The 72,089-nt window shown below is 39.6% G+C and overlaps 1 protein-coding gene across 2 annotated transcripts; it reads right to left on the reverse strand.

Moving 5' to 3' along the window:
- Positions 1-9,782: 9,782 nt before the first annotated feature.
- Positions 9,783-52,814, reverse strand: LOC140146363 (GDP-D-glycero-alpha-D-manno-heptose dehydrogenase-like). Of its 2 annotated transcripts, none has more exons than XM_072168185.1 (2): positions 52,472-52,814; positions 9,783-12,395 (listed from the first exon to the last, which is right to left on the reverse strand). In XM_072168185.1, the coding sequence occupies exon 2, from the start codon at positions 12,366-12,368 to the stop codon at positions 11,256-11,258; it is 1,113 nt and encodes a 370-aa protein (XP_072024286.1). In that variant the 5' UTR covers positions 12,369-12,395; positions 52,472-52,814; the 3' UTR covers positions 9,783-11,255. The 2 variants fall into 2 exon arrangements, with proteins under 2 accessions (XP_072024286.1, XP_072024287.1); XM_072168186.1 differs by lacking the exon at positions 52,472-52,814 and adding an exon at positions 13,959-14,050.
- Between the last annotated feature and the right edge of the window lie 19,275 nt (positions 52,815-72,089).

A 72,089-nucleotide genomic window follows, 5' to 3' on the forward strand; every position in this document is an offset into this window, starting at 1 on the left:
CTGCAAGATCGAGGCTCTCCTCATCACATAGTGTATTGTCCAATAAAATAAAGTAGAATAAGGTTTGATGACAACAGACAAGGCGAGTTAAATAAAGACGAGTTTGAAAGGGAGTTGTACCATTTCGTCTTGAAAATAAGAACACTATATTATGTACATAATTATGTACAAACAGAACTTGCAATAGACAATTCACTGTCAAAAACTTAGTTTTTATCTATCTCACCCTTGATGAAAAGGTGAGTTAAATAACGGTGAGTTAGTTAAAAGAGAGTTGTACCATTTCATCTTGAAAATAAGAACATTACATTATGAACATATTATGTATTAAATACAAACAGAACTTGCAAAAGACGACTCCCTTTCAAAAAACTTTTATCGACCGCACCCTTTTTAAATGGCAAGATTTTTTTCTACATGTACTACATGTATTCTTTTCCCTACCCAGCCCTGGAACATATTATAAACACTGCCCAATGCATTACTGATAAAATGGAATACATATCTATTAAAATACACTATATATCGACTATATGCCATACTGACAAAACTGAATACATTATCTGAGTACACCCTGTACAAAAATACTGAAAGGGTACCTAGGCAAGTTATCATAAGGTGAGTCAGATAAGGATGAGTTTAAAAGAGAGTTACTGCCCAAGTTTCTGGAGAAGGCTACCTTTTTACCATTTGCCCGGAAAAAACCAGAAATCACACCATTTTGTACAATTTCGCATGAACAAGTCCACCTGCGGATACAGTGTGTGGGACCAGATATCTGCTACTGGGCTATTCTAGTTGAAGTCCACACAACCCCTGTGGAAGGCATGACTTTAATCTTCCACACAGGGAGTGTGACTTCAAATTGGGTTATTACCTCCATTTGAAATCTACACATGCTGTGTGGGAGATACGGTCATGTCTCCCATAAGGAATGTATGGATTTCAACTAGATATAGTTTCTTCCCCCCCAACTGACCATGAATGCTAATCAAAGGTTGTTTTCATTGTCATGGAAATATTACATTAACATTGGATTGGGCATGGTGTAAGCTAGCCACCCATCCACCCATCATTTTGGACAGGCAGATTGCTCCTGGGACAGGCACAATTAATGCATGTGATAAATGCTTAAGACCCTGATGGAATGTTTACATTTATATCCACCAAGATATTACCACCAACGATCACCAACTCAAAAGTTACACCATACGTAAATTGTCATGCAATTCTTTATGTTGTGCGAACATGTGACCGTCAACCACAATTATATCGGCATTTTCACTTGAGATATTGCAAATCCATGATTAATACAAAAAACATTGATTATTTGACAAATACTTTGGCAACCCTACACAATTTATTATGTAATAACTTGGGCAAGTTTTAAACAATTTCAGAACATTCCATCATTCCTGATGGAATGTTTACATTTATATCCACCAAGATATTACCACCAAAGATCACCAACTCAAAAGTTACACCATACGTAAATTGTCATGCAATTCTTTATGTTGTGCGAACATGTGACCGTCAACCACAATTATATTGGCATTTTCACTTGAGATATTGCAAATCCATGATTAATACAAAAAACATTGATTATGATTATTTGACAAATATTTTGGCAACCCTACACAATTTATTATGTAATAACTTGGGCAAGTTTAAAAAAATTTCAGAACAAAAGTATACATGTATGTGGAAAAATATGAGTAATTCTTATAAATTTAAATCCCTATGTTGTGTCAATAGAACTTGGGCTATTCCACATGAAATCCCTACACCCCCTTTGGAAGGCTGGAATAGCCCAGAGCAGCAAATTACAAATTGCACTGGCAAGTTATACATTTTGGCTTCATTTTTGTGCGAATTCAGTCCACCTCTGTGCTAGAAGAGATGATTAATAGCTATTAATAATTTGTGCTTTCAACTGACCAGTGTCCCAGGTTAAAGAAGAAATAAAACAAATTAAACAGTTATAAAGGAAGCTTCATCAGTAGCCACTGGCGACCAAAGAAAAACAAGTTAATCGCCAACCCTTTCCCAACAGAGCTATTCCGGTTGAAATCCATGTACATGTACCCCCATAGGAAGACACAACATTAATCTCCCACACAGGGGGTGTTGATGTCAAATGGAGTCACCTATTCAGGTAACTCCATTTGAAATTCACACTCCCTGTGTGGAAGATTAGTCATGTCTTCCACAGGGGTGTATGGATTTCAGCTGGAATAGCCCATTTTACCATCTACATCACTGGGGAGAATAATCTCCAACAAATAAACTACACAGGTAGGTATAAGCCCAACCCCCCTCGATGGCAGAAGTTTGATTTTTGAAAAATAGGGGGTGGGCTTATAGTCGATGGTGGGCTTATACGGGCTTATACCTGTGTGGTTATGGTATACACATGCCAACTGCTAATTAGTGCCAGAAGCGGGTATGTGCAAAGAGCTGCCCCCGTGAACATTAGGCAATTTACAGTGTATTGTACTCCTATAATACATGGCAGCTATTTCGCCATACCCACTGGGCTGGCACTAAGCAGTCACATTAGTGGGGGAAGTGCAAATAGCTGCCCTGTGAACATCTGACAATTTCCCCACATATTGTACTCAAACCCATTTGGCAGCTACACATGGCAGCTATTTCTGTCAGTGCAAATCCCTGTGTTTTATGTCTAGTATCTTTTTTAGACATTAATTGTCACCATTTAAACTAACAGAAATTCCTACAAAGCTCAAGAGTATGCATCCATAAAACATTCAAAACCTGTTTTCATTGTTACAAAATTTAATAGAACTATGTCTACATGTATGTCTATGAACTCAATTGGCTTCATGCTGCTACACATGGTAACAATGCATTACATCATTTATCACTCTGAAACCAGTACCTATTTTACACTGTACTGTAAAAGTGGATATATTTGTGGTACATTAATTTTCACGCTTTTTGCGCGCAACACAGGTACCACGAAAATAAAAACATGCGAATATGTTCTTTTAATGTACAGTTTTAAGTAAGAAAACTCAAAAATTGTGAAATTTAAAACAAGCAATGCAGTCCAAAATCGGCAAAGCCTGAAAAATTACATGCGCGAAAATTACCACTTTTACAATACTGTAAAAGTAGAAATTTTCGCGAATTTCGCGAGTGGACATAAAATCGCGAAAATAAAAACTCGCGAAAATAAACTTTTGCATTAGGTTTCTATTGTATCAATATCAAAACCGCGAAATTTAATTCTCGTGCAATTGACAAAATCTTCAAAATCGCGAAAATATCTTCTCACGAAAATATTGACTTTTACAGTATGTGTATGAATAGACTAGACGGCTTACATGTATGGATTCCTTGGCTTCATGTTAGTGACAATGATACAAAAGTTAAATGTATCCATGGCAACCATATTATTACATTGTACCGTACTGCATACTTGCAAGTCATATTATATTAATTCATCATTGCATGCAATGTATGCAATTTACTATTATTTGGCAATATACATTGTGCATTGAGCTTTCCAGTTGATATCATACACCCCTTTTAAGGTATGACCTTAGCAGGCATGAGACAAAAGCCGGTTCAATACCAAAAAGAAGGAAAATTAAAGAAAGAAAGCTTAAAAAGGAGGAATTCCTCTATTCGGAGGATGAATCTCATCCCTACTTTAATCTACCACCCATATGGATATGGATTCCAACTGGAACAGCCCAATGATATCCAGCAACGTCATGTATACATGCTGTGGGCCCACCAATTGTCCGTTCAAACTATTAATATTTTTGACATTGAAAATAAATTTATATACAAGAACTAAAGCATACATTGCTTGAATTTATGACAATATGAAGCACAAACAAAAAGTCAGATTGGGCTATTCTCTTCGAAATCAACACTGTGAATGCTTTTGGAAACATGATCCAGAGGGAGTATGAATTTTAAATGGAATCAGCACAGTAGGCAGCTCCATTTGAAACTCACCCTCCCTTTGTGAAGATTCAGGTTGAATCTTGCTCATAGGGTGTATGGTATTCAAATGGAACTGCCTAATTCCATTGAAAATTCATACTCCCTCTGTGGAACATATTTCCAAAATCTTAGCCCATTGTGTTTTGCACCTCGCATTGAGGCCAGTATCTAAATAATCTGATATTTCTAATTTTTGAGGTAAATTGCACTACATGTATAAGCTGTCTATCTGGTTAGCACACTTAAATTCTATTTCATGTACTCAGTTTTTGGAAATAAATCTAAACCGGGAACTTACTTTTTGTAAACTATTCTATTTCATACTGTTTGTGTAACACTAGAAAACAATTAAGGAAGGTCATACTGTTTTTAGTTATACAGGGGAAAGAAGAATTACGCATCGCACACTAGCACAATTAAACATGAATTTACAAATGGAAACATTACACGCATAGGCAGATATACCAGAGTAAAAACTCCGGACATACCTGCCTGTGCGGGGATTAAGCATCATTAATTTGATCTCGTGCGCTAGTTTGTAATGTTTGAATGTTTCCATGTTCCAGTGTATGATGCGTGAGGCCTCTTCCCTTGTTTGCATGATTATATTAGGCCGGCGGGTAAGCATCATTAATTGATCTCGTACACTGGTATGTAATGTGTTGTTTGTACTGTTTACCCCGCATGACTGCTCATATCCATAAGTACCAGACTTGAGTCCTGTTTATCAGGGACAGTCTGTGTAGCTCAGAGGTAAGAGCGCTCGCCCGACTGCGAGAGGTCTGGGGTTCGAAGTCCCCGCACAGGCAGGTATGTCCGGAGTTTTTACTCTGGTATATCTGCCTATGCGTGTAATGTTTCCATTTGTAAATTCATGTTTATTTTTGCTAGTGTGCGATGCGTAATTCTTCATTCACCTATATATTGATATATTAAGAATACGATTAAGCATCATTAATTTGATCTCGCATGCGCTAGTTTGTAATGTTTGAATGTTTCAATGTTCCAGTGTATGATGCGTAGGCCTCTTCCCTTGTTTGTTTTTAGTTAGTTAAAAAAGGTCTGTTTGCCCTTTCAGCTCAAAATTTATTTGGGTCGGTAGGTGTATTTTTGTTAAAGATCCCAAACAATGTTCAAATTCCACTGGAACATAGTGATTTGTGAAAATTGTTTTATCTTTTGTCCTGATGCTTTATAGCAAAGTTTGGTGGGATTTATGTTGCAGAATAAAGCGTATTAAAAATTACAGGTGGCATATAAAATTGCAGAGTAAGGCATTTAAAAAAATCACAAGGTGGTGATTAACAATACATGCCAGTATTTCCTGTTATAAATCCAGCTGCCATTTTTATGTGTATGGTGAAGGATCAGCGTTTTTAATATCCTTTTAATATCTAAATTTCACCACCAATATTTTGTGCTGAGAACCGTACCAAAATGTTAAAAAAGCTACATTTCCACCTTAGGGGCAAAAAAACCAAGAAAAAGAAAACTGTCATTTTGTGGGTCTTCGGGAAAGGGTAATCAAAAACCTTTTTTAGGCCTTATTTTACACAAATAATCATGATTCAATCATTTACTATAAAAAAAATAAATGTTTCTGGTTGGCAGCCATTAATATTCACCATGGTTACCATGTTAGGAACAACCTAAAAGTTTGATGAAGTCCTGTAAACGAAACTGAACCTCTCCCCCTCCATCCAACATAAATGTTAAATGTCAAAAATTCAAACTCAGTAATTCTGGGGCCATCACTATGACGGATGGGGTTGTAGAGGGGAGTGTGACATTGCTAGTACAATGTTATCTCACTTTTGCACCCTTTTAATACTCTGCTTAAGTCGGAACTGTCGGCGTTACTCATAACATCTTACTTTTCTATATTTTATCTTTAATATACATTATCAGTGAATTTTAAGACTGTTATTAAATAAAAGTGAAAGTAAATTAAATTAAACTTCTTGTTATTAAATAGATTATACAGCCAGTCATACCATATACGAGGGGTATCAAAAAGTTTTAGAAATCGCCCAGAAGTGAAAGAGTTATATCAATGAAATTTTGTCAGTGCAATCACTGGTCCTTATGTACATTATGGTCCAAAAATGGTCTCATAGGTATGTTTACTTTTTTTACAGGTGGCACTAGATGCCAATAACCCGCTGCCCCAGTTACTGCACATAAACTGCAAGATTGAGAAAATTGAGGCAAGCAGCATTATTAAGATCCTGCTTTTGCAGGGTTGCAGTGCCTAGAAAATTGATGATGAAATGAAAGTTATCTTCGGTGGTGATTGTGATATGTCACTGTCGCTTTTTGGAAAAGGAATTTTTATTTCATCACAGATTTTCTGGGCACTGTAACCCTTAAACTGCAACTTAATCATGCTGCATGTCTCAATTTTCTCCATTTTGCTGGTTATGCGGTTACATAGGCAGGTAGTGACATCTAGCTCCTGTAAAAAAAAGTAAACATACTTATGAGACCATTTTTGCACCATAGTGTACATAAGGACAAGTGATTGCACTGACAAAATTTCATTGATATAGCTCTTTCACTTCTGGGCGATTTCTAAAACTTTTTGATACCCCCTCGTATTTGGTAGTTAACACACATGGAACAAGCAAAGATTTTGAATCTTTGTTGTTGGTTTTTTATTTGACCAGGAATGATGTGAATGTATTTATTCATCCATCAGTTTCAGAGTGTCATCCTCATTCAGGGATAGGCAACTTTTTCAACTCACCAGTCCAGAAATAACCAATGAAAAACTGTACCCTATTATTATGAAAGGCACTTCCAGAAAGAAAAAATATTTAAATTGTCTACCTATTTGTCTGAATTAATTTTGTAAACTTTGTAAATTAATTCATATGGCCTGCACGCCATAGGACTGCACCCGATCTAAAGCAAGTAAATCTGTGTTCTTTATATTTCTCATGAACATCTCTTGCAACTGAAAGCAAGCTAGCACGCTTGCCATCTTAATAACTTGTACCCACTCACTACATCACCTTGCATTATATGTTGAGTACAAAACTGATTAAATATAAGTTTTAATTTAATATTCATACACTCCTAGATAGTGACAACCAATCAGAGCAATTGTTAGTAAATTACTAGTCGTGCATAAATGTTGTATAATTGCACAGGCGCGCACGCCGCGTAGTAAGAGCAGTGCTTTCGGACACGTTCATTTTTTTTGCAGGTGGATGCACTTATAGTTGCTTGTATTTTCCAACATTTTTGGTGACAATTTTGTTGTAAAAATAGCAAAAAGCACAGGATTTTTTTCTCGTGTATGAAATAGGTTAATAAATGCGTAATACTTATTGCTTGAGAAATTGTACAAAATAATGCACTTGTAGCTGAGATGTTGATGCGTCTAATGCACTTCCCCCTTCGGGGCTCGTACATTAGATGCATCAACATCTCAGTACGTGTGCATTATTGTGCACAATTTCACTCTCTACAAGTGATACTCATATATTAACCTATGATGATCAGATTATTCTTATTTCAAATCCAGTAACACAGTACTCACTGTCACACATTTCCAAGTCTACCAGAATCCTTTTTCTTCAATAGTGTTGTTGTGGCGATCTTGTTTACCACAGAAGCTGGATGCCAGTTTTTTTTCCCGAGAAGATCGTCAAACACATGACAGTGATTGTATTATCCCTCTCGTCAGTGTTCGAAATATGCCTCAAAAAGTCACAGGCCAGCCGGGCTTGACCTTAAAAGTTACCGGCCAGCCAACTAGATGCCAGTCAGAAAAGTTATCGGCCAGGCCAAAAAGTTACAGGCCAATGGCCGGCTGACCGGCCCTATTTCGAACGCTGCCTCTCGTCTCTATTCATGATAACTATATACCGGATAATACCGCTATTAGATCCTTTAAATAAAATCAACTGATATTTTGGCTACGTTTGTAACAACGTAATCGGACTTTTTGATTCCCTCCCTCCCTAATGAAAGAACTTTTGTTTGTAGGACTTCATCAAACTTTTGGGTTGTTCCCTAAATTTTCCCCTATTCCTCAGCTGCTGTATATGACCAGTAAATGTCAGTGGTGTACCCAGGGGGTGTTTTGTTAATGGTCATCTTTTATGGGGTGTCTGTCCCTCATGTTTTCCGTAAAATAATGCAAAATCAGTATTTGATCTACTTTAGCCCACAATATGCCAACGACAAGTGGCAGTGTCCAAAATACAGAAAAAAATTGTCCTGAGGACAACCAAGGTATAGATTCTGCTTGTCCTCAAGATATTTGAGTTGTCCCAAAAATAAGTAATATTTTTGGGTGTACAAAATTGGAATTTGTCTTTTGCTTCGGAAAACCAGTGTTCCAAATTTGCCATCTGATCATGCATATCATGATCACTGGCAGTCTGGCACCATCGGTTAACTCAGTGAAATGGTTATTAAACATTCCAAATTTAATAAGCTGAACAAGTGGACATCACAGTATTAGATGTGTTGGTATATCTTTTAATGATACAAAACACATTTAAACACAAGTTCAAAATTTATGTTAAGCTTTATAATTATATTATATATATTAATATACTAATCATGATTTTGGATACCTGGTTGGCCACTGGAAAAGTGCATGGCTCATCTTAGTCGTCCTCGCTGATTTTTGGACAAGGGACCAAGAGGATAAGTGCTTATTTCAAACACTGACCAGTAGCCACATGGACAACACCCCTTACCCCCAACAAAGGTTTAGGTACACTTCTGAACTTGCACACATCATAATTGCAAAACATGCAAACAATATTTGTGTTTAAAGTTTGTTCGCCTTATAATTGTAGAAAATCATTCACTTTTCAGTTTTTGCTCCTGTGCTTGGCCAATTAAGTCCCAACTTGTGATATCGAAAAATTCACATAAGTCAGTCACATATACATTGCACAATGGGCAACTAGCGTAAGTGCTGCGCCAACTGCGTGCATGCCATATCAATATACGAGTCTCATATTTCCGCCAATTATAAGCCAAACACACTACCGTAAACGTTCGCCTAATGGCGCTACGGGGTCCCTCGACATAATCGGAATTTTAGACACAAACTAAAAGTGCCCTCCCATAAAATTTCCACCAGCAAATAAGGGCACATACCCTTAATTCTTGTTGGGATTTTGATGACACATGAAATTTACTCCAAGGCAAAAAGGAGCCCAGGTGCGCCATTAGCCAAACGTTTACGGTATTACATTTACATTTTCATCAATTCATCAGTGCACCATGTTACATTACAAACCAAATTTTATATTCCATTATTCAGCTGTCGACGAGTTCAATTTTTTACTCTACTTTTGGCATAACCTTCATGTGAGTGTCCACAAAGTTAGCCTACATGTAGTATAGGCCAATATCAGAACAGGGAGTGTGCAGCGTACAAAATAAACATATCTCATACCTCAATGGGCTATTCCATTTAAAAATCCACACTCCCCCTCCGGAAGATTTTGGAAATATCTTCTACAGGGGGAGTATGAATTTCAAATGAAATGAATGTATTAGGCAGCTTCATTTGAATATCATACACCATCTGAAAAAGATTCAACCTAAATCTTTCACTGAGGGAGGGTGAGCTTCAAATGGAGCTGCTAATGTGTTCATTCCATTTAAAATACACACTCCCCCTGTGGAAGATATTTCCAAAATCTTCCATAGGGGGAGTGTGGATTTTAAATGGAATAGCCCAATTAGGCCAAAAAAAAATATTGTTGTGTTGCCCTCAAGTGGGAAAATGGGAAATTTGGGCGGACGGTCGGACTTCTTTTTTTTTTTTTTTTTTTAAACCTTCAGTTTTAAAAAATCCCCTAAAATATTAAATAATGCTTCTTCAATTAGGGGACATTTGTCAATTTTGACTTCTGGGTACCTGTTAGACATCAATAATATTAAAGACTAGTCTTTCAATAAAATATTAATTTTAAGTGGATTTAGGGATTCAGGATTTAGGGTCGGACGGTTGAGGGCAACACAACAATTTTTTTTGTTTGGCCTTACTCCCTATTCCAGATAAATACACCACTAATTTTTTTGGAATTAAAACATTTTCCTGTTTTGCCAAAATAATGAAACATATAGCTAAACCTGGCAATAAAAGTCTTAATATTTTTGCAGGGAAAATGGTCCAAAACATGTAATTTTTCATGTTTTCTTACAATTATACAATCCAAAAAAAAATTAGTGCTGTATTTTTCTGGAATGGGGAATAAATCTTGACAATATGCTACTATCACTATGGACCACAATGGCCTCATCCCAATGGCATAGTTCAATAACTGCAATTAAACAATCATAGTGTGAAATTTGACCTCAAGTTGCAGAGTTTTTGTACCCAAATTGGCAAATGTCATTCAATGACTGTACAAATGTATTGGGGTTGAAGAACTGTGTCTTGATAGAAAGGTATGTTGTGGATCCTAGTGTATACTTACTTACGCGAAGGCTAGACCATACCTTTAGCACAAATGACAACAAATGACATAGCAGCATGGATACTGATATTGGACTCTGTCATTCTTGACATTTGCTTAAAAAGTTACCTGTTTTTCAGAGTCTTGGTTAGACCGGAGGATTGTAAACACTACGCTGAATGAAGACGCCGTGATGGTGTCGCAAGCTACGTCGCTGCTAACCAAGACTCTGAAAAACAGGTAACTTTTTAAGCAAACAAATGACATCTAATATTTATTGTCATTAAAGGGGCATTGCCAGATGTTTTGTACACTTACATTGAAGCCTGTACCAAAATAACCTGATTCACAGCCAAGTTTTGAGAATCGCACTTCTAGTGGTTTTGATATTAGAAGCAAAAACGTGTTTCACCACAGCATATGTGACCATCCCGCACAAATGAGCCCTGAAGTCGCCAATCATCATTTATGAGATATTCAACCAAAATATTCTGCTTGAAATTAGCTTTAAAATTATGTATATCATGTCTATAGTACTTGGCATTTAAGAAGTGTAAAATCAATAAAACAGTCAATAAATCCTTTGTTTCCTATTGTTTATTGTTAAGTTCAATGGAGCATATCTCAATAGTGGCACTGGAGACATCCGGGCTCAGTTGTGGTGGATGGTCACATATACATGTAGAACAGTGTGGCGGCATTTTTGATTCATAACATCTAAACGCAACATATTTCAAGCCTTAAACTTTTGAAGGGATTATGAGAACATTCCAGCATTCTTCCGATGCCACAATCTCCATAAAGGTACTATCGATCTGGCCCCACCCCTTTAATAACTTATCATTAAACATTTCTAGCTCTCTTCTTTTCCACCTCATCCATATAAGGTAGAATTTTGATCAACTCCTTGATACCATCTTTAACCGTCACGGTCGGTTGAAACCCTAATTGCCGAATTCTTGCGTACGACACTTCGTAATCCCGCTTGTCCTTATCCTCCCCAATGGCCGACGTCGTCATGTGACATCCCGGGACGGCGTCGCATATTTGGTGAACCACCTCTTCTTTGGTCATATTCATGGATTCGTGCCCTACGTTAAATGCCTTACCCTGCATAACTTTATAATTTTTAAGCGCTAACATGAAAGCGTACGCCGCGTCTTTCACATGCAGAAAAGTCCGTCGAAAGCTTCCTTGATACACATCAATGTGTTTCTCTATAAGCGCCTTGCAGGTTAGGTCGTTTACTAGGAGATCGAGTCGCATCCGTGGAGCTACTCCAAATACTGTCGCTAGTCGTAGACTGACGCCCCCTACATCGCTAACAAGCGCCTCCCCTTTTGCCTTTGAGCTTCCGTATAACGTCAAAGGGCTTATCGCTGTATCTTCTGTACATGTTCCATCCACCGCTCCGTAGCATGATCCCGTTGACGCGTAAATCAGCTTCTGATGCGGTCTTAAGCTCTGAACTACATTACGTGAACCACCCTCGTTGACTCTCTGCGCCATTTCTGGGTTTTTCTCGCATGCAGGGTAACCGACGATTGCCGCAAGGTGAATGACGGCGTCACAATCTTGGATCGCTTTGGCTAATCTAGTTTGATCACACACGTCACCACAGATAAGGGTAAGGTTTGGATGGTTGGCGATAAAACATAACGATTGGACCCCCCAGAGGAATATGTCATACACTGTCACACGGTAACCATCAGCAAGAAGCATCGGCACCAAGGTGGAGCCCAAATAACCGGCGCCACCAGTCACCAGAACATGGTCAATATCTGCACCATTGCGTATGCCGTTCCTCCCGTTGAGACTGGTATAACCGTTGGTCACATGTCTGTGGATGAGTTGGTTCTCCATGTCGTCATAGTCGTTGTCATGGTTACTGCCGATTCCGTTGACCCCATTGATTGGGATGGAGGAAGTGTTGTTTGATTCTCCTTTGGTTGTCATCTTCTGTTTAAAGTTGGATATAACACCCTGCATTAATAAATAAAAGCAAATAAGAAACAATTAATCCTAATGCAGAGAGGAGAAAATTTGTGATATTTTTATGATGAATTGTTTTCAACAGGGCTATTATCCTGTGAATAAATCCCAAATGATATGGTTTGCTAAACTCAATCCTTGGTGAAAGTTAATTTTACCCCCCCCCCCCCCCGCCCTAAAACCAAACCCCAAAAGCCAATTGAATTTCAACCCTAACCTATGCCAAAAATGTTACCCATCAGGAATTACTACTGAACATGATGCAAAATACCCCCGCCCCCCCCCCTAAAAAAAAGAATTGTATGAAGACCAGTTTACCACACTGGTATAATAAATGCAGTGATATAAAGTGTGCTACGCACAGCCACAACACCTAAATGTTGATCACCTAAACGTTGATAGTTTCGTACGGGTTACAACGAGACAATTAGCAGTGAGTTCCTTGTCCAGGGGAATTTCAAGCTAACCTGATTTTTTACATTATTATGTTCTCAGAATCTTCCTTCCTATACTTTGTACAGAGTTGAAGAGTCCAATATAATCAACACTTGGACTCAAACCTTTGACTGTGTTGGATAGGCTCACTTTTCCCAAAAAAATTTTGTTTTCTACAATTTTTTGACCAAAACTCACATTTTTGACCAAAACTCACATTTTTGACCAAAACTCACATTTTTTACCAAAAGTCATGTTTTTTACCAAAAGTCATGTTTTGACCAAGAAAAGATTCTGAAAACATAATAATGATAAAATTTGATGTTTTTTTTCACTCAATACAAAATTTATTGGTCTCGCTCTGAGTTTAAAAATATTGGACGAGACGAAAACTCATAGCTCGACCAATAAATTTGTGTATTGGGTTCACACCATCCAATTTTATATCACAAGAGTAGGCCCTATACTAACCACGGCCGGGGTTTGAACCTGCAAACTCTCGCACCATAGTCAAACACCCTATCGATTGAGCTAACTTGACTGCCATATATCAAGTTAAAATGGTTTACCTGCTACACGTGCACAGTTGACAGAGAGTATATATCTTCTAGTAGGCTCCTCCTATGGAAAATGAAGGATCGATGTACCCCCACTGTCCCCCATAATCGCAGTTTGGCAATTCTCAGTTTAGACAGTGATGGCCATGCATGGCATATGCTGGCATTTGAGACATGATCTCTTCATTTTAACCCCTTGAGCACTACCTGCTAATCTAACATTGCCTCTGATTGGTCATTTGCGTGATATCTTCACTTTAATCACCAATCAGAATGGAGCTTTGCAAATAATTCACCCCAATTTTTTTGTGTGGTGAAATTATTCTAACATTGTTGCTGATTGGTCCATTTGATAATGAAAACTTCTTTTTAAGCAATAGGCAAGTACATGTAGTTCTCATAATCATATTTAGCATAATCCTGAAACAGGAGGTAGCAAGATCATTGAGTGGAACCTCTACTCAAATTTTTTAAAAAAACAATAGATGTCAAAAAAAAAAAAGCAAATGACACAATATGGTGAAAGTCTGAGCCTTAACTTTTAAAAAATGTACATAGTTACCTAATGCTCTGACTATTCCCAGCGAACTATGTTGCTCCTATTCAGCCAGCAGTCTGGCCACCACTCATGTGAATGGTACTCAACAGAACACCCAATTTATACATTTTTTACAGACAGGTCTTCATGCCCTAATGAACAATGTCAACAACAATGGGTGTGTGCAATGTCAATGTGAAGTCTATTCACTAGTATACAGTAGTAGTCTACATTTATTTACATCAAAAATACAGCGTTGCCAGTTTTGCCACCAATTTTCAGCCCAAATCGTGGGTCAAAGTCGCCCAATTTTTCTAGTAATCATTGATTTCTTTGGGATAGTGAGGAAACTACTGAAAGTTGCGGGAGCAATGTTGGAACATCATCCAATTATTTTCTTACCTTAGAAATTGGTTTCTAAAATTCTATGGGTCAGGAAATACAAATCTGAAATCGCAGGGAAATCCAGTGAAAATCTTCAAAAGTCTCCCAATTGGGCTCCCAAACCGCAGGTTTGGCAACTCTGAATGAATGCGTTTATTTTTTCAATTTTATGCATGTTATGGAATAGTTATTCAGCAAATATTGCCAAGTCACCCTGACTTTGCTTTTTATGCCCATCTTGGGAACTATTTTCGCCTGGTGTGCCGGGCAATGCACTTGGTTATACAACAACGGAATTTAAAAAATACAATTGTGCAAAGATTTTTATCATAAATTTTACCAATTATGCAGTATAATGAATTAATGATAAATGTTGTCATTGTCAAATTAATTATGTGGTACCAGTACAAATTTATGTAATGGGCTATGCCAGCTGAAATCCATACACCCCAACAGGAGACATTTATACCTGTAAGGTGGTATTGGAGGCGTTTTCTAGAAATTAGTAAATGCTTTGAGCATGTTTTCAACAGACTAATTGAGTAGGGTAAAGTACACTGATCAATATGCCTTTTGTTTGAAGCAAATCGGACATACGGTTTCCATAATACAACAAATTATATTTTCTTTAGTATCTTATTGTTTTTTATCTATAATCAATATGAGCTATAGGACTGTAAAGGCTCATTTAAATATGTAATTTTTGCCAATATTTTGCTAAAAATCAATGCATAAATGTTCATGGTACTTTACTTTGGCATACTTTTGCCCTGAAACTTAGTCAAAGTGTTTCTAATATGTGCTAATGTATTATATACATGTAGTATAAAGCTGCCCCTAATTTCAAATTTGCATAAATAATGAGCTAATTTGCATAAATGCTAATGCTAAATGTATTCCAATATCTGTGGTATACCCGTGGAATCGGGCCAGTGAAACCCGTGGCTACTGGTCAGTGATCTTCTGCTGGGCATAGGGGTCTGAGGGAGGAGAGGAGGGGGTACCAAGTGACTTCTTTGTTCATTTCTCTCCTTTTTTTTTGTTGTTTTTTCTTTTCTTTCCGATAGCAAAAAAATCATGGGGTCCATTAGGGTTAATCTTCCACACAGGGAGTGTGAATTTCAAATGGGGTCACTACATCATCAGGGACTGTCTTTTGAGGAGAGCGAGAGCAATTATAGCTCTCTACTGCTCTCCTTAAATCTGATATAGGAAAGTGATTTTTAGCTCTCCATCTAAGTTGACCATTCTCTCCTTACAGTCTATTGCAAATGCTCTAAACAACTCTCCTTGAAGTCCCCAGAAGAAATATTTAATGCTCTCCTGCAAATTCCAAAAGACAGTCCCTGCTACATAAAAGTAAATTTACACCACCCGTGTGGGAGATTATAGTCATTTTTTATATGAAATTAATTTCATGTGATGACAATGATTGTCTTTTTAGGGGCAAAGTGAATCTCGGGGCAACTCTTTATTTGCACAAAATTACCGCAAAAGGTGAAATTTTCGTAATTTTGTGTTTTTACAGGGGGGGGGGGAAGAGTTCTGACTGGGGGCATTTTCCCCTCATCCCCCGGTGCCGTCACTTGCATGTTATCTAGAGTAGACCATTTAAGGTTTGGAAATTAGAAACAAAACAAAATTGGCATGAGCAAGGGGGCCAAGAATTTTTAGCAGGCTGAGAGGGAGCAATCAATTTTAGCAGGCCAAGGAGGACTCCCCTAGTTCATTTTTGCACAACCCCTTATTTTTTCCCCAATTTCAATTTAGTGTGCTAGTCATGCTAGGAGTACAGTACATAGGCCTATACACATAAATTATATTATCATCTATTTTTCATTGCTTCTAGGCCTATATTATTTATTTTTAAAATGACATTCCAGACCATTAATTTATCATTTTTGTATCTTTTTTCCAAGAAAAATATTTTTCATTTCTAGACATCCAGGTCATTTGGATTTGAACATAAATTGTTTCCAATTTTATTTAATATTTTGGGGGATTTTAAGGTACTAGGATTAACGGCTACGGCAGTCAATTCTCAAACTGTGGGTCATTGCGACCCTTTTGGGGGTTGCAGCACCAATATCTGTGGTCGCAGCCTCTCCCAAAAGAGTTTGCGGGACTTGCCAGAAAAATAATCTAAATACATAAAAATAGGTGATGTAAAATTGGATAAAATTTAACTGGATACACAATTTGGATTTGACATTGGGCAGAGGTGAGCACGTGCCATTGGCGCCACCTTAAGGGTGGTGCCAAATTGACCAATGCAGCATCGATTTTGAGCCCCCTCCAAGCGATAAAAGTCAAAATGTTCTTGCTTTGCACGAAGTTCGCACACATTTCAGCACAAATACTATTTGAAAGATCAATTTACGACCGATATTAGTCCCAAACAAAAATGTTTGGTAGACTCATAACCGGTGCGATCTTACCTTTCCGATGTTGATTAAGATACTTCTTGCATCGATCCCGAGATGCGGAAAAAACCAATAGTCATTTTGTCCCACATAAATGAATAAATAACAAAAAACCCCCGATCCCCCCGAGTGGACTCACCCATTCGGTGACGTCACACACGATAATCATCCCTTATCCGACTTGGGCAGCCCCTACCGCCAAACTTGTAGGGAAGGCGGCGGGGTCGGGATAATCAACATCGGAAAGGTAAGATCGCACGGTTATGAGTCTACCAAACATTTTTGTTTGGGACTAGACTCAGTACACCGGTCGATCTTACCGCTTCCGATGTTGATTAAGATACTTCTTGCATCAACATCTGAAAGATCGATCTAGCAAGTAACCGACGGATGGAGGTACAAGATTGGCCAGCATCTGATAAGGATCGGGAGAGTGGGTAGCATGGTAATCGCGAGGTCAAACTATTTCCCCCCCTCACGGCCGGAAACAGAAAGACTACGTGAACAGACAAAACCCTGAACTGAAAGTGCAGTGGTTAAGAATAGAAACACTGGTTCTTACCATGTTGGAATTCTGATTGTCCATAAAACACCTGATACCCAACCACCATGTTATCTCCCCAGAACAGCCCTGGTGAACTTATCGCCTGGTCGTTGGTTTACGTCTTTGTAGTAAACCGTGGAAAAGGACGACGGGTTCTTCCAGGACACAGCCTGACAAATCTCTTCAATGGGGACCCCCCTATGGTAGGCCCACGAAGATGAGATAGATCTGGTTGAGTGGGCCTTGGGGCGAGCGTCTTTTTTTGCCGCCCCCGAGTCCACCAACACCTGGACCAGCCACCGTGCCAGAGTCTGTTTAGCGGCTGGACCGTGCGGGTTCTGCGTGGGGATAAATAAGCGGTCATGAGCCCCTCTTAAGGTTTGTGTTCGGCCAAGGTAGTGCTGTAGCGCCTCACCGGGCACCACAACCTGTCTTCGGCTATTGACGAACCCTGCCCAATACTGGGTAGGAAGAGGGGCGAGTGTCGGAATGTACTTCGCTCATTTTTTGCAAGGAAATCCGGGCGAAGAAAGAGCGTCGCTCCGTTGTTAGTAAATAGGGAGGCTGACTTCGAGACTGCGTGCAACTCTGAGCAGCGCCGTCGCGAAGCCAACGCCAGAAGAAAGGCCGCTTAAGAGTGGCGTATTTAAGGGTCGCTTTTGACAGGGGCTCAAAAGGGGACCCTTAATATACTCCAAGACTGTGTTGAGGTCCCATGGAGGACCACCTTCCTTTCGGCGGGCGCTCGTTGAACATACCGTCGAGAAGAAGACTTAGGGACCCATCTGAATTGATAGTCTCTAATTCGACCCGTCTTCAAATCCCGATGAATCGAGAGAATGGCTGACTTGTAGTTGGCTATCGTTGCCTGCTGAAGTCCTGACCTGAACTTTTCTGTCAGAAAATCTGCCACTAGAGGCACAGGGGCTCTAGTGGGAGATGTATTTCTCTCATCGCACCATGCGTAGTAGGGAGCCAAACGCTGACTATACATACGGAGGGTAGACTCTCGTCTACCCCCGGCGATGAGAGAAGCAGCTTCTGATGAAAAGCCTCCCTCCGCCGCACGCGTTCCTGATAAGGGCCATGCAGCTAACTGCAGGTGCTCTAGTGGTAGACTTGGTACCTCTCCTCCGTGCATCCGGGTTAGATTTGGTAACTCGGGGAGTACTCGCGGCTGTGCCGCTAGTAGATCCACCATCGGTCGAAACCACAGGTGTTTCGGCCAGAACGGTGCTATCAGAATGACGTTGCAATCCTCCCTCCCGATCTTGGTCACTACCCTTGCGAGCAGTGAGATCGGAGGGAAAGCGTAAGCAGTCATTCCTCCCCAGTCTACGGACAGAGCGACCACGGCGAATGCCCATGGGTCTGCGACCCTTGAGCAATACCCCGGCAGCTGATGATTTCGATGAGATGCGAACAAATCTATCGAGGGGTGGTACATCACCTCGAAGATCGTCTGGGCGACCTGCGGAGCAAGGGACCATTCTGTAGGTCCCGACACCTTTCCTCGTGACAGATCGTCCGCGAGGATGTTGGTGACTCCCGCTATGTGCATCGCTCTCAACGTAATCTGCCTGGCCTTGCACCACCCTATCAGGCGAGTGCGTGCAGGCATAACCGTGGTGACCTGGTGCCCCCTTGTCTGTTGAGGTAGGCCACCACGGTTGTGTTGTCTGTTTGGACAACGATATGAGATCCCACGATCACCTTCTCGAAATGCTGGAGAGTTCTCTCCACTGCCCAAAGTTCGAGAAGGTTGATATGGAACTCAGTCTCCGTGGCCGACCATAGGCCCGAGACTGAGTCTCGTGGATGTGGCCCCCCAGCCCAGCTTTGTGGCCGGTCGTCACTACGTGGACCACCGCTGGTGCAGGAAACCTGACACCTTGAGTCAAATTGGGCTGATGGGTCCACCACCAGAGTTCCTCTCGCGCGATCTCCGACATCGGAACCGCGAGGGATATTGGGTGACGACTGGGCCTGTAAAAGGCTAGAAGGTGTAGTTGTATAGGCCTCATGTGAAAGCGGCAGTACGGCACGAGGTCTACCATACTGGCCATAAGGCCCAAAACCTTCATCCATGCCACAGCGGGTGCCCCTCTGACTCGGCCAAGAGTCGGGCACACCTCGCCATGTTCGTCACCCTCTCGGGTGAGGGCGCGCGATCCCTCCTTGAGGTTGATCTGGGCCCCTAAGAATAGTGGTGTTCATGCGTCGGGACCAAATTGGATTTCTTGACGTTGATCAGAAATCCCAGGTCCGCACCGCACGGACTACTAACTCCACGAGACACTGTGTCTCCAGTGGGGTGCGTCCGTAAATGAACCAATCGCCCAGGTAGCAACACATGTTGACTCCCCTGCGCTTCAGGTACGCTGCCACCGCCCTGACCAGGAGTGTAAACACTCTGGGGGAGGTGGACAAGCCGAATGGCAGGCATCGAAACTGGTAAGTTTGACCCTGTACCTTGAAGCGTAGAAACCTCTGATCTTGAGGTGCGATCGGAACATGCAGATATGCGGCTGAGAGATCTAGCGATGCCGCCCACATACCCTTGATGGGGCAGGCTAGCACCGAAGCGAGAGTCTCCATTCTGAACCTCTTGGGCCTGATGAACTCGTTCAACGGCTTGAGGTTCAGAATGGCCTCAATCGCCGGTCTTCTTTGGAGCCAGAAAAAAAGTGCTCCAAAACCCCTTGGTGAAAGGGGGGTAGACCGGGACAATCGCTTGCTTTGTGAGAAGCTGAGTGACCTCTGACAGTAGTGCCCGACGCTGGAGGCCGTCTGGCGGCACTACCGTGGACCTCTGAATCGTGCAGGCGCACGAGGGGTGGCTGGTAAATTCCAGCCTGTAACCCCCACTGACCACTGACAATACCCAGGCGCCCGGTGAGATGGCATGCCATCTCTGGGCGTAATGCACAGCGGCCGCCCACAGGGGAATCCCTGTGGAAGTCCAAAACCTGCCGGCATGGACTGTCGACCGCCCGTGCCCTCAGGACCGATCTGGTTTGCCACCCTTAGAAGAACGGCTCTTCTTGGGGGCTTGCCATCACGATCCAGCACTACTCTTGCGCTTCCCAGATTTTTTGGGAGGTGCTGGAGTAGCCTCGGCTCGGGTGTAGTCTGTGGTGCGCGTCCTGCTGAAGCCGGCGCTGGCGCTGAAGAACGCTTAGAAGACTGCTCCTTCTTGCGCTTCTTCTTCGCCTGACTGCCCTTCCCCTGGGTCAGGGCAGCCTCTGACTTCTTCAGAGTGCTCTCATTGGTGGCCTTCTTTGCCCGGTCCTCCACCGTAGCGCAAAAGGCCTGTCCAAAGAGTAGCCCCTGTCCCACCGAGTCTGACTTCTTCATTGCTTCAGCAAAGTCGGAGCCGTAAGTTGACTGGAGGGACAGACAGGCATTCTCCGGCGGCGAGATGACATCCTATGGGCTAGGCCCATAGAACTCTCGTTGAGGTTAGCTGTTAGCACCGCTAACAGATTCACCTCATGGAAGAGTTCCGACGTTGCCCGTGGTCGTTCGCTACCTTCCTACCGCGGTGCTCGGCAAGCGTGGTAGCGACGCTAGCGACTCTGCTACGCGAGCGTGCTCGCCTATCGATGGGCTTTAGCTCCTCCTCCCCCCCGGGGGCGAGCGACCCGTGCGCCTTGGCCGCTAGCGGCAGGCGCTGGCAACGTCTGGATCCATGTCAGGGACCCTGAGGTAGGTTTTCGTAGTCCTCCTGCGAAACACGCAGTGAAGCGTGCAAGCAGCGGCGTCAAGCTCCAGCGAGCCTGACAGCCCCACTGAAACCTACCCTTGAGGTCCGCCGGGAATGCAAGTGCGGGCGACCCCTGTGTGGACGCGCTAGCTGGGCATCCTACTGAAAAGATGCCCTGGTCCTCCTGAACGGACTCCTCCTGAGAGAAAGCCAGGCCCAAACCTTGGGCCACACGGCTCATCACCTCAGCGGTGTCCGCAGCCAGACCATTGCTAGCGAGTTCCTCACGGGAAGCGGGGAAGGATACCTGAAGCTAGCTGCACAGCCTCATCAGACTGTGAGTCGCTACTGGTTTCATCTTCCGACTCCTTTCCCTCGCCTTCAGACTCTGACTCACTCTCTGATGAGGAAGAGATCTGACGACGGGCATCTGAAGGTGGACAGGAGGTGTCGCCACCGTGTGGCTAGCCAACTGAACACCAGCAGAAGAGGGAGTACTCGCTAGACCCCGAGATGCTAGCTATAGCACCCGGGATCCGCGACGCTCTCGCTGCTGTCGCCTAGCCATAGCAGCGCGCGGCCTACCCTGAGCTGTATCAGGGTTAGCCACTCGCCGCCCAGGCTGGGTAACAACTGGTGGTACTGCTTGCCCAACGCGCTAGGCGGCACTTGCCACGGTGCTAGACCGTGGAAGAAACCACCCTGCGGCGGATACCACGGAGCATACCCTGTCGGTAGCTGACCCTGAAAGGATCCGCCACCAGGGAAACCCCATGGAACGGCAGTACCAGTACCGCCTCCCCTGTTGCCACAGAGACTGTGGTAACCAGGACGCAGTACTGCGGTACCTGCGTGGTTGTAGCGTAGGTGCCCGGTAGGGCTCCGGCTGCGTACCACTGTACCCATGCCTCACAGCGTCCCCCGCTAGAGGATCAAGCCGTGTGTATGGGTACCCCGCTATACTGGCTGTCCCTTGGCTAAAAGGAGCTTGCCTAGTATCACGGGTAGCTGAGCGTGTATACCCTCGATCAGTCACCTCGCTACCTGAATAGGCAGTATCAATCAATGGAGCCATGCTCCGCTGAATAGATAGTGATCGATCATAAGAGGGTAATTGACCCATTGACTGTAATGGATCACCCACGCTCTGCTGGCTCTCGAGGACATAAGTGGGTTGTTGATCAGCCAGGCTGTTCAAACTACCTACCCTAACCTCTTGAGCCTCGCCCAAGGTCGCTGTGTGTGGCGGACCACTCACGGCAGCTATGGGCTGCGTGCATAGTGGCTACCACTGAAGTCGAGCCGTAGCTCGTCTCGGTAGCTGCCACCATTTGCACTTGGGTCGCTGTCCCGTGAGAGACTGCGAGCCCAACCCGTATAGCCGCTTAGCCAGTCCCGGAGGACAGCCGGCAGCCATTCCAAGGCCCAGGGCATCACTCGGCGGTCCCGCCATGGAACGCTGCCGTGTGACAACCCCAGTTGGTTCTGCTAAGACTACACCCAAGCGTTAGCCCGGTATCGTCTCTGCTAAACCCATGCACGTTTCATTCGACCCTTGCGGGAACGAAAGGCGTGCTGCGTGTCGTGGATCAACCCAGGCAAGCCCGGGTTCCACTGGCACGCTGCGTGCTGACAGACCGGCCGAGGCAAGCCCGGAGGTCCGTTTGCACGCTGTATGCTAGGATTCAACCCAGGCAAGCCCGGGGTACCCTTGGCATACTGTCCGTCGCCGGCTACTTCCGCGGGTGCTAGACCCGCTCGTTCGCCAGCAATAGACGGGTGTCCACCTGCAAGAAACTCGCTAGAGATCTCACTGGTAGACTGGTACTCGCCTGTTAGGGCAAGTACCGCCCTGCTGCCTGCTACTAGCTTAGACGTTAAGTCAGTGCTTTCGCTGGCTGCTAGGCCTTCGGGCTCGCTAGCAGTCCCGGAGGGTCCGCCTGCTTGCCCGGGACCGGAGCCCCAGAGGTTACCTTAGCGTGGCCCTTGCCGCCGCGCTAGTACCTACCATATCAATCTTACCTGTAGGCTTCTGTTTCTTAGTCTTCGTCTTCTGTCTGTGTCGAAGACCCAAACGAAGCGCTACTTTCTAAATCCTCAAGTGGATGTCCGATAAGCCTATGCAAAAGGAAGCACACTTATTTGATTTAGAGCAATCCCTGTGGGTGTAGCAGAGTGGATGCGGGTCCCACTCTGCCACAAGGGAAGGGCATGATTGACAAGGCCTGGACATTGTAGTAATCGGGAGCGATAGCACTACCCCCGAACACAAGCTCAAGCCCAATAAACAGACCCACACGCACAGTGGCTGACGCTGATGTAGTGGTATGATATAAAAATATATATACAAAGGGATGAAAAACTGAAAACCTTTTGGTTATAGATTTGTCAGGCTGGTCCCTTCGGAAACCCACCGAACTCTTAGCAGTAACTCGTCATCAGACGCGTACTGAAAGATATAACGATAGAGCACACCATAAACATAGCGAAAATCACTCACCATACATGTATACACAGTACTGTACAAACATCTATTGTAACTTACTAGTCTGCTATAGTTGTTTTACGTGAGAATAAAAATAAAATGGCGCCCTAAGGGCGGCCATTTTGAAAACGTGTGTTCGTGATACTGAACGGAAACACTCATACAAGCTAAGTTTTTGGATCGCTTTTTGTCACTTTTCTAGCCGAAAAATGTCGTCAAAACTATCTCCCTATCGTACTATACTGGTTGGTTTTTACCTCAGGTGTAACAAACAAACTGTATATCTCGTCCTTTGGTTCGTAATGATACTTAGCGTTGGTAAAGAAAAATCCACACGTCTATCTCATCTAGAAACCAAGGAGGATAAGGATGATTATCGTGGTGACGTCACCGAATGGGTGAGTCCACTCGGGGATCGGGTTTTTTTGTTATTTATTCATTTATGTGGGACAAAATGACTATTGGTTTTTTCCGCATCTCGGGATCGATGCAAGAAGTATCTTAATCAACATCGGAAACGGTAAGATCGACCGGTGTACTGAGTCTCACTGAACTTCATTATAACCAAAATTAATTAGTGGTATTTGTGCAAATTTGTTTAGTGTTCCATGCGTAATTGTTTCATCCAGTAATAATCAGATGTTGATAATCATGTTAGCTTCTGTCATGTAAGAAGCTAAACTTTTATTTAAGTGAATATCCAGATCTGTGATAATGTTGTTATACTCACTCAATCCCTCAGATTTATTTTGCAAATCTGTCACCCAATGACCCCTTTTTTCACCAGCTTACACCCAATGATCCCCTTTTTTAAAAAGAAATTTACACCAAATCTGCAAATATTTTAGGCGCTTCGCGCACATTGTGAACAAATTTTTACATTTTTGTAGCAATTTCAGTTTCAAAAAGGCAAATTTTCACAAAACGTTGCCCAGAAAGTTATATTTTACGGTTAATGGCACTGAATTTTATGTTACTTTCATATTCGAGTGCCCCCTCCTCCCGGCGCACCCTCCATCAGACACCCTCCCTCCGCGTATTGATAAGAAGCTTGTTTTGGACATCCGATAACAACTATTATAGTGTCAAAGTGGGTTGCGAAATAGCTTCAATTCGGTCTTTATTTTGAATTTTTTTCAAATAGGGCCTACTCAGGGGGCCACCCCCCACTCCCGCTGGGTATTAAGAAGTGTCCGTTTTTGCTTCTGCTTCGGACAGCTGTACACTTACGTTTTAAACGATGATAACAGCATTAGTGTCAAAATGGTGCTTCAATTGAGCCTTTATTTTGATTTTTTTTTCAAATACTCAACCCCTTGATACCCCCCTGCGTATAAAGAAGTGTCCGCTTTTGGCTTCTGTTTTGGACACCTGTACACTTTAAAGCAATGACAAAACAAAAACGGTCCCCGAAATGGCTTCAATTAGGCCTAGGCCTTTATTTTGATAAAGTGTTCAATTCTGAGTGGACACCACCCCCCTCCTCAGACCATCAGACAACCCTCTGCGGCGCGCGACCTATAAACCCAGATGCAGTACGTGTCAGGGTGCGTGACTCGCCACTAATCGCACGCGCATTTTTGGTCATGACCTGAGCCGTAAGGTTATTGACATCAACGGCCTAGCAACCGACCATTTTTTTTGTTATTTCCATAGTGATTGAATAGTTTTGCAAAAATGAACCTCAGATGGTTTAATGGCAATATGTACCCGATCAATGTACGAATAAATCAGAGCTGAAAGTGAAATCATCTCTGAGTCTATTCGCGAACAAGATTTAGCGACTTCCTTTTATTTATAGATAGGCCTAAACCATGTAAAAAGTAAGCGCCCGCCCAAAATGACTTTGTTAAGTGCCCTTTGCGGTTAATGGAACGAATACGGTAGTTTGCGCTTCAAAACATAATTGATTGACTCGCTATTATTTAACCCTGAGCAGAATTACTAATAAAGTACTATTTTCAGTTGTACTCAAATATTTAATCAAAATCACGCTTTTCTCACTTGTAAGTTTCAGATTTTTGAAAGGAAATGATGCTTTATTTTATTACAAAATGGATATATACCATAAACTAATTTGCATAATTACTGGTAATTTAATATTTACCTTTTACTCCCAGCTGGCTAAAATATAGGCCCAACACAATGATAATAGTAAAATGAATGTATTTAACAGTAATGAGATTGTTTATATCACTGCCATTACGGTTAGCAACTGTTTTAAATTGTTGCGATTTGGTAGAGCTTTGGCAAAAATTGCATTGCTCTGCAATTCATTGCGAGTGTGTAGAGAAATTCAAATATCACAGATATACTTATGTAGGTCCTGTGGTTCTTCAGTTATGTTGTAAAGAGGACTGAAACAACAACACTTCTGTAAAACATACACAACTCATTCACAACAATAAAGCAAATTTTCAAAGAATATTATTTGTAGAATGAACTTTTGCAAAACATCAAAGTGTTATTTTTCAATAATATCTTGATTTAGATAATGAAAATCAATTTTTTGGCTGCTTCTACCAACAGTACATCGTCTACCCTTAATTTTGCCTCTCCTAGGAGCAATCTACCTGTCCAAAATGATGTCTGGGCAACATACTGTAAAACACTTTAATTTCGCGGGTACTTTATTTCGCGAATTGGCGATGATCGACAATTTTGTTATTTACCTTACACCTACAAGTATGCCAAATTTTTAACTCCACAGAATTCTGCACTAACTTTCATATTTCTATCCGTTTACATCGCTCTGAACACTGGATAATGTACAATGAATACCTAGTATTTCAGATTAAACCTTGATTTTTTATAATTATATTGACTGTCTATTTTGATGATAGTTTTGCAATATTTTACCACTTCCGTGTTGGACCATCGGCCATATTTGATTACTTTATTCCCAATGCCCCTTGCCTATTTCCCACAATGCTGTGGGTAACAATTAGGCTAAGTTCCTCTCCTCTTCCTAAAGATTGAAGACCATGCATAGCTTTTAACAGACACATGGATTTAACCTATAATAAAATAAAATAAAATAAAATAAAATAAAATAAAATAAAATAAAATAAAATAAAATAAAATAAAATAAAATAAAATAAAAAAAAAAAAAATAAAAAATAAAAATAAAAATAAAATAAAATATTACCCATAATGCCATATTTCAGGATGTTTGTGCATAATTACTGGAGTTCAGAAATAAACAAATTAACCCATGAGAACTACCTGCCGATTGGCCAAAAAGAAGCTTTCATTATCGACTGGACCAATCAGCAACATTGTTAGAATAATTTCACCATGCAAAAAAATTGGGGTGAATTATTTGCAAAACTCCATTCTGATTGGTGATTAAAGTGAAGATATCACGTAATTGACCAATTAGAGGCAATGTTAGATCGGCAGGTAGTGCTCAGGGGTGTTAAAGATGGCCGATTTGATAAGAAAATATCAGCTGAAAATATATCAAAAAAGAACGTCCAAATAAGTCCAGAAGAATTAACAAAATGGATGTGCACTAATAAAATAAAAATATTACTTTACATCCATTCATCATGAAAAATTAATTTCATGCTGTATTCTGAGCGATGTAAATGGATAATAAATATGATGGTTTGTGTAGACAGAATAAGCTTATAATACATGTATAAAGCTTGACAAGCTTTCTGTGTGTGTTCTGTTTTCAAGGATCAATTTCGCGAGTATTTAATTTAGTGAATTTACAGACCTCGCGACATTCGCGAAATTAAATACCTCGCGAAATTAACTTGTTTTACAGTAATGCAAATCAGTGTCTATTTCATCATTCCAAGACTATCTTCTTCTGCTTCCGTACATTACTCTCCCATCACATCCCTTTTTAAGGGTTTTTTTTTATAATTTTTACCCTAGTGTCTATGATTGACCTGGTTTCTGGTTCAATAATTACAATCACTTCAAATGTACACAATGTATTATGACACATCAATGGGCACTTTCTATAGCAGGTCTTCATCATGCCTATGAGCAAGGTAAACACAATGATACAATATTGAATGTTTATGAGTACCATACAATGGTAAGACTATTTTCATGAGGTGAAATATTGACTGCATGTTGCATTCAACGGGGCTTTGCCGAGTTAATTATTAGCACCCCCAGTTTAATTGAAGGGGAGCGACTATTTGAGGAAATACAGTAATACAGTATACCCGACTTCAGACTGATTTTACTTTCACACCACATAATAAGGTCACCAAATTTGAAGTTGATCAGTTATAGCTGCAGAGTACATTTTTTTGGAATAGATCATGCTTATAAAATTGCTTTCACCAACCTGGACAGATGGATTCCCACCAACCAACCATCTGTGCAATTATAACTTAACCCCTCCCCCCTCAACCCCGGAGGGGGCACTCACATGTAAATGTGGCATGGGTATGTCATCAGGGTCCCTTTTCAGGCTCTCCAGCAGTTCCTTAAGAACCACATTTGGATCATGCTCCAGTTCTTTGAGCCTCAAACTCTGACAATTGTAACTTTTTAGCCAAAATTTGGACAATTTTGGAATTTTTTAGCTTCAAATCCTATAATTTGGCTTTAAAATTTTGAAATTTCAGTTCATCAAGTCCCTATTTTGCCCCAAATCAGTTCTTGGTTCCCATAGTTTGATGCACCGTCCGCGCCGCACACCCCTACCAAAATTTCAGTTGAGTGCCCCCGGGCCCTCAACACACTGTTGTGGGGGGCTAAAATGCCCCCTGGACCCTCAATTACACTGTTGTGGAATGTAGGGGCTAAAATTACATACTCACAACTACTTACATGTAGCTAACAAAATCTGTGAAGGAATGGCTAAATCTTGGTTATAAATACTAGTACTAGTAACACTCACCAAGCGACAAGCAATCAACGGGGAAAAACCCAGACAACTCGAAATAAATTAAATAATAACGTAATTATCTGTTTGTTGTCTCATCTCTACCAACTCTTATTTAATTAAAACTTTTAATTATTTTGCTTCTCAGAGGTGGTATCTTCCCCTACCCAGAATCCTTTGCAGCATGATCCATCACCTCATTGCATCAAATGACACTCCTATTAATTTGCGTAGATTCCCTTTGTTTTCATGTTGAGAATAGACTGGTTAAACATGGGTCGATAAAAAGAGGAAGAGGCTTACGCATCATACACAGGAACATGGAAACATTCAAACATTACAATATGGGTCGATAGTCAAGAAATAAACATATTTGCAAAAGTCATGAAATACATGTTGTACCGTATTCGCGCATTTCGCGGGCGTATTCATTCCATTAACCCTTATTTGTTCCATTATAAGGTCGGAAATCCTACAATTGTGTTCAGTTACTTTACAGAATAAAATTGTAGAATTTCTTCTCACCCCTGCTTAGCACGTGCAGATATAGGACAGCGTTCGAGCTTTGACTTACGTTTGGCGGACAGAATGGTGGGAACTTAAAGTGAAAGATATCCTACTTAAAGGAACATTTTCTGGGGTGAAATTTTGTGTAGAAACTGAATCTGACATAAAAAATGCATAATTGTCAACTTGAAAATTTTCCCCATAGCACTGTACAGGCATATTTCTGCCCGAAGCCCTCAAATTTGAGCGAAAATTGGCGCAAAAAAAATAAGTCCTTCAAAACTGGGACTCTCAGGGCTAAACAAACATAAACTTGCTCTAGAGGGAGGTCTTGGCTATAGCAAGTTTATATTTGTTTAGCCTTAAACCTCACAGTTTTGAAGGACTTATTTTTTTATGAAAAGGCCTTTATTTTTTTTTCACACCACTTGAAATGTTAGGGGTAGGGGTAACATATTACTACTTTAATTTTTGTCAGTACATTCAACTGTGTCAAGTTTTATACCACTATTTAGCTAGTGAAATACTGAACATAAAGACACAACAAGCATCTCAATAGCTAATACCATTGAGGAGTTATGGCTTTTTCAAGCTCAAAATTAGGCAAAAAATTCTTTTTTTCCCAAATCAATTGTCACCCTGACCTCCAACTTTCTAACCCTGTTACAAAAATAAAGAAACAGATTTATCCCATTTAATGATTTGAATGTCACAAATGTACCTTTGTCACATAATTAGCATAAAAAATTAGGCACTACTCAGTAGTTTTCATGTTCATACACTCACAGGAACTTAGCAAGTCAAAATATTTGTCACCCCAAAACGGCCATTTTCGGCCAAAATTGGACCAAAAAATGAATTTTTCTCAAAATCAGTGAAAAATAAGGGGTTTTAAGTGCCAAAATCTGAAAATGTGTGACATTTTACCCCTAGAAACATTTAAGCAATCAAGAATTTTGACTGTTTTCACCCCTAAATATTTTTTTCACACGCATGTCCGCCAAATGTAAGTCAAAGCTTGAATGCTGTCATAGGTGGTGTGCTCGTCTTGTGGTTCGGAAGTCACATAACACTGTTGGTCCCGTGTACAGCAAGGTGAAAACCATGTGCACATAAAGTGTCATCCAGAGTTCGAAAAGAGAAGGGGGACCATCCCCGGTTCTGATATCTGCAATCAATCCTAGGTTCCAGGATCAAGTGTAGACCCTCCCTCGGGTTCATGGAGAACGACTGGTAATGTAGATTACATAGCATTAAAACTCAACCCAATACACGGACCCTCCCAGTCTGTAAGCAATTTGACTTCCAGCTCCCACAAAATGCTGGGAGTTCACTTTTATGGATTTGGAGTCACGCAATCGTTCTATACATGTACCACGCCCGTGTTCTCACTGTCTCACCGTTTGTGCCAGTGTTTGTGTAAGCGTCTACAATTACCGACTAATCAAAACAGCTTGGCGGCGTGGCGATATTCGAAGAAGCTTCCCTTTGCAAACCGCACACGCACATGTACGCATATGGACAATAGGACTAAGTCAAGTCGAGTGGTATATTTACAATACTCGTAATGTTGATTGATTTTGACAGTGGTACAGTGTCTTCACTAGTACTGATTTGAAACTTTAAAGAATGAGTAACTTGTTACCAGTAATTATATTTAATGTTGTAGGCCTGGGTTTTAGGTCTGTTTTTTTACTGCTGAATGGAATATGGGATCGGTTCCCGAAGGATTTGGAGGTGGGATTGGAGATGGAACAATTGGCAAACAATATTGAAAACATTGAAAGAAAGTATGTTCAAAATATTGGTTTGATTGTTTTTGTTTGTTTTTAATTCATTTTTGGGCGGTGAAGTTATAGTGTGTCTTCGGTGAAGGAAAATTAACCCCTCCCTCTACCTCCCAAGAAAAAGGGCTACTATAAATCGATAAGTCCTTGTGAATAAAACAATTATGCCCATAAATCAGAATATTCTTTTACTTCATTTATATTTGCTTTACTTTTGGCTTTTCATGGGGATGTAGAAGGCGTAGAAGAAGGAAATTTGCAAAAAAAAAAAGAGTAAAGATTCTTCATTTTGTGGAGTTTTCTAAAATTCTATCTATGCAGGGCCGTCGCTAGAGGGGGGGCAGTGGCGGCGCCAGGAATTTTTTTTCGGGGGCAAAGTGATTTTCAGGGGGACCAAATTGGCAAATTTTGCTTAAAATTGCCATAAAAAGTGGAAATTTACGTGATTTTGCCTCAAAAGTGTGTGGGGGGAACTGGGGGATGGAAAATATTGGGGGGGTAAATACCCCCTTGTCCCATCCCCCCCCCCGTAGCGCCACCACTGGGGGGTGACACCCCCCAATCCGTCAAATCTGTCGGCAAAATCTTGCAGTCGGCAAATCGCAGAGAAAGGGGGGGAGAAGGAGGAAAAGGAAAGAAAAAGAAAGAGGGGGAAGGAGGAGAGAAGAGAAGGAAAGGGAGAAAAAGATAAATAGATAAGAAAACAAGAGCACCAATGGCGCTGTGGCTCTGCGCTTTTTGGTGACAGTGAAAGTAATTGTTCTTGGAGTCGCATGGGCAACAAGTGAAATCATTTGAGTATGTGACAGATCACATTCCCCCAACAGGTACATCTGGTAGGTTGGTAGCTATCTCATTTGCAGAGCATACAATGATACATCAATCAATTTAGGGAATTAGCGACATGGAACGAAACGGGTGGAAATGAGTCCAAATGGGCCAAAACACATCAAAATATAATTATATACAGGCGAGTAGGCCTATGTCAAGAATAGTGTTAGTCTGAATAAGGCTTTGGCTCTCAATGGTGACTGTACCACCAAGTTTCACGACAGTTAATACTAATTTGACCTCAGATGACCCTGGTGACTCTGAAATGACATTCCCAAAATTTGACTCTAAAAAGTGACTATACCTAACAAGTTTCATGCCCATCCGACAGTTTTACTAATTTGACCTCAGATGACCCCTGGTGACCCCAAAATGACTTTCCAAAAATTTGACTCCAAATGTTGACTGTACCCACCAAGTTTAAAGCCCATAAGACAGTTCTGACTAATTTGACCTCAGATGACCCCTGGTGACCCAGATATGACCTTCCCAAAATTTTGGCTATAAATGTTGGCTGTATCCACCTATTTATAAGCCCATATGACAGTTTTTACTAATTTGACCTCAGATGACCTCTGGTGACCTCAAAATGACCTTCCATAAAGTTGGCCCTAAATGTTGATTGTACCCACCAAGTTTCATGCCTGTCCGACCGTTTTTACTCATTTGACTTTAGATGACCCTTGTTGACCCCAAAATGACCTTTCAAAAATTGGCTCTAAAATGTTGACTGTACCCACCAAGTTTCATGGCCATATGACAGTTTTACTAATTTGACCTCAGACACTGGATGACCACAGGTGACCCTAAAATGACCTTCCAAAAGTTGGCTCTAAATGTTGACTTACCCACCAAGTTTCATGCCTGTCCAAGAGTTTTTACTACATTGACCTCAGATGACCCCTGTTGACCCCCCCAAATGTCTTTCCAAAAATTTGACTCTCAAATGTTGACGATACCCACCTAGCTTCACACCCATTGACAGTTTTTACTTATTTGACCTCAAGATGACCCCTGGTGACCCTGAAATGACCTTTCCAAAATTTGGCTATAAATGTTGACTGTATCCACCAATGTTCATGCCCATACAACAGTTTTTACTAATTTGACCTCAGATGACCTCTGGTGACCCGAAATGACTTTCCAAAAATTTGCCTTTAAATGTTGACTATACCCACCAAGTTTCATGCCCATCCAACACTTTTTACTCATTTGACCTCAGATGACCCCTGGTGACCCCAAAATGACCTTCCAAAAATATGACTCAAATATTGACTGTACCTGCCATGCCCGTCCAACACTTTTGATTAATTTGACCTCAGATGACCTCTATTGACCCTGAAATGACCTTCCAAAAATTTGGCTCTATATATTGACTGTACCCACCAAATTTCATGCCCGCCCAAAAGTTTTTACTAATTTGACCTCGTGTGACCTCTGGTGACCCTAAAATGACCTTCTAAAAATTTGGCTCTAAATGTTGACTGTACCTACCAAGTTTCATGCCCATAGGACAGTTTTTTCTAATTTCAGCTCAGCTGACGACTGGCGACCCGAAATGACCTTCCAAAAATTTGGCTCTAAATGTTGACTGTACCCACCAAGTTTCTAATGCTTGCCATGACAATTTTACTAATTTGACCTCAAATGACCTCGGGTGACCTTGACCCACTTGCCAAAACAAACTTGTTCTGTCTCGGGTCAAGATGCACCCACCCACCAAGTTTGAGGAACACGCGACCCCTAGTCTCAGAAAAAATAAGAATTTGCTCACCGATAGCTTCACATTCTACATTGCATTCAAAATCTAGTCGGATTTGCTGAAGAATGACACCGTGTAATAATGGAAGTTCAGAAGTAAACACAGCCGATCACAACAGGCGATTGCATCAAAAATGTTGCTAAAATTACATTTCACTCTTCGGCAAAATAAGGCAAATCTTGCTCAAAAGATCCAGTTGACTCATCAAAATAACTTTCATCCAAATTTCAACATTAACAGAATGAACCTCCAGTGCAAACTGCAAAAAATTGCACTGCTGTCTGCCTGAAAAACGATAGCAAAGCACTCTAGCATGGAATGCGTAAGAACGTGTACAAATTCGAAACTAGCCCGAGGTACTCACACTGACGTCATCACCGCGACGTGACTTCACGGTGCCCCGTTTTTACGTACGTATGGCATTCAGGGCCCTAGTGAGGAAGGAACAGGGTCAGGGCCATGATGTTTGAGGCTAATTCGAAACTAGAGTTCTGGAGTAAACTGACAGACTGATAGACGTTGCGTATTATGTGGGCATAATTTATTCAATATTATATTATTATTACTTGTCTTTGGGCATTATTTTTATGTTTGAGAAAATATTTGGGCCATCGTAATTATCTATTTTTTTGTTGTTGAAAAGCCAGTTGAAAAAGGATGTTTGGTTTGGTGATTGAATTCACTCAGTGGCTAGTAGTAATACTATGACTTTACCATGTTTACGTCCCGGGTTTACGTACATGTACCCATGATGTACCAGTGCTATGTAGTCCATGAGTGCATCATGTGCATGAGCATATGCCATGATGATGGCTGATGACTGAGCTGTGGTTTCCGACTTTGAAAGTTGCATCGATCGTAGAGGTAGTACTGCTCCTACTCCTAGTCTCCCAGACACCTTGCGATCTCTCTTTGGGATATTTTTACCAAATAGAGTAACAATCTGTCCTTTGACATATTTAATTTCATTTGTTTTAACCATGTTTACGACTTATCGTAGTGCAATTTCGCCGGCGACATCTGTCATGTGTATCAGGGCTGTCAACTCTCACGCATTGGCCGTGAGTCTCACGCATTGGGTCACTTTCTCACGGTCTCACGCCAAGGTAGTATAATCTCACGCCAAGGTAGTAAAGCTCACGCAAAAAGCTGGAAAATTAGTAAAATCTCACGCACCGTCACGTATAATTTGTTGCTCCTAACCCCCCGCTTTTCACATTCTCGAGCTACCGTGGCTCAAATAATCATGGTACAAAATGAACATTGGAGTCGGCAAATCCCGGTACGTCTCTTGTCTCACGCCAAGCAATTCCAAAAAGTTGACAGCCCTGTGTGTATTCATGTGGGGGCAGACATCTTGGTTGTTTGTTGACTTGTTCCACTGCCAAAGACTGTTCATTACGATGTCTGTGATTGGTTCATTTTGGGGCTAATTTCTAAGGACAGCACTGATTGGATAATTACGCATTACATCATTGGGAGATAACGCGTTACCGAAAAAAAGCAAAAATTTGCACTTGCGCAAGGAAAATAGTCCACTAGGAAATTCATTTTGTTCCGATTTATTCAAGATTCGACAATTTTCATGACTATTTTTTGATATTCCTTAACTATTTCTTTATTTAAATTGTAAAGAAATAGTTAAGAAAAGTTAAGAAAGTCAAAATAACTTTTGAATCTGAACCTGAGAGAACTAAAATCTTTAAGACATTTTAATGTTAAACTTCCGTTGGTTTTGCGCCATTGTCACATAAGGTTAAATTATACAGACCAAAATAATCTCTAGCACACTGGGGAACCAAGTAATAACTCGTTATGGTGGCTTTTTTAACCAAAAAATCACATTTCTCAACTGAATTTCAACTCTATCGGGAGTGCAATCGATGAAAAAATTATTTAGCAAAACTTAGAAACCAATTTGAAAACCTAAAGCCAAGCACAAAAAATTCCTTAGCATAAAAACCAACACTGTATTGTGTAACCCTACGGTTCTGATGACGATGACTCCTTAGCTTCGCTGGAGCCAAAAAGGAGGAGAGAAAAAAGTTAACATTGCACGTATAGTAGGCCTATGCCTAAAAACATACAGTTGGGTCGATTGGAAGTAGGTCTTATAATAGGCCTGCAATTACTTTAGGCATTGCTTGAAGGTGGGTCCTCGTCCTAAAAGTAAAAGCATGTGAAATTACTGCCGGCCCGCCAATATGCAGGGCCTGTCGCGCATCATCACATTTTGTCACCAAGTCAGTATTATTATTAAGACGGACTCCGTGCTGACTTTAACACCAATACATGCATGCTTTAATATTGTGAGTCTCAACTCTCAAGTCTTGTAAAGCAATGATTTAAATAGTGTAAAAATGATGCACCAAATGGCTTCAATTGGGCCTCATTTTGAACAATTTCCCAACTTCTGAGGGGGGAACATCCCCTCAAACACCCCCCTGCGTAGTGGATAAACAAGTAGCCATTTTCGCTTCTGCTTTCAATATTTGCCAGACTTCAAACTAAAATTTTACACAAAATAGTGCCAAAATGGTCCACCAAATCGCTTCAATTAGGTCTTCATTTTGCAAAAGTTTCTTACATCCCCCCTCAGACACCCCCCTGTAGTGCACAAACAAGTAGCCATTTTTTGCTTTCGACACTTTCCAATTTATGTTAAACACAATTTATATAAGCTAATATCATGAATATGTAGGGAATTGCCCATTTCACAAATTTTTTCGGCTTTTCAAACTAAAATTGTACACTCTAGGCCTATAGTGTCAAAATGGTCCACCAAATTAGGTCTTCATTATGCAAAAGTTTCTTACTTCTAAGGGGGGGAACATCCGCCCTCAGACACCCCTCTGCATTGTGGCCAACCAAACATATTACCATTTCCGCTTCTGTTTTCAACATTTCCCAATTTTTGTTTAACACAATTTACAGGCCTACAATAATAGGGAAAACTTGTCCACGAAATTCGCGCAAAAGGTTTCATGGACCGCTCATTTCACAATTGTTTGGGCTTTTTCTACCTAAAATTTTACACTCTATAGTGTCAAAATGGTCCATCAAATCGCTTCAATTAGGTCTTCATTTTGCACAAGTTTCTTACTCCTCAGGAGGAACATCCCCCATCACACACCCCCCTGCGTTGTGGTTAAACAAATTACCATTTTTCGTTTCTGCTTTCAACATTTACCAATTTTTGTTACACATGTTTAACACAATAAATTTATAGGAAAAACTTGTCCAAGAAATTTAAAAACCTGCTGTGAAATGCCAAGAAGGTATGCCTCACGATCCCCAAGGTGTCAAATGAAAACAAAGTCCCCCCCGGCTGATGCAACATGGTTCAGCTATATAGTGACAGTGGTGAGGGACGGAGGTTGGTGTAAAATCCTTGAACATAATGTTGCAGCGGAGCAATGTTTTAAATATGCAAATTTTCCCGCTTGCTGCACTCGCAATATATAGGTAGGTCCTATATATCTAGACCTTTTAAAATTTGCAAATTGGGATCCCACAAATTTGACATATGCAAACTGGGGGGCAAGTGATTTGTGGCAGGCCGGGAGGGCAAGAGATTGTTGGTACGCTATTTGGAAATCCCCCCAGTTCATAATTATTGCACAGCCCCTGAAGTGAGGGAGATTGTCCAATAAAAGGCCATAATACGGCTGCATAAATCGTTTTAGTACTTTGAGTATCCTGATATATTGGCTAAAATAAGATAGAAATGCTGATCGACACAATAGATAGGCCTAAAAACTTTATCTTTTACCATACTTAGTGTATAAATTTATGCATAATGTTCATTAAACTTAGAGTAATTTTCTCGCATTTTTTAACACTAGCTTACAGCCTTTTCATGACAGATAAAACACGTTAATAGCCCTGAGAAACTGTAGAACTATGAGAAGAGAAAACATGCAAACAAGACCTTCATGTTAACACTTTCTTTGCATAGTCTTAAAAATACAACCTTAAACATCATATTTTCAACTTGCTATTTAATAAAATCATCATGAATATGTTACCCCAGTTCAGTATTAACGGATGGGTAGGGTTTTATTGTAGTTGATGATGACCTGTGTGACAGTAAAACATTGACAGCAAGATTTAGTTTGTTGTACTCTTCATCAGTAGCTAGTATTTAATGGTGTTAACCTAATCGTACAATAACACGTTCAAATGCTTACTTTTAAAGTATGATTATCAGAATATTTATGTTCTTTTAAAGTTTCCAAATATATCTCTAAATAATTGTGATCATGAAACTAGATTAATTAAATCGAATTAAGGCGATATAATACCCCGATTTTCATCAGTACCCCTCTTCTTTTTTTTCTTGCAAATTTATTAAGTACATATATATGTTTATCACCTCATGTCCTGAACTTATAAAATATATCTACATATAAAGTGACTTTCAACCATTTTAGTAAGTCATTTTTAGCCCTATATATTTTTTGTTTACTGTAACCTAGTAACTCAGATCTGTGTTTCATAACAAACCATAATTTATTCTTTTCAAAATGTTCAAGTAGGGTACATGAATAGAATACATTAAATCCTTTGTTATACTCTCTATAGAAAATCTATAGTGGTGCATGCAAAATACCTACCATGATATAACACTGAATAAATTAAATAAACACTTATACAATGGATGCATAGTAATTAGTTGTTAGGAGAAGAAAAGGCTATTAGGTCACCGTATGTCAGGTTATAGGTCAATTGGTTCAGGGTCAAAATTGTGAGAGTCTGTGATATCATATGAGGCATAATTTTGATATTCTGTCTTTAACTGGATATATATCGAGAAGTGCATGGTGGATATACTAATATACCTTGGGATGTAAATGGTGAGTACAATTTAGAATGCCTAGTTGAGACGGATTTCACAAATAAATATAAAATAGTTACCAAAATCACAAACGTTAAGCTTACGGAAAACTACCCAATATGGTTGTATAGGTGACAAGAAATACAATTTTTTCATCATTGCTGTAGTATGGTTGTTGTAACCTGTTACCTATGGCTTAATTAAGTTTCAGTGCAATAATGTCGCAAGTTAAAAATACAAAATATAGCTCAACATTGAAAATAGAAGCATTTTAACCAGTTCCTTTTTTGATAGTTGTGGAGCACCAAGTTCATGAAGTCATAAAAGAAATCAGGAACCACTTATTCCCATTTTACATATCAACTTTATTTCCCTAATGTGTTAGCAACACATATCCAAAATTTTAACGAAATCCGTTGATAGTAAGCTTTCCAAAATGAAGTGAATTTAAATCATCAGTGATGTACCTCCTTTTGGCTTCTATCTGTAAAAGCATGTAAGCTACATTGATACCGATACCACCAATAAAACGAGAAGATTTGCCCCTTCATTTTGCATACCACTTTGTCCAATTTTTTTTGTAATTTCTTCACAAAATGCAAAAAAATGCAAAACAAAATCAATGGGTGTAGTACCCCCTTAATTCCAAATGATATCATTAAATATGACAATAGTATTGATTATCAACTAATTGTTGCAAGTCAAGTAATTTAGGATGTTATAATTAATTATGCATTCGAATTTCTGGAGCAAAACAATAACTTGAATATGAAATTTGTAAATTTAAGTACATCTTAATCTAAATATTTATGCTTCTTCTTTACTTATTAATACTTAGTTTCTTATTACTAACATATAAAGTTGGGCAATTCCAAGCAAAAGTGGACATGACTCAAAAAAATAAAATTGCCTCTATGTATTTTTTTTAACTTTCATATTATTCCAAACAGATGTAATGTTCAAGTTCTAAACTTTTTTCGGCATTTTTCTAACATTTTCTTTAAAAAAAAAAAAAAATTTCGGAGAGTGTATTTTTAGTCGAAAAATCCTGTTCAACTTAGATATTTTCCAAATGGGCCTATTTTATTACACAGGGGCACTTTTCTTTTTAATTTGATACATTTTATATCTATGAAATATGGTCTTCAAGAAATATCCATCACATTTTGAATAGTCCCCCGCTAATTTTTTCCTTTCATTGTGTTTTCATAGCACTAAATATGGTGTAGCACGAGTTACCGAAAGATGCATTTTTTTATATATTTACAAAATGTTGGCAATTTAGTTGATGCCACTTATTATTTTCCTTCTACTAGTAGTGCCTTGAGTAAAAATAGGAAATTAATATACAAAACACTATCCATCACATAATAATGACCCATTAAGAACTGTAGCACGAGTTACCAGTAGCACGAGTTACCGATGTAGCACGAGTTACCATAGCCCACTTCCCCCTGTACCAGCAAAGGTAATGCAATTACCACTTGGCAGCAATAGAGGATCTCCCAACTACATGAATATGCATTTATATGTGACCATGGTAACAGCTTTCTAGCAACAGTGTAGCCAATGGGGGGGGAGTAAGGGGCAGACTGCCCCATGACAAACTCAAATAAATGCAGTTCGTAATTAAGGTGCCCACACACACACCCCCACCCCCCACACACAAGTGTGTAAATAACATTAACAAAGGTTTGTAAATAAAAATAATATGGAATATGCAAATAAGCTCATTAATATTCATAAATATGCAAATAATGACACAAAATTATACAGCACATCAGGCCACCATATCCAACCAAACCAAGTTTGAAGTTGATTGGTTATTGCGTTTAAGCTGCAGAGTGGATTAATGAAAATGTAGGCAAAATTCGCAAATAAGCTCATTAATATTCATAAATACATGTATGCAAATAACATAACAAAAAACTACACAGCACATCAAGCCACCATTATCCTTTCACCATACCGGTACCAAGTTTGTAGTTACATGTATTGTGTTGGAGCTGCACAGCGGATTAGTGAATTTACTTCCCCCGGATAGCAAAACAAAGAAAGAAACAAACAAACAACCAGGCAAGCACACATATATGTGGGGCCAAAAATTAAAGAGAAAAGTGCCCTCCTAACCTGCTAACAGGAAAATGAAAGTAAAAATATGGAAGGCAAAGATAGAGAAAAGGTTCAAGGAGCCAGTTTCCACCCCGATCATGTGCAAAAATAGTGTAAATACCAAATTTTGCACACACCAATAAAGTCCTTTTTTGAGACTTTACTTTGTACAGTCTCTCTAAAAAACATGCTACATGTATACATGTAGTTTATATCCCACTAATTAATACAGGTCTGGTCAAAATGATGCAACCAAAATTTTAGTCCCCCCCCCCAGGATCTCTAGCCTAAGAACCAATCAATTAATACAGGTATTGGAAATCCTGAGATTAACAGCCACTAGTGACATTGATGATACTGAGATTTGTGTAGGAAATTGGTTGTTGAGTGTAATGAGGCTCATTTTCAAGGTGAAGTGATTGAAATCAGGCAAATTGTATTTCAGTAATGCACCAAGCAAATTAGCAAGAAATCACAGGAAATAGTCTCAACCAAAAGATGACCAAACATTCTATACCTCAGAAAGCAATTAAAAAAAAACTCTAGCCGATCATTGTAAATAACTATGAACATTACAAGTTTTGTGAACGAATTTAGGGTCCAATAACCTGGAAATAAAAGTTTTATCAATTGTACTTGACTGTTCAAGTTAACTGTTTAAATTTTAGCCCTAGTATGATGAAATAGCCAAACAGGATGAAGCAATGCATTTTACTTTAAAGTACATGTATGTAATGCTGGGATGTATGTCCCGATGTATGTATGTAATGTGTGTGGTACATTGTACATTGTATGCTGAATGCTGATACATACACTGAATAGTGTTATTTGTACATAGATGGGTTATTTGGGGGTTATTTGTACATAGATTGAGTTATTTGATCATTACACCAGTTGTTGAGGAATTGTTATCAAAAATTTGACATTTAGATGAACAATACCATTTTATATATGACCGGACAAACTGTAGCACGAAAGTTACCGTAGTACGAGTTACCATGTTTTTGCCAGTCAATGTAAAACTATGAGGGGCACAACTTTCTAATGTATACCAAAACAAACCTTATCATAGCAATTGCTTATCATATAATAAATAAGACTTTAGTGTTTTTTGTTTTAGAACACCATCAAAATAAAAATGAGTGATTTTTAAGCATGTCACAGCTCGTAGCACGAGTTACCGATTTTTACAGCTGTCCCATACGTACAAAAGTTGATATCCTGAATTAGCAATACTATGAGGATCTAGCCTTGAATGTTGGGTATTAAAATACAAAAAATAAAGATTCCAATCAAATAATTTTAAAAGCTGGAGCACAAATTATGTAAAAGGACACCCAAAAGTGTAGCACGAGTTACCGTGGAATTGCCCAGTTATATTCACTATCTAAACATAATAATTAATATTATAGCATCAATTACTACTTGTAATTATGGTCTTTCTACATGTATTCTGTTACTATGACATCATCACTGAATTTCTTATTTACAATAACATCACTTCCTTATGAGTTATATTACCCTGCCACACTGTACACTAATAATATAGAGAAGTTCCAAGCTAAAATGCAAATCCCTTATCATAATATGACAATTTAACAAAAGACTAAATTCCACTTTTTAACCATCTTCAAATAAACTACCTAGCCTTTTATTTGCAAATATTGGATTAAGGTAGTATGAACGGCTAATCAAGCTTGCAGGAAAATAGCCACAATAGCAAATAGGAATTGTGTATTAATTTAAAACTTAAGAGCAAACTAAAGATAAGTCTTCACTCCACCTATTTTTAGAGTTTCGTAAAAATTTTACCATTTCTTATGTATTTCTTTATTTTTTGAAAATTACCTAAATTTTTCCACATTATAATTTTTTTTACCAACATGGAGTGTGATATGGTTTTCAAACTTTCAGGGATGGTGTATAAGCTTAATATCTAAATTCTCTCGCCAGCTTTTTTGGATAAAGTGTTTAATTTTTTAGAAAATTAATTTTTAAATTTTTGATTTTAGGGAAATTTAGAAACACCTATAACTTAAAATAGAAACACTTAATTAAAAAAAGCTGGCGAGAGAATTTTCTAAATTTGATTACCTTTCATATGACACCTTGTTTGTTGAAATTGGACCTATATTTGGCTCAAAAAAAATTCTAGAATTTAGGTAATTTAGTGTTTCTAGAAAAAGTCAAGAAAATTGAAAAAAGTACTAACATTACCATTTTATATCTCCTTTGTTAAAGCCAATATCTTAGAAAAAATTGCTGTCCTTTATTAATTAGTGTTTTTGCAATAAAATAAATTAAAAACCAGATTTATGTAGTGGGTATAAAGGAGAGAAAATCACATTTAAACAAATTACTTGTTTTCAAAAATTGAGCTGATTTGAAGAACTTGGCAACATGCCAAAAACATGCCGTGTGTAAAGTCTATGGGCAGGTGAGTTTTTCTCACCCATCTCCACATGCTGTATAATTTTCAAAAAATCTGAGCATGACACCGTAGCCGTTCATACTACCTTAAGCATGGCCAAACGAGTTTCAATAGAAAGTGAAGGTCTCATCACTATGCATGGTTGGGTGTTTTCATATTGCTTAGATAACACTTATTAAGCCCATATTGTGACTTTCTTACATAATCTGAACAAAAGTCCTAGATGAAGTTCTGACTAGACAGGACTTTTGGGTGCTAATTATGGCAATACTATTAACCTAATATCTCCTAATATGGCCTATAGGTAGGCCATATATACAAAATACATTACACTTAGATATTTTGTAAGTGTCTAAAATCTAAACTAAACAATACTCTTATCTTATCAAATTAATGATAAATCTACATCTAAATGCAAAACTGATAATATCTTTAAACTGATAACATACCTCTTTAGGTGAGCGCAAGATCGTCTTAGAACATAGTTATATTCCATGTAGGCGGAAACAGAAGATCTTTGTCTTTAAATTTCATCTTTCTTCATAATGCCAAAATACCTTAATCTTAAATCTTACCAAGATATGTCATCTAAAATATAAAGTTACTGTTAACAAATATTAATAAAAGTTTAACAAATTAACATACCTGTGTGACAGTAAAACATTGACAACAAGATTTAGTTTGTTGTACTCTTCATCAGTAGCTAGTATTTAATGATGTATTGTTAACCACTGATGCAGAGAACAACAAAAGAACTCTTGTGTCGAAGGTCACACAGGCTATACCAAAAAGTTTTATGGGGGTAGCTCTTTTCATGAATAAATCAGGTTGTTACAAATAGGATTTATTTATGCAGTGAACTTATTGTTGCCTTGCGCATACCATGTCTCCAGACCGCGTACGCGTGCCAGATGAGCTCAATACCGTTCAGTTGTTTACAAGTGTCCCAAGCTCGATCTCCAGCGCAGCGCATTACATACGCAGCATAGCTTTGTGCTACCATATTTGAATTGAAACTGGGGCGGGGCTATCATATAATTGACACCAGAATCACGGGCTTAGTTGAACGATTTTTTGGAAGTGAGATCTCTAACACTTGAACAGTCTCGGCGTGGGGAGCGGTCACTGAAATTTAGCGTTCAATATAGGAGGTGTGATTAGTGTAGTGGCATCAATTTGTGTAGAAAGAGGAATTGGTTGTGGGCGCTGTGAATGGGTTTTGGGCGCTGTGTATTTAGAATCGGGGGTGAACTATGGCATATTTTGATAGGCTATTATGTTATTATGTAGGCCTATCGTTCCATAATATCCAGGCCGGACCGAACCGAGACTGTGGGACAGTCTAGATCTGCCCTGGGCAGTTAATGGAACGAATATAGTACCGTGGTAAACATAATTTGCAAGCTTTAGATGTGCTCTGTACAAGTTTGCACTGGATTGTAAATCAGTGCAGATTATTGAAATAGAAGAAATGCATTGTGGGTGGAAGTGTAAACTTCTCTGTTTGCTTTTATTCTATCCTGCACAGATGTGCTGTCCACCTGAGAAATTAAAAATTCAACATCTGCAGGATTGGCAAAAAAATCAACCAGAATCGTGAGTCAGATGAATATTGATCAAAAAGTCGCTTATTTTCCCTTAAACCATTGGTTTCTATGGGACAGGAAACTACCGGAAGTGAGCTAATTTGAACAGTCGTCAGTTTTTTTCTCAACCAGTGGTTTTCATTATTTGGGACAGAATTTTTTTATATCAAAAACTCACCCAACTGGGCTACCAAAATCACAGGCTTGGCAACCCTGGACATGTTTTGAAACAATGAGAGCTAGTTAGGGACTTGCCATGTTCTGATTTCATAATTTGATAATAAAAATAGACTCACATCACTTGCAAGGTCTGTCTGTGAGTACAATATAATGCATGAAAATTTTATAGATTAATAGTCCCTATCTAATGTATAAACAAATCTTGCCCTGATAACTTCCATAGGTGGTGGAAGCAGGGGGGGACATCCAACCTAAACTTTTCCAGGGGTAGCATTAAGGCCCGAAAGTCGAGGGTTGTTTTCCTGTGTTTTTCACTCTCGAGCTTGCAGAAAATCCAAATACATGGGGTGAAAATTAAATCTCGGGGGTGACAAATATTTTGCAGTGTAGTCAGGTTAGGAGTTAGGTCCAAAAGTAGAGGGTCAGAGTTCACCCCGAGAAATAAATATTTTTTAAATTTAGGGGATCATTCACCCCTGATCGGGGGTTAACGATACCCCTGGGGACATCCCTCCTAAATGTCCTAATATTAGAAAAAATTATAGTGCAGTAATTGCCCTGTGCCTTTGTAGTACTAGGCAAAACAGCATAAAAAGGGGACTATCATTCAAAATGCTTAGCGGTGGGTCTTGTTTTAAGCCGCTCATGCTACTGAGCATTTTTAATTTGACACCTTTAAAAAAAATCAGTTGAAAAATTACATGGTGCCTGGTGCCGGCCAAAAAGCTAAGGTATCTGAAACATCAACATGTTTTATAGCCTATCAGTCACTATTTTGTAGCCCTCAAACAAACACTGTGTTTTGGGTCAAAATAGGGTAACATTTTCCACACAATTTTTTTTTAATGCTTCTGCCATGTCGCCACTGTTAAAGCTTAGCTACCTTAAGGTATGAGACAAATAATTAAGGGATAGAATTAGTGCATTTTTGAAGTGTTAATTATAAAGGAAAGGGGAGATTGAGTACTCTCATTAGCTCTTTGTTTGACTGAAATCGGTACTGTGGTCCAAGAGTTTCGATAATTTTAAGATGTTAATTTGGAGATGCGCAATTTTATTTCTTTTTATTTTTTATTATTTTTCATCCAGCTATTTCTATTATTAAAAATTTCTATTTTTTTCAACCTGTGATATTTAATTTCTTAGGTTAAAAATATGTATCTCAAAAACTAAACAAGCTATCAAGACCAAATTTTCATCAATAGGTACAATAACTTATGCTCCTGCTTATCAATTGAATTAAAAATAATTCATTAAAATTGAATTAAAATTCTAATTTACATAACAATTAAAAACAGTGTTTCTAGACATTAGTCGCTATTTTTGTATTATTGTTGTTTTTTCTTGAATATCAATGTTTGAACATTCTAGTGATCTCATTTTTCCTTATTTCTGAATGAACCTTTTCAGAATTACCAGTCAATGCATTTTAAGGCGCGCGAGTGCGATCGCGCGCATAGAGCTCACCTTAAATCACTTTGAAAAGGCGATTTATAAGCGCACCTTGTTTCCAAGCAGTGCACTTACTGTAAAAATGTTGCTTTATGCCATAAAAGTTCGGTCCATTTTCGCCAAAGTGCAGAATTCAGCAGCATTGCAAGCTTTAATGGACGAGTGGAAAAGTCATACTTTACTCAATAAAAACTGACATTTCATTTCAAATGAGTTCAAGTTTAGGCCAAATATCATTATATTTATCGAATTACTGTAATATTTTGGCTATAAAACATATATTTTCCTTTGGATCGAACCAGATTTTCATGATAAATTTAATGCAACCATTAAAATTTCAAATAATGCTCAATGTAAAAAAAAACCTAAATCTCACTATTAAAACCACTGCACGTACATGTAGGGGAGAGCGGGGAGTGTTCGCCCTATTTTTTTCTGACCAGCCTAGCGATGTCAATGTTAAGGTTAGGGATGACCTGATTAGCCCATGTGAAAGCCCTATGTCTTAGCTATATACGACCACAATCCCAGAACTATAGGCCTTACAATAGCAACAGGATAGAGCAAACAAAAACGTTTTGCAAAGTGGCGAACTTGCCCCATATTGGGGCAGGTTCGTCCATAAGTTCACCCTAATCACAAAAAAAAGTTTAAACATCGCCTAACAATAACATATTCAATGCAAACATTTAGCAAGAGTATAAAGGGCATTCATTTTCTTCTGGGGAATCACTAAATTTGTTGCAGGGGTCGGGTCAGGGTAAAATGTAGGGGTCCAAAGTGAGCTTGAACGTATCGTGTTTACAACTTCAGGGGGATTATTGATTAGGACATAAACGGTGGTATGAATAATACTGATACCACATAACTTTAAAAAACATGCTTTTCAGCAGTTTTACCTTGTTTAATGGTATAATTATCAATATTTTGCATAATACGCTGATGGGGCAGGTCCGCCCTGCAGCTTGGGGTAAGTCCGCCCGGGGAAGATATAGGGCGAACATGCCTCATCCTCAAAAGGGCGAACGTGCCCCTTGAACACATTTTTGTATTTTCTTTAGGGTATGCAAAATACAAACCGAATAAGGAGTTTATAACTGCATTAAATCTTTGACAAATCCCATATGTTCCCAATACAGATTTCCATTAAAACCATCTGTATTTATGTATCAATGATAATACAACATTATTAATGCAAGAAAAAATTACGTTTTGGTGTATTTTTTTTGTTTTGGCTGCAGTTCTTGCGAATAACTTAAGGATTGGAATGCTCAAGACAGTCCACACGGTGGATTTCCCCTCCAGTACCGCACTGAAAACAAAAAACCCTTGGTGTGAACGTACCTATTGTTATTTGTTATCACAATAAACTGCCCAGTACAATGGAATTGCAGTGAACCGTTTCATTAGTTGTATCAAAGAGCTCAAAAGAGCTCAATCAGGCTCAGAAATTTGGTGAGAATCACAGTCTGATTTGCATTGCAAGAGATCATTTTCATAGATTTTTTGAGCCTATAGATAGTAAGTAAATGGTGGAGAATCTAAAAATTCTTGCAAAATAATGTTGCCAGAACCCAGTGGCAGTACAACTGAATTGCAGTGATCTGTGAATTATTATTGGTTGTATCAAAAAGCTCAAATTCAAAAGAGTTCAACCAGGCTCAGAAATTTGGTGATAATCAAAGTCTGATTTGCAGAGATTGATCAAAAGTTATCATATTTTTTGCGCCTTAACTAAATTAATGGGGGAGAATCTGAAAATTCTTGTAAAATAATTTTAATTATTTTTAATTAATTAAGTTTAATTAAAAGTTGCCAGAATCCAGCAGCAGTTATTAAACTGAATTGCAGCGATCTGTGAACCTTTTTATTAGTTGTAATTAATAACAGCTCAAAAGTGTTCAATCAGGCTCAGAAATTTGGCAATAAGGCCCTTAACAATTTTCTGAGTTTCCTGTTTCCCGTGCGCGTCCGAAGTAGAGAATTGCAAAATATTTAATTATTTTATTTTTATTTTGGATTTTCTCTTTTAAAATAACTTTTAATGACTTCCATTTGCTACTTTCTGACTTTGCTTATGGCCACGCGTTTTGAACTCGCCACCCAAAAATGGTTGTTTTGTTACGCTTGTCCAAATATCGAGACTCATTTAAAATTGTTATATATCTCTGCTTAAACAAAAGGTACTGAAGTGTGTTTGGTGTCATTTTGTAGCTAAATGAGTGCCCTAACAGACATCCAAAGGAGAACTGTGTATCACCTAAGATAGTGGAGTTAGAGTTGTTTGAGTTCAGAATGACCGAGGTGGTTGATGAGGCGGATGAGGCGGTGGCGGTATGTGCAAAGTCTATGGGAAATAGTGTGTGTGGCGCTGTGCGCGTTGAATCAACTGATCATATCTTTGCATCCGTTTGGGCTACAGACATGGTTAAGAGCTCTTTTGAAAGATTATTAAATCTGCTAATTGTTTTTAATCATTTTGAACTCTTTATGATTGGTTTAGTCTATAAAATGCAAACTTTTATGTACAAAACTACCCGTTTTCATATTTTAAAAACACTGTCTGTAGGCCTATAGTAAGCAATGCGGATGTCTTCAAAATCTAAAAGTTGCTGTAAATTTTTAATTACTTATCCTATCATAGTCAAAGTTTACATTTTCTGAGAGGAAATTTGATGAGGAATCTAAATATGGACTTACTTTTTTTTTTTGTATGGGTTAGGGTAAAATGTTTCAGTTAAAAATATGTTAAATTGTAAAAAAATTTGAACATATTTTGGGACACCCTGTAATCCGAGATTGCCAAACAGCTGTGATTTTGTTTCTTCCAAAGTCAGTAGGCTCCCCCTAACCTCTAACCAAATCAATGTTGTTTACTTTCAGTTTATAACTGCAAGTTAGTAATAAGCAATACATTAAGTGACCCATTTTTTATTTGGATTTTTTTTATTCCACCCTGTATAACTTCAAGGTCACCCTGTACAATGAGTTGAAATGTGTATATTTAAATTACTTTTTCCTTCAGCTTTTCAAAAATGTATAACGAGTGAGTAACGCTAAGGGTGGCAAGTTCAAAACACATGGCCTTATATCAACTATAATGATGATAAACAAACAACATAACTGTACCATTACATACGTTGTAAAATAATTAAATGCATGTTCCTAGTCCAAACGGGTTGATGTAGGTTGTGACCACTTGTTTTAAAATAAAGTCTGATTTGCAAATCCAAGGAGATCATTTTCATAGATTTTTTGAGCCTACACACTGAAGTAAAAAGATGTGTGATTCGTGGGGGAGGAGGGTGTAACCAATGACAGTAACCAACAACAGAAACCGGCTGTGAAGGAGACTATCGATGTTGTCACTCCAGTCCAAATTCAATTTCAGAAAATTTAATTGTCGGTTTGTCATAACATCGAGCTATCCACGAACCCAGTTCCCTTTGTACTAGATCGTTATGAGTCGATACTGAGCAATCTGGTATGAATGGTGCACTATCGATTTGCTAAGCTTCTTATCTATTTATCTATTAGCCGGTTTTGAACCGCCGTTATCACAACTTCTAAGCAGAATGACATCATTTTTACCCACAAAGCATTGTGGCCTTGACCATAAACAAAGGAAAACCATTTCCGGTAATTTTATAACGCCAATATTTCTTATGGCCAAGCTTGGCGGATTGTACTAAACAACATTGCCAGTCTTGGAAAACCTTTCCAAATCATTTCCACTGGTTTAAAAGTCCCGCAGACACCCGCCAGTATAAATCACGATCAGAAAAAGTACATAAATTCACCGTAACTTTGGAAGGAAATGAGGGAATTCGATCAGGTTTTCGCTAGTAAATCAACATGAACTTGGCAACACAATGACGCAATTGAAGATCATGTAACCGATGCAAAAGGGTACTAATACCAGTGTTGTAGGTCTCGAGACCAGGTCTCGGTCTCGAGAGACCATCTCGAGACCCGCGGTCTCGGATGTCAAGGTCTCGGTCTCGGACCTCAAAAGTCTCGGTCTCGGACCTCAAAAGTCTCGGTCTCGGACCTCAAAAGTCTCGGTCTCGGACGTTTTTGAGTTCGAGACCTGTCGAGACCTGAAGAAAAAGATTTGACTTTCTGTTGTTGATCATTACTTTTTCCTTACCCTAAATTTCAATGAATGTTGAAGAACTTGTTAAGAATAAAGATACAGAAATCATTTTTATGATACTGACATGTATGAGGTTAGGGATTTAACAATATGTGGAGTTATAAAGGACTCAAAAGTGAGCATGTTCGGATGTGAGCTTTAAATTTGATTTCATAATCAAAAATGCTAATGCTTTCGCCGCCACTATGATTAAGCTGGGGTGGGGTACTCAATGGCCATATGGGGGACGTGCTGCAAACATGGGTAGCAATTTCAGCCTTTCGGTATATCAATGACCTCCTTTTTTCTAGACCAAATTTGGTATTTGGACCCAAATTTAACAAAATGTGTCTTAATTTTTGAAATTTTCACAAAATTTGGAGGAAAAGTTGCAAAAATTAAGACACATTTTGTTAAATTTGGGTCCATTTTCTTGAAAAATTGGTACATTGATGGGTCTCCTTTCAAATTCCCAGCTGCACACCCCTACCCAAACCAAACTTGAGTATCCCCCGGGATTAAACCAAGGTCTCGGTCTCGGTCTTGGTCTCGGAACTTAGAGGTCTCGGTCTCGGAAGGGGTGGTCTTGGTCTCGGAAGGTTTGGTCTCGCCGTCTCGGTCTCGATCTCGGACGGGCAGGTCTTGGTCTCGGTCTCGGACATAGAGGTCTTGACTACAACACTGACTAATACATGTATGTACCATCCATTTCCGGTACGGGTCACCTGGGGGGGGGGTTGGTTTTTAAATTAGATTTTAAAATAGATGATCGATATTGTCGCATAACGATCATAAACATCAAAGGCCGTGTTTGAGGGACTGCACTGATTAAATCCATTCAAGTGATGACTCGCGTTGAATAGCGTAATCGGTAATAGATAAATCAAGTAAGTAACTTCCACTCTGAAAACTTAGAAACTTGTTTGATTCCACTGACTATTTGCAATCGAAATATACACAACACCAGAATATTCCGTAAGATTACAATTTAAATTAATTTTTACATTTTTAAAGAATTGTTTAAATACGTTTGAAAATTGGCAATGATTGTATCATAGTTCCACACTCTATCTTCTATCCACCATGTCCACACAGTAACTAATATTGTGTCGTTGTGGATAGTAAATTAGTATATAAATTTATATTTCTCGATCAATTGTACACCCGATAATATGAATAATGATCATGATGATAGTCATGATATTGATAGTAATTCTCATGCATCATGACATGTGTCATGTATTGTGTGTATGCATGAATTTCTATTCTAAGTTTTAGACTAGTAAAGTTAATTCTTTATTATTTTCGTGGTTCGAGCTGTGCGCCCAGCGTAGACGAGCGTACAGAAGAATAAACAATCACGTGATTGGTTGATCAACGCCGGACTTGACAACAAGCCGGTTGACCTAGACCAGAGAAAATAAAGGTAGAGAAGCGACACTCTCTGCAAACTGCCTATACCGTGCTATACCGCAGCTGAAGACATCTAATACAGCAGAGTGAGCAGACAGTACATGTACAATGTGATTCTCTCATTTATAATTAGGATTACGCCATTGCCAGAGCTTTGTTTTGTGAGCGGTACAAAGCGTATAAGTCCGCCCCACCGCTGTCAATCATTCTAATGAACAAATAAACAAGCTCTGGCAATGACGTAATCCTAATTATAAATGAGAAAATCACATTGTACATGTACTGTCTGCTGTACCATATGTCTTCCAACAAGTGCCGGAGTGTCGCAGGCCTGCCTAGACTCGCTGAGTCTCATGGACGCCGTTCCTATGTCCATCAGACTCGTACTTCCCATTTTGGATGTCAATGGGAAATACACACTTACCGATTTGCGCCGTTTAGAAACTTAAAAAAAAATCTTTAAAATTTTATCAATGTATATAAAATACCAACCTTATTGTGCTTGCTAATTTAACTTAAGACTCGGTTGAAACAAAATTAAGGATCGAATGCATTTTAGTGTCCAAAAGGCAAAATTATCGTCAAAGTTCTGCGAAATCGGCACCCTTGCGAAGGGTTCAGAATTAATCGAACGAAAATATCCGATCTTTGCGATCAAAACACAAAATTACAACTTTAAACATACTATTGGCAAAAGACATTATTACCAAACAATATAGAATAGAAAATTTGACATCATTTTCTCAAAATATTGAAGAAATTTGCTCACTAGACATCGAAAAAGCACGCAATCCAATTCCCGCTCAAACGCGTGGGAAACTGAAAGTGCAATAATCGTGACTAGGTTGACCCATTGGTCGTTGGCGCGGCGCGTACATGTAGTAGGCGACCTTGTCACTTCTACGCAATCGCAATTCAACAGCACGTACCCGGACCACGGAAGTAATAAAAATTTACTTTGCATGCATGCACTTGGACTGGTCGGCACTTGCACTTCAGTCTTCAACTTCAGACTTCTTTTTATGCAAAACACACATATCAGTAACTTACTGTAATTTGTAAATTAGAAAATGATATTATTTTTATAAGGGGAAACAATATACTCACAGTCAGTCACAATAGAGTCCGGTGTTGATACTGGGGGCTGGGCGCTGGCTAGTTGCTGTTGGGTCAAGCCTGAGCACTCGGGTGGCTGGCAGAGCAGAGATAAGCTTAAAATGTGTTTTTCCCGTGCACAATCTTGACAATCATTAATGCATGCAGCAGACTGTAACTAACTGTTGGATCACGCTGTCATAATTCAATTGCTGTCACCTCAAACGCAGCGATACAACTTCTATTGTTCGCAGCACGACTGGACATGTCATAAGATCTCAAGCTATCTTTCATTTCAGAAAAACACAGTACTTTAGTCCTGAATTATGTAATCAAAAATTTCTTTTATAAGCTGTTCATCACAGAGACCATGCTTACGTACTCGGCTCTTGAGCGCATGCGCAACCCGGCGAATTTGACATTTTTATGACCTATTCATAAGGGCGCAGATCACCAAATAGCTTCATTAATTGTTTAGCTCGTAAAATGATTAGATTAATGTTGATTTCTACGACGTTTTCTGCCCACTGCTGCACGCGATGCGACACACGTCCCCGTCCACGTGACCAACACCCCCTTGACCTCAACCATGTATTAATTAATGACTCAGTTTCAATTTAATTTTAAAGTTGTAAAAGTACGGTATTTAAACAAATTCCCCAAAATTTCCAATGCCGAGCGTAGCGAGCCAAAAAAGTCACGGTTTTATGTTTTTTTTGGGTTAAAAAAGGTCCAAATTTAGGGAAGAAGGTCCATTTTTCACAAAATCGCCCCCATAACATTGGAAAAAGACCACTTTTTCAAAATCAGCCCCCGCTCCAAACCGGCCTGATTTCATCGTTTTAATCAGAACATCCAAACATAGCAAACCCGTTAGTTTCAACTAGCAATAAAAGTCAAATTTGAATATATACGGTAGTTTTGCAATTTCAGGGGAAAACATTCAAATGTAGCCTACATGTATATTAAAATGATGCTATGCATGACAAGCCAAAGTGATGGTAATTTTCTATTTCTGGTTCATGGTGTATATTGTTCAGTGGTCCAGTCGTCTTAAATGATCCCATACTCAGATGATTTTTATTTTTTCAAGTTATGAGACTTGACAGTCAGGTGTAGCCTAATTAAGGCGCGTTTTTCTTAGAGAGACTGTAAAACAGGCTGTGTAAAATGTAAAAGTCGTTGAGCTTCTGGGACAATGTACGCGCGCAGCGAGCAAAAAAAAAGTGCCTCATGAAGTTCAATACTGTTTAAAGGAGCATTTCGTGATCCTAGCATCCTCAGCACGGTGGCTCAGTGGTTACGGCCTTGGACTCATAATCTGAAAGCTTGCTTTACGTACGTGGGTTCGTCCCGCCACCGTGTTGCGCGCCCTTGGGCAAGGCACTTTGTCTCGCTTGCTCAGTAGGCCTACCCCAACCAGGTGCAAATAGGCTGTTAGGGGTAGTCACAGTCGTTGTACTGATGAACCCTGCGCCATTTGTAGGCAGCAGACGGTGGCCAGTCCGACATATTCTAAGGGCTGTGCAATAATTATGAGCCCTGGGGAGGGTAAAATTGGGGGGGGCAAGAAATTTTTGGCGAGCCGAAAGGGGGGGGCAAGCAATTTTGGCCAGCCGAGAGGGGGGGCAAGCGATTTTTGGCACACATTCATAGGGTGCCTTTTAAATAAAACGCTATAAAAAGGCTTAGGAAAACAGTACGGAAACGCTTTAATATGCAAATTTTCCTGCTCGCTGCGCTCAACATATATCTAGACCATTTAAGGTTTGAAAATTGGGATCCCAAAAATTTGGCATGTGTAAGGGGGGGGGCAAAGATTTTTTGGCGGGCCGAGAGGGGGGGCAAGCGATTTTTAGCAGGCCGAGAGGGGGGGGCAAGCGATTTTTGGCGGGCCGTTCGGAAATTTCGGAAAAATAATTATTGCACAGCCCCTAATAACGGCGGAATAAATGTAAAGCGCTTTGAGGCTGTTTACGGCATAAAGCGTTATATAGGCCTAAATATCTACATTTATTTATTATTTATTTCTAGGCCTATGACATTTTTCAGTCAGACATCCATGAAAAAAGCTTATTTCCAAAAATTGAGTTGTTGCGTTTGCGTGTTATGCATGTAATTTCGTTCTGGTATACCAGACCAAAATTCAAATTTGACGATATTTTTAATTACGAAACGAATTAATCTGCAAGAAATTTTTGGTATTTCAACCTGGGACTTCAACATTATGTAGCCAGAGGTTTCAAATGGTATAAAATATCAACTTTTTTTGAAAAAAGTGATGGGGCCGGGGGATGAGGTTGTAGAACACGAAATGCAAAAGTTCCACTTGTCGCATTCCGTCCCGGCGCCCGTCGCTCTGAATGATTATGATAATGGACTAAAATAGGCCTAGGCCTACGTATCAAATTCCGTCCCGTCGCACTCTATATCTTATATTATCTTTCGCAGTTTTGCCTACTAGTGATTTGGTGTAATGCGTCCGTAAATCAAATATAGGTTGCTGCTTACACTAAAGCCAAGAATTTTCCGCGTTGCGGAAATTCCGCGAAAATCGCGGAATTCGGAGGTAAAGCGGAAAACGCATTTCTGAGAAAAAATTTAAAAAAAAAAGCAAAAATGACCTAAAAAAAGAAAAAAATACAATTTTTACAGCTCGAGTATCCCACAATCCTTTGCGCGCCCGACTAAAAATAGCTCTTGGGGCTTTCCCGACCTTTTGGACGCACACCCACATCGCCTGGCTAATAATTATTTGGTGCAGCAGTGACATTAAAATGAATACACGGGATCGATACACGTGAATTGCTATGCACGACTTTGGTATCAGACGAAAATCTTCGGATACTGAGTTAGAAAATGATGAATATCTCCCGTAAATGAATTTTTCTCAAGAAACCAGATGTGGTCTCATACACTTGAAAATACGTGTTGAACAGATATTATAGTCGTTAGCGTGCGCTTTGAAAATTGGCCGTGCGCTTTGAGCTCAAAATTTGACCAATTTGACCAATTTTATATTGCGTTGGTCTTGTATGGACTACAGCGCGCAGCAGGCTATAGCAGCATTCACTCAAGTGGAGAGAGTATAACCATTGACCTCACAGAGCGAGAAATCAATTACCCCGTCTATGTCAGTAGCCTTAGTCAGGTCACTTCGCTAATAATATGCATCTCATAAGGTCCGAATGATAAAATGGTCATCATCGGGGTGGCTGTGGATTCAACCTACCATGGCGATTTCTACTATGAAGATATCGGGGCGATGTCACTGTGGGACGTGTTTCATCATGACTCAGACACGTGCATTGCGCTGCTACTCGCTGGATTCTTGTGAAATTTTATTATGTCAGAAATGTGCTAAAATTACAAAGCGGAGAAAAGCGGAATTTAGCATTTGTAAAAAAGAAAATTCTTGGCTTTAACTTACACAGACCTGACCAGAGCCCTATATAAACTGCTAAGGGTGGTGCAATAATTATGTGTACCCCGAAAGGGGGTGAATTCTCAAAATGGTCTGCCAAAATCGCTTGCCCCCCCTTTGGCCGTGCCAAAAACCTTTGCCCCCCTTTCGACGTGCCAAAAACCTTTGCCCCCCCTTTGACGTGCCAAAAACCTTTGCCCCCCCTTTGACGTGCCAAAAAATCTGTGCCCCCCCCCCTTACACATGCAAGATTTTGGGGAACCCGAATTGAAAACCTTAAATTGTCTTAACATATAATGCGAGCGCAGCGAGCAGGAAATTTTGCATATTTGAACGTGTTCGTAACGTTTTCCTACGCCTTTTTAGGGCGTAATATAGAAAAGGTGCCCAAAATATCTGTGCCAAAAATTGCTTGCCCCCCTTTCGACCTGCCAAAATCGCTTGACCCCCCCTTTCGACCTGCCAAAAATGCTTGCCCCCCCCCTTTGGCCTGCCAAAAATCTTTGCCCCCCCTATAATTCACCCCGGGGTACACATAATTATTGCACCACCCCTAAGCTCCATGGTTGCCTACCGAAAAAGCCCTCTATATGTACAGGAGTATCACTAGATGATGGCGCTCAAGCTTGCTGTATGAAGTCAGCAGTGGGTGTATGTCAGAACTTTGCGTGCACATATTTTGTATATATTTGGATCCAAGGGGATCCAATAAAAAAGACGGGATTGTTTATTATTCAGTATCGAAGTTACGTAATGTTACTATGCCAACGGGATCACGCGCCAGAGTAATGAACTACGATCGAAACAATCACCACACAAAGTATATGGTACTCGAAGGATATAAAAATAGCGTGATCCGGTAACCAAGAGAATTACGTAAGCACTTCGATGCTGAATAGGCCTGTGAAGTCCCATGTCACAGGGTAAATTGCTCAAATTTGTCAAATACAGTCAAAATATTATCAAGTTACTCAAAGTTTCACAAAGTTGCTTAAAAGTTTCATCGCAAAGTCAGTGCTTAACATTTTCTCAAAAAGTTTGTCTCACAAAGTTGCTGAAAACGCGCTCAAAAGTTTTCAAAATTGACGCAACCTGTTCAGTTCATTCGCTTTGAATTTGCGAGTTGTATAATACGCATAATTGAATGACTGGTAAAATATTACACTGGACGAGAAACTAATAAATTATCAACACTTTATTTTATACGTGACATCATTATTTTATTATCAAACTTATTTTTATGGTTCTTGAGCTGTCCTTTATGTGGAAAGAACATAAAAGGGTTCTGGAAAGGTTAGAAAGAACCATTTTAGGCCTGAAAAGGGTTCTGGAAATGCCATCAGAAAGAAACATTTTGTGGTTCTTTACATTTTCTCTAGAGGGTCTACTGTCTACAGTAGATTGCAATGATGATAATGATAAGTGGTGTGTACAGTAGATAGCAATGATGATGATTATCAGTGCTGTCTACAGTAGATAGCATTGGTGATAATGAACAGTGCTGTCTATAGTAGGCCTAGGCCTATTATAGCAATGACGATAATTATAAGTGTTACCAACAGTACCGGTAGGTAAGCCTAGCAATGGTGACATTCATCAGTGCTGTCTACAGTAGATAGCAATAGTGATAGGCCTAATGATGAGTGCTGTCTACAGTAGATAGCAATGATAATGGTCAGTGCTGTCTACAGTAGACAGCAATGATGATAATGATTAGTGTTATCTGCAGTAGATACCGGTAGCAATGATGATAATCACCAGTGCTGTCTACAGTTGATAGCAATGATGGTAATGACCAGTGCCGTCTACAGATAACAATGATGATTATGATAAGTGCTGTCTACAGTAGATAGCAATGGTGGTGATGATAAATGCTGTCTACAGTAGACAGCAATGATGATGATGATAAGTGATGTCTACAGTAGATAGCAATGATAATGGTCAGTGCTGTCTACAGATATCAATGATGATAATGATCAGTGCTGTCTACAGTAGATAGCAATGATGATAATGGTAAATGCTGTCTACAGTAGATAGCAATGATGGTAATGATCAGTGCTGTCTACAGTAGATAACAATGATGATTATGATAAGTGCTGTCTACAGTAGATAGCAATGATGATAATGATAAGTGCTGTCTACAGTAGATAGCAATGATGATGATGATAAGTGATGTCTAAAGTAGATAGCAATGATAATTGGTCAGTGCTGTCTACAGTAGATATCAAAGATGATAATGATCAGTGCTGTCTACAGTAGATAGCAATGATGATAATGATATAAGTGCTGTCTACAGTAGATAGCAATGATGGTAATGATCAGTGCTGTCTACAGTAGATAACAATGATGATTATGATAAGTGCTGTCTACAGTAGATAGCAATGATAATGGTCAGTGCTGTCTACGGTAGATAGCAATGATGATATTGATCAGTACAATCTACAGTAGATAGCAATGATGATAATGATAAGTGCTATCTACAGTAGATAGCAATGATGATGATGATCAGTGATGTCTACAGTAGATAGCAATGATAATGGTCAGTGCTGTCTACAGTAGATAGCAATGATAATGATAAATGCGGTTTACAGTAGATAGCAATAATGATCATGATCAATGCTGTCTACAGTAGATAGCAATAATAATAATGATAAGCGCTGTCTACAGTAGATAGCAATGATGATAATGATAAGTGCTATCTACGGTAGAGAGCAATGATGATAATGATAAGTGACGTCTACAGTAGATTGCAATGATGATAATGATAAGTGCTGTCTACAGTAGATAGCAATAATGATAATGATCAGTGCTGTCTACAGTAGATAGCAATGATGATAATGATAAGTGCTATCTACAGTAGATAGCAATAATGATAATGATAAGTGACGTCTACAGTAGATTGCAATGATGATAATGATAAGTGCTGTCTACCATAGATAGCAATGATGTTAATGATCAGTGCCGTCTACAGTAGATAGGAATGATGATAATGGCAAGTGCTGTCTACAGTAGATTGCAACAATGATAATGATAAGTGTTGTCTCATAGCAATGATGATGATGATCAGTGATGTCTATACAGTAGATAGAAATTATGATAATGATAAGCGCTATCTAGAGTAGATTGGCAATGATGATAATGATAAGTGCTATCTACAGTAAGATAGCAATGATGATAATGATAAGTGCTATCTGCAGTAGATAGCAATAATGATAATGATCAGTGATTTCTACAGTAGATGGCAATGGTGATAATGATAAATGCTGTCAACAGTAGATAGCAATGATGATGATGATCAGTGATGTCTACAGTAGATAGCAATGATGATATTGATAAGTAGGCCTACTGTCTACAGTAGATTGCAATCATGATAATGATAAGTGCTATCTACGGTAGATAGCAATGATGATAATGAGAAGTGCTGTCTACAATAGATAGCAATGGTGATGATCAGTGCTGTCTGCAGTAGATTGCAATGATGATAATGATCGGTGCTGTCTACAGTAGATAGCAATGATGATAATGATCAGTGCTGTCTACAGTAGATAGCAATGATGATGATAAGTGCTATTTACAGTAGATAGCATGTTAAATGATGTTTATGTTTGAAAGTGTTATTGAAATAAAATTAATTTTTGCCCCTATGCAATCCTATAGGGGGTCTTTTTTATCATACCCAAATTAATAAGCTGGTTGCCAACTTTTACGCAAACTTGCCGCGCTGCTAAGAAATAGAACCAGTCTATAGCTAAATGTAATAGGCCTATGTTTCAGTCGACCCTTCATGTAATTATTTCGTGTAAGCTAATCCTAACCCTAATCCTAAATTAACCCTAACCCTAATTTCGTGTATAGGCCTACATGAAGGAATTGGCTAAAATATAAAATCCAAAATAATAATAGTGCTATATTTTTCTGTCATTGGGACTAATACACAACAGAAATCCATGACAAGCAATGGCAAGTTAGAACTATATTCAACCTTGACATTCTTTGTAGGATTCCATTTTATTCGCTTTTTTTAAAAATCTATTCGATATTTTCGAGTGACAAGGTTATCCGCGTGATTTCAAACAAACTTCAATATAAATTGGGCATATTTATATATAAAGGCAGATGACCGAATTGACTAGTCATTCAATCCCCGGCGGGCGATAGAGGCTGCGACAGTAGCGAAGTCAGGATATAGGACATTTTCGTCCCCATTTAGGGAGCAAAACCAGATTTTCGTCCCATTTAGGGAGCAACGCCAGATTTCCGGGGGGGGGGGGGGATAAGAATCACAAAATGTTCTGGCATGTATGAATCCTATGAATGGGCATAAACAACCGTTTCTTTCATGAAAATATATATTCAACTTGGGCATTTTTGGTCTGGTTGACAGGATGTCAGACGCAAACTATACCGGTCTTCAATTATAGTTCATAAGGGGTGGTGCAATAATTATGTGTACCCCGGGGTGAATTCTCAAAATGGTCTGCCAAAATCGCTTGCCCCCCTTTGGCCGTGCCAAAAACCTTTGCCCCCCCTTTCGACGTGCCAAAAACCTTTGCCCCCCTTTTGACGTGCCAAAAATCTTTGCCCCCCCTTACACATGCAAGATTTTGGGGAACCCAAATTTAAAACCTTAAATAGTCTTAACATATAATGCGAGCGCAGCGAGCAGGAAATTTTGCATATTTGAACGTGTTCGTAACGTTTTCCTACGCCTTTTAGGGCGTAATATAGAAACGGTGCCCAAAATATCTGTGCCAAAAATTGCTTGCCCCCCCTTTCGACCTGCCAAAATCGCTTGACCCCCCCTTTCGACCTGCCAAAAATGCTTGCCCCCCCTTTGGCCTGCCAAAAATCTTTGCCCCCTATAATTCACCTTCGGGGTACACATAATTATTGCACCACCCCTAAGTACACTCCTTTGGATCGCATGGTCACAGGATTGTGCCAGAATCACAAAATACTCCTTTAAGTTAGAAAACACGTGATATGAAAATATCCGACCACCTTTAAATGTCACGAGCAAATAATAGTAGGGGCTATTCCATTTAAAATCCACACTACCCCTGTTGAAGATTTTGGAAATATATTCTACATGGGGAGTATGTTTTTCAAATGCAAGGTTAATCATTTTGGATCCCAACCTCCCCCTGTATTCGTTTTACCAATATCTTCCACAAAATGGAGTGAGTATTTCAAATGGAAGTTACCCAATTGTCTATTCTACTATTCTACTTGAAACTCATGCTCCCTCTATAGACATGGTAGAAGACTTCCACAAATCTTCCACATGGGTAGTGTGGAATTTAAATAGAATAGCCAAATATCAATGAGATTTTTAAAGCCCAAGTATAATAAAAACTATTGAACCGTCACATTATAGACATATATAATTCTTCCAAATTTAATAAGGTCGTCGTCAAGCCAGGCTACCATATCGGTGAGTGTAAAAATTCGTATTTTATAAATTTTTTATTCACCATATGCATACTGGTGACATATAATATAATATAATATGTATTATAGCTTTATAGCGATTATTGAACAATTTGTTTGTACATAATTAGGCCTATAGTATTTGATTTGATTCGTTCGGGTTTTGACACCCTGCATGGATAACCAAGAAAGCAGGCATTTCCATTGGGGTCCATTTGAACACCGGGACGGGTTGGGAACAGTCAGGGGTTAACACCCTACTCTTTTCGAAACTGGCTGAGAGATACATGTACATATGTCTCTTTGCACACGGGACCGACGGCTTAACGTCCCCTCCGAAGGACGGGGTACTTTCATGATTCATCTACCCAATGAACCATGGGGATAGCGGAAGTCTGAATTTAACCTTCAGTTGTTGCCAATTAATTTCAGACTTTTTTCCAAGTCAATATCCCAGCAAATCGCCACCGATTATAGGCCTACACGTGTTATTGACGTACCGTCCCCGTAAAATGGGGTAACTTCGGTCAGCGGGGTAACTTTGGTCGGTCAAATATATTTTTTTAAATGATCATATTTTCGTACAGCAACATTGCACACCGACATCGCCTGGCTAATAATTACTTGGTAGGGGGCCTACACCAGAGATACTAAAATCAATAGGCCTACCCGGGATCGATACACGTGAATGTGCTATGCACGATTTTGATATTCAGACGAAAATCTTTGGATACCGGGGTAGAAAATGATGAATATCTCCCGTAAATATAATTTATTTCGTCTAAAGAAACCATATGTGGTTCCTTGCACTTGAATATATGTGTTGAACAGATATGATAGTCGTTAACTTGCGTCTTGAATTCAAAAACTGACAATAATTCTGATTTTATATGTGCCGAGGAAAAGCCCTCCACCATATGAAAATGTTTTCCCCAACAGACCAACATTTGGGTTTTTGAAAAAAAAAATGTATATCTTCAATACGAAAGGTCAAATTTTTCAAATGATGGACGGCTTTTAATCAGGCCTACATAGGTCTATAAAGTTTACTTCGAGGACTGCCATTTTTTAATAATTTGCCACAAAATTTGTATTATATCGCGAATTAAAAAAAAATCAAAATTACTTGATATCAGAATGACATTCCTCGTATTCAGAATGTAATTTGGCACGTGCCTGATGTGGTTTCATGTCCCACAAAAACACTGTGCAAACGTTGTTATCCGATCCCTTAACAAACGGGTAACTTAGAAAAACAATCCGCGCTTATCATTTATTTATCTATTTTATTTTTATTTTTCAGATAGAACACATGGTATCTAAAAATTACGAGATGGAATATCGTCGCGCTGAAAGCGATAAATTGAGAAATCGTCTAGCAGAGATTTGCTTCAACGGTACGCCAGAAGAGCTGATTCAATGTTATAATGAACACGCTGAGGATTACAATGAGGTAAGGCGTCAACGCTAGAAAAAAGGCGGGCCCTCGGGCCGGTACGAAAATCACCACTGGCCCGCTAAAACAGAACTGTTTGGATCTGGTCGGGCCGCGAAAATTCCGAAACTAAGAGTCAAAAAGATGTGTATGTCATGAATATGTCGTAGAAACAGTAGCGAGAACCTCGGGGCCCATGGACAAGGAGCAGTACGGGTCTCGGGCCCTTTTAACATGTTTAACAACTCCTTTATCAGTTAACATTAACGCTTTTGCTCGAGGCTCCTACCCGCTCCCCCGGCCTGGAGCGCAAACTTGAAGCTAATTTTTGGAGCATACGGTATGGTTTGAAAATTGAAATTTAGCCAAAGGTCCCTGAATTTCAAAGGGGGTGTCTCTGAAACGAAAAAAACAACACACCTTTAATTGAGGGTTTTCGGAACGAACTGAATGGGTCTAAGGGAGCGCTGATTAATAGATAAATTTGTAATGATTTTATGTATTAAATTTCATTTCAAATAATTATTCCTAGATGAGCTTTCTAGCAAACTTTGACAAGCTGGGATGCCACGCCTTGATTGCAGCCTTATCTGAATTGGTACCCGATAAAGACGCCAGGATCCTTGATGTGGCGGCTGGATCAGGATTGGCTGGAAAAGAGGTGAGATGTCGGTCGTTGCTGATGCTGATGACAACTATGTGGTGTAGGAGATGATGTCATGACGATAATGAAGATGATCATGAGGATGAAGGGAAGTTAAGGGAGGAGGGCAGGAGGAGGAGGAAGGAGGGGGGTGAAGAGGAGGAGAAAGGGAAGAGGAGGGGAGGAAAAGGATTGGAAGAGGAGGAACGGCGGAAGAGGGGAGGAAGAAGAGGGGAGCAGCAGGTACTAAGGAGATGGAGAAGGAAAATATATCAATGAAGATGAACACGATGCATGGTGTGAATAACGAGTTCTTCAATTCTATTGAATAGGGCAGGATGGTGATGGTTATGATGAATCAGAAATATGATGAGGTTGGATGATGATGATGAGGTTGGATGATGATGAGATGTTGATGATGTGGAGGAGGAGGATCAAGCAGGAGGAGGGGAGCGGGTGGAAGGGGAGGAGGAAAGGAAGAGGTAGGAGGGGAAGAGGAATGCAGCCATGAGATGTAGAAGGAAGATATCAATAACAAGACAGTTTTTCTTCTTAACAGCTACGTAGGTGTGGTTATTCCAATATCGACGCCCTGGATCCAGCAACGAAGATGCTAGATCTCGCTCAGGTTTATCAGTGAAAAACCAAGTTTATCGGCCGATAAACCTAGTTTTTTTCTGTTCTATTGTGCAATATATACTTGCCATAGATTTCGGGTTTGTTCGATGATTACAGTTGCTGGACACGATTAACCCAAACCCTGCACGTCCCTACTGTCCTGGAGACAGTTTTATCCGTTTAACTAAAAAGCTGGGTCAAGAAAGCCGGTCAATAATCGTATTTATTTTTCCATCGGTCTTGAACTAAAGCCAATAATATTATAGTTTTAGGCGTTACTCCCCTTCCAAGATAGATGCACATTGGGTGGAAATAACACCCCTTATATCAAGCCTCTAAATCAGGGGCGTATCCAGCCTTCTTTTAGTTTTGTATGCTTTTTTTGAGTGCAAACAGCACCACAAAGTCATACTCAACTCTGAATACCTATTCGCAGACAATGACGCGCTGTGCATTATGGGATCCGTGTTGAAGGGACACGTTACCCTCGAATGTCTACCTGAATTGATGAGGATTACTAAAAAAGGTAAGAAATTGATTTAAATCCATTTATCTATTAGCTGAGTAGGTAGGTAGTGATGAATCCAACGGACGAGGATACACACACAGGATTCCCGCACCTTGAAGCCTTTAAAATTCAAGGACTTTCAAGGTTCAAAAGCATGATTTTCAAGGACTTACCACAGCACAAAAATCATGATGCGGCTCACCATGCGGCACGTAGGCCCTTTAAACGAAAGTGACAGCTCCTCTATACTCCCCAAATTTTGTCAAAATTATACTTTGGTAAAATTCAAATTTTCAAGGACTTTCAAGGACCTTGTGCAAATGTACAGGATTTTCAAGGCCTTGAAAAGGTGTTTTTATTCATGGACTTTCAAGGACCATGGGAACCCTGTACACACCTGTTTGTAAATAGCTGCTAACCGGAGGACCCCATTCTGTCATAGGTCTGTCACACTACGACGGACTGGATCAACGTACATCACCGAATACAAAAATATTTTATTCGGGGGAAAAATCACCAGTCCGGCAGAAGATTCGGTGGGATTTTGGGTCCGATTCCCGTTCGTCAGTCTCTATGCGTTGTGGCCGCTAATAATCCTGCAGGCGTCTTATATCCGATCGTTCAACGTCCGACAAATGGCCGGATTTGGGGGTCCGATTCCCGTTCGTTTCTCTATGCGTTGTGGCCGCTAATAATCCTGCAGGCGTCTTATATTCGATCGTTCAACGTCCGACAAATGACCGGATTTGGGGGTCAACGTCCGACAAATGACCGGATTTGGGGGTCCGATTCCCGTTCGTCTCTCTATGCGTTGTGGCCGCTAATAATCCTGCAGGCGTTTTATATTCAATCGTTCAACGTCCGACTAATGACCGGCGAATCCGTCGCATGTGGCACCAACAGGGACGTCCACCCTATCAGAAAAGTGGGGGAGGAGAGGGTGTTTGAGAGGGTTTTTGACCCCTTAGAGGCAGTGACGTAGCAAGCACTTTTTCAGAGGGTGAACAAAGTGGGGAAAGACACCTTTTAAGGGGGAAAATGGTCAAATATTGGCCAAAAGGGCTACAAATCTGATATATCAGGGCAACCAGCGTCCGGGGGCAATCGAGGTGAGAAACCTTTGGACAATGAAGGCCCAATTGAAGCCATTTGTCATTTTTTGGATCAATTTTAGCACTATTACTGGGTACTATTTTAGTTTGAATCAGCCGCAAATTGGTGAAAGAAAGCCTAATTGAAGCCATTGAAAAGTTTTCACCATTATTATATAATAAACTCAACCAATAAAGTTTCGAAACGATTATATATGGTCAGATTTATCGGGAACTGAAATATATAGCAAAAACTTATTTAATGTTTATAAAGCACAGCTTTCTCCTGCGCATTTTGATACCTCTTTTGTTGCTCTACGATATCATTTGGTCGAGTTATGGGCGTTTAAGTGGCTTCAAGTCGGATTTTAAAAGTTGCACTTAGCTCCTATTCAAGCCAAATTAATGCGTTCTTCGTGTACACATACACACAAAATCAAGACAAAGGACACCGATGTGCTCTGTTTTCTTAACCATGAACATTACTTTATTTTACTCCTTCGACTTCCAACTTCAAAGCAAAGCTAACAAATCAATCAAGCCTGACACCACCTTAGAAGGCCTTCGGCGCATCTTGCGCAGGAAATGGCGAGGCACTGACCAAGGAAGATAAGACATCTTGTTCAGAGCATGCGACAACGAATCCAGGCAGTGATAGACAGTGATGGTGGCACACCAAGTATTGAGATGCCAGCAGAAAGAGTTCATGAGATAAGTCAGAGATAAGTAAAGGGTAGCAAGTATTGAAGTTGGAAGTCGAAGGGGTAAAATAAAGTAAAGTTCACGGTTAATTAAACAGAGCACATCGGTGTCCTTTGTCTTGATGGTGTGTGGGGTTGGGTGTGTGTGTACACGACGAATGCGTTTGGCTTGAATAGGAGCTACGTGCTAACTTTCAAAATCCGACTTGAAGCCACTTAAACGCCCATAACTCGACCAAATGATATCGTAGAGCAACAAAAGAGGTATCAAAATGCGCAGGAGAAAGCTGCGCTTTGTATACATTAAATAAGTTTTTGCTATATATTTCAGTTCCCGATAAATCTGGCCATCTATAATCGTTTCGATACTTTATTGGTTGAGTTTATAAACAATTGTTTTAAAAATAACACGTGGATGTCCATAGCAGAAACAAAAAGGAAGACTTGTCCATTTTTCAAAATGAAGGTCCAGTTGAAGCCATTTGCATGGGGACTTTAGGGGCCTATTTACATTATCAGGCCTAGGCCTATAAATTTAGTTTTAAAAATGGAAAATTTGGAAAATTGTTTTTGGTGCATCCTTTTTACACTATTATTGCCTTAAACAAAAAACAAAGAAGGCCCGAACTGAATTTGCAAAATCTAAAATGTTACACTGATCCACTGACACTTTAGATATAAGACTTCAGACTCGTAATTTCAGGTATAAAGCATGCATGGTTTGATATGTTAAAGTCAGTTATAGACCTAAGTCCGTCTTAAATACTGACTTTCCCCCTTTTTCTACTTGTCAGTCACTAAAGTAGGCCTACTGGGGGGAATATGATATTGCGTCACACACCCTAGTCAGAAAGTCCCCCCACATCCCATGATCGATGCACATGTTCGCCATAGGCCTACATCCGGCACAAGCGCCTGCGAAACCTTGCAAACACCTGCGGTATATAAACGAAAGAATAACGAACAAACCCAGGGTATATATACAGAACAGTACGAACACACATCGGACAACTTCCGAACATGTGTATTCGGCACACTCCGTTTCAAGTTTTGTGCATGTACAAAACTTGAAACGTATTGTCGACGGACTAAACAAACATCACCTAACACGAAACGCATTTGGCGGATAATAGCAGGGCATATGAAGACCATAAAACGAACATTGACGAACACTAACGGATTTGCTAAAATACCATCCGTTTCTTATACGGAAGACCGATCCGGTGTAGTGTGACACTAAGACGGTTTGTGTCAACGTACATCACCGAATGCAAAAATATGCTATCCGGTGGTGAAGGCCTCACAGGAACGTATTTGCAACGAACACGGGCCGAGTGCAACGAACAAAGAACGAACATGAACGAAAGAAGAGCGAACAAACTCCGGCAATATGCAGCACCATACGAACACACATCGGATAAATACCGAACATGTGTATTCGGTACACTCCGTTTCAAGTTTTGTGCGTGCATGCACAAAACTTGCCGACGGACTTAACGAACATCACCTAACACGAAACGCATTTGGCGGATGATAGCAGGACATAAAAAGAACATAAAACGATCATTGACGAACAACAACGGATTTACTAAAATACCATCCGTTTCTTGTACGGAAGACCTATTCGGTGTAGTGTGACAGACGCATCAGATTTAATCTAACGGAGGACACAACACACGGCGATTTCAATCGACGACGGTGGACCTACATAGGCCTACACCCGACAACTTGAACCACAATTTGTTCGTTGTTCTCAAAATTACATAAAATGACTTACCCGCAAAGGCTATGAGATTTACCGAAAATGTCAATTGGCACCTGTACCAATCGGTAAATCCAACAAGCTAAATCCTCTATTTGTGCTGCTTAGGCCTAAAAAAATATTTGATTGGCGTAACCCGACCGACCCTAAAAAATGTCACAGAAGCATACTTGTACCATTTGGTTTTAAATTATTAAATCAAATTCTTTATATAACATATATATTTGAATACCTGAGTGGAAGAAGGGCCCAACTCCAAGTTTTTACAAAAATGAGTTAGACTCAGCATTTTATTGCCAGCAGACTGTTCTTCCTTGTGTGTGAAAGATGAGCCAAAATCCACTTTCCAAATAGTCTTCCACGTACACTCAATCCTGAGTTTTCATGGAAGAAAGGCCCAACTCCATGGAGTTGGGCCCTTCTTCCACAAATATTGGGTTAAAGAGGAATTTTGTTCATCCATGAAATTTGCTTTTCACTACAATAAATTTTCTTGCTAACATATTACATGCTTCTATTTGTGCAATTAATGGATAATTTCCAAATTTCTGTAGCTTTTTATAACACATTTGCTTACGGAACTGACACTTGCAGTATTATTAGTGGAAGAAGGGCCCAACTCCAGCTCGTATTAAGACCTGTACCGTTGCCATGGAAACATCATATATTATTACGAATGTATGTAATACTGTATGTTGATGCATTAAAGGTCCCCTGAAGATGAAAACATTCTGTCTATAAAACTTTTCCAAATATTCAGTTTTTCTTAATATCTCAAAAACAGTTTTGATGGAGTTGGGCCCTTCTTCCACTCAGGTATTCATTTCTTTCAGGTGGTGTCATTGCCTCATTTCAAATATATAGTTTTAGTTTTGGTTTTGGTCTTGGTCACGTGGTTTCCTATTGTCCTGCAACCACTTGAATCATAAGATATCGAACTCATTGTTTCTACCTTTTGTTTAAAATCGAACATTTGTGTCAGTCAGTTTCGGTTTTGGTTTCAGTTTCTTATAAGTGGTGTGGATCGTAAAATTATTTGATTTGAAGTTACCTACTCTAAGTATATAAAAGAAATGTTTAAATTTCGCAGTGCAATATTCACGAGCAGAGAAGTCGAACAAAGCAGTCTACATTTGAAATCATTGATTTAGTTTGAAAGCATTGACTTGAGACTACGAATTAGCCTAAGCTGATTTCACTGTGAAAATATATAGACCATCGAAATATTTCCACAGACATTACAATAGCCACTTGACAGATTATGACTTCATTGATATCAACACTATTATACATAACTCTATTTATGTGCATGTCGCATGACGGAAGATCAATATCATAGAAAGCTGGTTTAAACTAACTTTTATTCAATTTATTTATTGGAGAATAGAGAGAGAGATAGAAGAGATCGCCAGGGAAAGAGGGTATGTGTGTGTGTGTGTGTGTGTGAGGGGGGAGGGGGTAAGGGTAAGGGAGAAAGAGAAACAGAGGGGAGAGAGCATTGGAAGTGGGAAGGGAAGGAGGGGGAGAGGGGCTCAAGAGTGGAGTGGAATGAATAGGGAAGAGTCGATATCGAGTGTGGGGAGGGGAGGGAGGAGGTTATATATAGGTGGCGGAGGGAACATAGGTAAGAGGTATGGGTTGTGCTTTCCGGGGAATAATCTAATTCATAATCAAATCATCTACATCATCATGCATCGTTTATATTTCAGACAAATAAACAAAACACCCCCCCACCCCTCAATATATGCACATGATTTCTACATGTAGGCCTAGGTCTCGTATATATCCAACGATGTCTATGCATAACTTATCAAACGAATCTCGGAACTCGGGTGTAATTTTATGGTATCATGGAAGTGTGCCATCTACGGCAAAAGTCGCCCGCGTTGATAGATATCGATAATGAAAATGTGAGCACAATAGGCTATTATATACGTATGGTTATAGGCCATTATACTTTTGATTATATATACCTTCTTGTGTCCTCCCAGCACAATAGTGTTATGATTGCATACCAGTTCATCTCCACATTTTAATCCCTTGATTTTTGGTTTCTGAACAATAGAGAAACCAAAACTATATATTTGAAATGAGGGATTGTCTTCAACGTTTCCGAAAAATACCTCAAAAGTGACCCTCAATTCCAGAACGGAAATCACATGACCGCCTTTCAGAAGTATGTGGAGAATGGTGATTGGTTGAAATTCGACCACTTGATGCACCATATCGTTACAGCGACAACTGTACTATATTTAGGATTGTATTAGCTTAGCTTAGGGCGTCGCTTTAGGCTAATGAAAGTCGATTAAAAGTTTCCCGTTACCCTACTCCGCTCAAAACAAATTGCAGGCCAAATATTTCATTATTTTGAATAAATGTTGATTTCTAACACAATTTTTAATATACAAATAAATAATTGTGTTTTTAAATATATCATAAATTTAAAATCTCTTTCTGTTGATTTTGAGGGATTTTGCAGTAGGAGCATGGTATATGGCTAATAATGAATTAATAACGAATACCTCTGTCCCGCACTTTTTGATCTGCTCTGATCTCATCCCGTATAAAATATTGTGAAACTTTTGATAATAGTTGTACAATCACCTTCATGTGGTTGTAAACTACATCTGTAAACTACAAACTGTGATTTATCACATGTATACATGGGCAGTTATTGGTTTATGCCTGTAACAGATGCAATAATGAAATGGTGTAAAATAATGAATAATGAAATGGTCACCTACACAGTCATGAAAAATTATGTAACGGGAAACTGGGAATTGACTTTCAATAGCCTTAGAGGTGTAGTCGGCTTTTCGAGGGTGGGGGAAGGGGGAAGGGGGAAGGGGGTACAAAATTACAAGATTTCATAGGGTATGTGGATATTAACTGGAATATGTATCAGGGATGAAAGTTCACTTGTGACAAATAGCCTGAAACAACAGCGTGAAAAATGACCCTAAAACAGGTTGAAAATAAAAATTGCGTCAATCTGAATAATAAAAGAGCCTGACAACTTAATTCCTGACAGTTTTTGTAGCCATTATGTATCATTTAAGTACCCCCTCCCCCCATATGCAGGGAAATGTGGGCATTGGTGGAGATTGTAATTTGGTATTACATCGGGTTAACCACTTGGTGCTTGTGCTCCATGGATGGGGGGCATTTTTTGTATTGTGTGTAATGCTAAAAAAATTGTTGTCTCAAAGCCCATGGCAGTTTCAAAAACGAATGTGGAATGAGGTTTTTTTTAAAGATTTTTATAATTAAAACTTAATTTTGAATTAAGATGTCATTTTCGAGTGTTCAAAAGTACACATGGTACACAGCATAAAATTGTGGTTGATTTACCTGTTGCACAATTGAAGTACAAATATAAATGGTTTTATACCTAAACAATGCGAGTATCGAACCAAGTACCTAAAAAAAACCAAAAACAAACAAACATAAAAAAATGAATTTTGCTGAATCAACAGAAATGTACGCGCTAAGAAAAACGAACGAGCATGGGCACTTTGAGACATAACAATTTTTTTAGCCTGATCCTGATATCCATGGGATTGGATGAGAATAGGAAAACTACTGAAAATTACAACCTCTATCTTTTTCCCCACATCCCCTGAGGGTGAGGTGGGGTGGAGTTTGGGGCAAGTACTTGAAAAGTGCATTACACAAACTTACATCAAATATCACAAAATGAAAGAAATGCAATTCACATTATTACAACAACTTCATTTATTTATAGCACTGTTTCTGATTGTATTATTCCAGTTGAAATCCACCCACCCCAATGGAAGACATGATCTTCATATTCCACAGTGAGTGTGAATTTCAAATGGAATTGCATGAAAGGGCAACTCCATTTGAAATCTACACCCCCTGTGAGGGGGATTAAGGTCATGTCTTCCATAAGGGTGTATGGATTTCAACTGGAATGACCCATTTTGGAGCAGACGACACTGAATGGGTAACTCCATTTGAATTCACACCCTCTGTGAGGGAGATTAAATCATGTCTT

Source organism: Amphiura filiformis, chromosome 2 (genome assembly GCF_039555335.1).
Source record: "Amphiura filiformis chromosome 2, Afil_fr2py, whole genome shotgun sequence".
Lineage (NCBI taxonomy): Eukaryota > Metazoa > Echinodermata > Ophiuroidea > Amphilepidida > Amphiuridae > Amphiura > Amphiura filiformis.

What these genes read in the sequence shown, in the direction of transcription:
- LOC140146363 (XM_072168185.1), bottom strand. Translation starts at nt 12,368, where the DNA reads ATGACAACCAAAGGAGAATCAAACAACACTTCCTCCATCCCAATCAAT.